Source organism: Papaver somniferum, chromosome 5 (genome assembly GCF_003573695.1).
Source record: "Papaver somniferum cultivar HN1 chromosome 5, ASM357369v1, whole genome shotgun sequence".
Taxonomy (NCBI): domain Eukaryota; kingdom Viridiplantae; phylum Streptophyta; class Magnoliopsida; order Ranunculales; family Papaveraceae; genus Papaver; species Papaver somniferum.
The window spans coordinates 6707606-6770837 of NC_039362.1; the positions used below are offsets into that span (position 1 = coordinate 6707606).

Below are 63232 nucleotides of genomic sequence, written 5' to 3' on the forward strand. Positions count from 1 at the left end.
ATCTGTCTCACACAGAAAATTCTATCAAAAGGATAAATCTGTCTCCCATAGATAAACCCTAGGTTTTGTTCCGTCTTTAGATATAAAATCAAGGTAATAAGAACCAATTGATAATCCGGTCTTATATATATTTCCGAAGAACGGCCTAGATTAATCAATCACCTATCAATAATCCTTCCTGACTACCCAAGCAGATTATAGAGGAATCACAAACAGTGAGACGAAGATGTTTGTGACTTCTTTATCTTGCCTATCGGAGAACTCTCACGATCTCAAGCCAATCAAAGATTATACTCGTACGATAGAAGATGCAAGATCATATCACACAACTACGATAAAAGTAGTATCGGTCTGGCTTCACAATCCCAATGAAGTCTTTAACTCGTTAACCCGATTATAGAGAAGAAAATCAAGGGTTAATGGAGATCGACTCTAGCGAGTGCACTAGTATCACACAAGACGTGTGGGGATTAATTTTTTGCTCAAGCTAGATGTCTCCTATATATAGCCTTCAAATCAGGGTTTTTCCTTAGTTACAAAGCAATCCATATTCACCGTTAGATGAAAACCTGATTTAGATTCAAGCCAATATCTCTCAACCGTTAGATCGAAAGACATAGCTTGTCACACACACTTGGGTACACGTTTACTGGGTTTGTTAAAACCATGCCCAAACGAGTACGTGTATGTTGGTTTAACATGATAACCCAAAAGGTCAACCATATGAGCACTTCATATCAATCATGTTCTTCTTCACCATAACTAGTTCAATTGACTCAAATGAACTAGTTAGAGAGTTGTGCAATTGCTATGAGATCTTATGTAACTACACAAGACACAGTTGAAACAAAGATGATTCGACTCGATTAGAATCGGCTCATGAACATTATAGCCACGGTTTACATAAAACATTCCTTAATAAATAGTTATTTTGCAATACCACCAATTAACCACTTAAGCTCACAAACAAGTTCGCAGACTTAAGTTCATGGGTTGAGTTTTCCAAACTCAGCAGAAATTCTCGGGGCTAGAACTTCCGCCAGTTTGCGAACTGGGTTCGCGAACTTAGCACACAAACGAGTTTTGGAAATCCCAGCAGAAATTATCGGTCGAGAACTTCCGACAGTTCGCGGACTTGGCAAGCCAATTCCACAATCCTCCAGATTACTCTTGATCAACAAAGTTCGAAAACTCCGGTTCAAGGAATACATGGTTATATAATCCAAACTCTCATTCCAACCATTGAGACATTCTCAGAGGATGCTATTTAGCCGTTATTCACAGACCGATTCACGTCAGAGAAATTCTCAAATAGTGATGGAAACTTTTCATGACTTTCTTCATTAGGTGAAGATAAACCTGATTAAAGCGAAACGCTTTACCAACACATGATTTCGAGTAAAAGATAAGCAATAAATACTCATCTCGAAATATCAAGTGTGCATGATCTAGTCTATATAGCATACGACTTTTGTCTCATAAGAAGTAGGAGATAGAATAGATAGACTTTTGAGTGATAGATAAGTTCAAGTCTTCACATACCTTTTTGTTGATGACTTGTGTAGATCTTCATCGTTGTCGTTGAATTGCCATGAAGTCCTTGAGATCAACTACAGTTTTCCTATCCTAGTCCGAGACTTAGCTAATAGGCTAGAAATCAAGACTTATAGTTTTGATCACTAACATTGACAAACATGCTTGATATAGCAACGCATGCGAGGTAGACCGATCTATGCTCTAACAATCTCCCCCTTTGTCAATTTTAGTGATAAAACTATTAATACATATGGAATACAAAAAAGATAAACTTTAGTGGCTCTTATTTCATAGTCTAATCTTCAACGTTCCTTGAAATATTCTTCCTTCCAAGTACTCCAATGATCCCAAAGGTTGTAAGTTTAGTATCACCGTTGTTGAAGATCCGTAGCAATAAATGAGAGAAATCGAGATTCTCGCTCATTATTATATAGTGTCATAGTACTTATGAACATCAAAGTCCAATTGCATCACGACTTTAACATCAATACTATGGTGATATGTATTACTCCCCCTTAGTCAATACTCCATCTCGATCATGGAAACCACTCCCCCTTACACAATGATCCGAAAACCATATGTATTTGTAGTGTGACCTACAATATTTCTCCCCTTTTTTGTCAATAAAATAGGCAAAGGTACAAGAATGGGTTCATAATGAAATTTCCACAAGAGACATTTCATAATGAAATTTCCACATGAGACATTTCATGACCAAAAGAAAGACAACACATCATCTTAATTTAGATGCAATCTTATAGCCGAAGCTAACAACATTCATCAAGGAGTTTTAAGATACAAAATAACCCCTTTAAAATTCCACAGCCTCACTCCCCGTAAGATATTACCATTAAGCACAAGTTCAAAAGAACTCTCCCCCATTTGATGTCATTCCCGAGAGAACAACATGAGCGACCTTAATTTCGAAAGAAAAGAAGGATTTTTATTGGACACCAAAAACCATGAGAATGATTTTCTATATCCAAAACACAACCAAAATACTCACAAGTAAACCCATGAATATTTTAATTGAAATATACAATCAAATCAAAACCACAAAAGTGATCAATTTAATTGATAGTGCTTAACATAAGTAAACTTACGAAGCTACGACTAAGTCAATCATACGGAGATGACTAACAAAATCGTTCAAGTACTCAACATAAGGAAAACCTTACGGAATACACGACTACATTAACCAATAGAACATGATAGTGTAGTCATTCATATACTCAACACAAGCGCTTGTGGAACATATGAAAACTCAACTAGATTAATTACAAGAGAACTTATAATTAACCCAATTGGATTTTAAAACCAAACCAATCACTGAAGTAATCAATCTGATTGTAAAAAGGTTTTGCTCGACAAAAGAATACTTTTGGAGCAAATAACTAAACAACCACACAAGATGATTAATTTAGTGTATAATGCTCGACATATAGCATCTCATGGAACAACCAACAAAGCCAAGGTTAATCGACTTAGTTGTACGGTGCTCAACATAAGACACACAATGGAGCCTTCACGGTAAAACATAAAAATGGATCAATGAAGATCAATGCCGTGGATAACATACAAGGATCTATTCTACCTTTGCATCATTATTTGCATAACAACATAATAGACTTTATCCTTATAACACAAAAGATTTTAACCTATTTTCCATCAATTTAATGATTACATAGGCTTAACTTTTGTAAATGTCAAAAGTCCATTCGTCCTTTCATCAATAAGAATACCGATTCATGAACGACTTTACTTTTGACAAAAATATGGGACCTTCAAGGTCACGGACGCAAACAATACATATCCCATAACAATATTGTAATATATCAAAATCAACCAATTGCAATAATAATCATCCTCCAAATATTTTTAGAATTTAAAACAATAAACCTAAAAAATAAACATAAGAAGATGAAACAAAAAAGCTATGTGTAATCAAAATCTTCGTTATTCAAAACACTAGTTATTCTTCCATCTAAGCCAAAAAGAAGACATACTAGGTATTGGTGTGAGAATGGGGAGCACACAAAACACTTGCAAGTATACAAGGCCAAGATTTATAATATAGGGATGAGTAGGGGTTTGTCCACAGGGAGTGGGAGCATACAAGAAGTCTTCCTAGCTAAAGTTTGCAGTGAGCTAAGGGCAGTGACTATGGTGACAGTGACAAGTTTCTAGAGTAGAAGTGAAACAAAGGCAGCAGCCTAAGGCAAGGGTATTGAGCAATAGTGACTGACAAAGAGAAAGATGCAGAATTGTGTGAAGTTACTAAGGCAATTGAATCCACCTTGTGCCCTAATCAAGCAATGCAATCTAGGTTTAGTTGGAGTTCCTATGCATACATCTAGAATGAGATGAAAATCAGCTTGCTCACTGATATGCCCCTAGCATTGATTGTCTTTTGACAGCACAATCAATCACAGGCATGCCAGAGCACTGAGTACTTCTCATTGCTCAAGCAAACAGGCATTAAGAAAACTACCCTAACCATGCATCATCTAACAGTGCACTAGGCTTCATCAGAGCCTTAGTTGCAGTGAATTAGCTCATGCTAGACATGAGTATAACAACAGCATTCATCCAACAAACTAAATTCAAATGCAACATACAAACAGGATACACACTATTAACTGTTGCTAAAACAGAAATTGGAAAAATGAGAATTGATTCAAAATATTGTTCACTGGCTAGCCCAGAGAGCTGTTCTACCACACCCATAACATCAATTTATAGTTTGTTACAACACCCTAAATTTCTACAAACCCTAAATTGAAAATTCCCAAATTTGAAAACCCTAATTTTTAAATTACAAATTAAACTTACTGATTTCTGAATTTGTCTCCCCTGTGCTCGACCCATGCTTTTTCTGACCTTCCTGCTCCTCTCTCATGCTTCAATTTCTGTTTCTAACCTCACCTATTCCATCAACTTCTAAACTAGGGTTGTCGGGTTGATAAGTTGATGTAATAGATGGATAGAGAAGAAGGGGACGTGATGGTGGTATCTGCTAGGGTCGGGGAAGAAGTGATGGTGGTGGAGAAGGCGAGGTGGCGACAGTGTGCAGAGACAGGGCATGGAGGTGGTGGTGGTTCTGCAACTGATTTTGGGAGAAGGGGAAGGAGCTCGACTGTTTTGGGAGAAAGGGAGTGTTTGTTTGGGTATAGGGTATCGGGTTCTACGGTGTGAAGCGGGGATAGCGCGGTTTGATGATCTGCGACAAGGAGCGATGGATGGGAAGATGGTAGGTGGATCCAACGGCGATACGGAGGTAAGCGTGGAGCGACCGTCGGATGAAGGGATGTAGCAAAACGGACGACCCAAGATGGAGATGGGCGTTGCGATGTAAAGCGGGGGCTTCGGAGTTTGATGTGCGATGATGGAGCGACCGTGTGATGCTGAGATGCTTCGATCTGACGGCTGAAATCCGAGACGGGCTTGGATAGTGGAAATGTGTTTGAGTAAGGGTTTTGGGCCTTGGGTATGCCAAGCCCATATCTTCTTTAAGGACAATTCTTCTTCTTCAAGCCCACTTCTAGCCTTTTGGTCTTGTGCACACCATTCTTCGCGGCTTCCTTGTGTAATTCCTCCCGGCTTTTCACTACTTTTCTGCTCTTTTCCGCTCTGCTATTCATCCAAACTTTATTTATTACCTAAAAATGAAAAATTAAGTAAGAAAAATATTTATTCTTGAAAACAATGAAAATACAGAATATGGGATAAAATGTAGAATTAATGCACAAAAGATGAGTTAAATGCCAACAAAAAGGGATAAATATATACAATATTTGGCACTCATCAGGTATCTAAACCTCTTGCAAATCATTTCACTTACCTTGAATATTCTTCTCGTATTCCCTATATTCTTTAAGCTCATGTTCGATTAGGTCAATCCTTGATTCAAGACTATCCATTTTCTCTTCAAGTCGTTTGGAAGAAACTTCAAGTTCATTTTTCAGAGCACGAACTTGTTCCAAGACGAGATTCATTGTTAAAGAGAGCTTATCAAACTGAGAGACATAAGGGTTCTCATCAGAAGAAGAGACATGTTTATCATAGAACGTCTCATTATCAGAAGAGTCGAAATGAATCTTCTTTGAAGGAAACATAACCGTTCATGCATCACTTTCCTTACTTGAAAGACTAGAGGAGGACATGGTAGAGAAGATGAAATGAGAATGCTGAAAGAGGAAGAGCTTTAAAATGGAATAACGGTGTAGAAATCCCAGAAACACCCTTTTTACCAAACCCTAACAGAAGTTAGTTATCAAAAAGCTGACTCCGTCCACGAACAAGACCTGGTAAAAGTACAAATTGAAAAAAAAAACAACAAAATCATATCACAGTCCTCTTGCATATCATGATTCTTGTACAAGAGGAAAATACAAGAACCATTTTATAACAAGATTACTGAGCACAAGGCCTCCAATCCAAGGTTGGACTGGGATAAAACCTGCAAAGAGAGAAATCACTCATCACTCATTGTAACAGGTTTCTGCTTATCCATTTGAGAAGGATAATTGCGAAGAACTTTCCTGTCTAATGTAATCACAGTTTTAAAAAATTTGATTGTTGATCTTTGCCAGTTCCGCACCGTTTTTGACAACGCCTTTTGATAAAGGGAAGACTTCCTTTCCTTTTTCGTCCTACCACGGTTAGCCAGTTAAGATGATCCTGAGATGAACTCATCTGAACAGTGTGATTTGGTTGAATCTTTTCCGAGAAACTCCTGGAATTCAATACACAAACAGGAGAGGTTTGCTGATCCATAGACGGACATGTCATGAAGGAATCATGAGAATGATTTTCAGCAAAGAGACAGGGAGAGCAATCATAGATTTCCTCGGGATAATAATCAAGAGTATTCATATATGCTTTAGTTAACTCTCTTACCTCAGTTTCAGGATTTTTTGAAGAGACTTTAACAAATATAAGACTAGTCGCATTAGTACGGCTCTTCTTGTTATTCTTATCCTTTATATTGACTAACGAAGTTTCCTTTTGAGACTTTCTTTTACTACGTCTGAGAATTTTCTTAAGTTTTTATATAAACAGAGACAACGTAGAAATAAAGCAATTCTCATTTTTCTCTTTCGTCAATTTCGGATGACAAGACTTACGATCAGGAGAGGTGACACGGTTGCCAATCGATTGATGATCGTCTCTTTCCATAGATTCGCGATCGAAAATTCTAATTTTTCCGACAAGTGTATTTCGCGAAAGAGTATTAAGGTTATTTCCTTCAACGATGGCATGTCTTTTAGATTCGTATCTAGATGGCAGCGATCGAAGGATTTTCATCACAATTTCCTTTTCAGGTATGGTCCTACCCAATGCACATGATGCATTAACAATTTCAGATAGTTTGTGATAAAAATCGTCGAACGAATCTTCTTCTGCCATATAAAGGTCTTCCCATTCGGAATTAAGGTTTGAAGCCTAGCTTCCTTTTCACTGGGGTTACCTTCGAATACGCTTTCTAAAGTATCCCAAGCTTCTTTAGACGTAGTGCATGATGCCACATAATGTCTAAGGTTTGGGGTGATAGCATGCAGAATGGCATTCAACCCGTCGGAGTTTTGCCTTGCAACAACTAACTCGGCAGTATTGTACATACATAAATTTTTTGGTACAACAACAACACTTTCCATAACAACGGGAGTCGCATAGCCATTCAAAACACATATCCATGATTGGAAGTAACGCGACTAAAGAAATGTGCGCATAACAACTTTCCACCATAGATAATTTGAGCCATCGAGGACTGGTGGTACGTTAACAGAGATAACACTTCTGTTCATAGAATCAGATCGCTACAAACACAGACTGATGGGGTCTTTAACGTGTTTGCCTGTTCTGATACCAATTGAAAAAGTGGGGGTCTAAAAACACCACCCAATATTTCGCTTAGCAATCTGTATGGACTAACTACGAAATACTTTGCTAGAGAATCAACCAGACAGTCAGACTCAATCTAGATAAAAAGTATCTCAAGGAATTATTATCTCAATCTCTCGATTTGATCTTTACTCAAGCAAATAGAAATCTGCGAGTCTTTATCAAATAGAGATAACTTGGACGGTACCAAAGACCAATGTCCAAGGATCAATCAACTACAATCAACAACCAAAGGTGGATTAGAGAAGTTGATGATCTTAACGCACAACCTGCATTATTTAAATTATATAAAATATAATGAGGAAAAGAAATAACACAGACACCAGATTTTTTGTTAACGAGGAAACCGCAAATGCAGAAAAACCTCGGGACCTAGTCCAGATTGAATACACATTGTATTAAGCCGCTACAGACACTAGCCTACTGCAAACTAACTTCGGACTGGACTATAGTTGAACCCCTATCAATCTCCCACTGATACAAGGTACAGTTGTACTCCTACGCCTCTGATCCCAGCAGGACACTGCGTACTTGATCCCATCAGGACACTGCGTACTTGATTCCCTTAGTTGATCTCACCCACAACTAAGAGTTGATGTAACCCAAAGTCACAAACTTGACAATAAACAAATCTGTCTCACACAGAAAAGTCTATCAAAACGATAAATCTGTCACCCACAGATAAACCCTAGGTTTTGTTCCGTCTTTAGATATAAAATCAAGGTAACAGGAACCAATTGATAATCCGGTCTTATATTCCCGAAGAACAGCCTAGATTAATCAATCACCTCTCAATAATCCTTCCTGACTACACAAGAGGATTATCGAGGAATCACAAATAGTGAGACGAAGATGTTTGTGACTTCTTTATCTTGCCTATCGGAGAACTCTCACGATCTCAATCCAATCAAAGATTGTACTCGTACGATAGAAGATGCAAGATCAGATCACACAACTACGATAAAAGTAGTATCGGTCTGGCTTCACAATCCCAATGAAGTCTTTAAGTCGTTAACCCGATTTTATAGAAGAAAATTAAGGGTTAATGGAGATCGACTCTAGAGAGCGCACTAGTATCACACAAGACATGTGGGGATAAAGTTTTTGCTCAAGCTAGATGTCTCCTATATATAGCCTTCAAATCAGGGTTTTGCCTTAGTTACAAAGCAATCCATATTCACCGTTAGATGAAAACCTGATTTAGATTCAAGCCAATATCTCTCAACCATTAGATCGAAAGACATAGCTTGTCACACACACTTGGGTACACGTTTACTGGGTTTGTTAAAACCATGCTCAAACGAGTACGTGTATGTTGGTTCAACATGATAACCCAAAAGGTCAACCATATGAGCACTTCATATCAATCATGTTATTCTTCACCATAACTAGTTAAATTGACTCAAATAAACTAGTTAGAGAGTTGTTCAATTGCTATGAGATCTTATGTAACTACACAAGACACAATTGAAACAAAGATGATTCGATTCGATTAGAATCGGCTCATGAACATTATAGCCACGTTTTGCATAAAGCATTCCTTAATAATTAGTGTTTCATGTTCAGAGCACATCTTTAGATCATAACCACTTAAGATAACAAACAAGTTCGCGGACTTAAGTTCATCGGTTGAGTTTTCCAAACTCAGCAGAAATTCTTGGGTCGAGAACTTCCGCCAGTTCGCGGACTGAGTTCGCATACTTAGCACACAAACGAGTTTTGGAAATCCCAGCAGAAATTCTCGGTCAAGAACTTCCGATAGTTCGCGAAAGGAGTCTGCGGACTGGGTTCGCGGAATTGGCAAGCCAATTCCACAGTCCTCCAGATTACTCTTCATCAACAAAGTTCGAAAACTTCGGTTCAAGGAATACATGGTTATATAATATAAACTCTCATTCCAACCATTGAGACATTCTCAGAGGATGCTATGTAGCCATTATTCACAGACTGATTCACGTCAGAGCAATTCTCAAATAGTGATTGAAACTTTTCATGACTTTCGTCACTAGGTGAAGATAAACCTGATCAAAGCGAAACGCTTCACCAACACATGATTTCGAGTAAAAGATAAGCAATGAATACTCATCTCGAAATATCAAGTGTGCATGATCTAGTCTATATAGCATACGACTTTTGTCTCATAATAAGTAGGAGATAGAATAGATAGACTTTTGAGTGATAGATAAGTTCAAGTCTTCACATACCATTGTGTTGATGAAGTTCCATGGTTCCTTGTGTATATCTTCATCGTTTTCGTTGAATCGCCATGAAGTCCTTGAGCTCAACTACACTTTTCCTATCATAGTCCGAGACTTAGCTAATAGGCTAGAAATCAAGACTTATAATTTTGATCACTAACATTGACAAACATGCTTGATATAGCAACGCATGCGAGGTTGACCGAGCTATGCTCTAACAATCCCTAAACTGTCTTGTGATCATGGAGACTGATTTTTCAAGATGTTCATCTGATGAATCAGTCTCAGGAAGATCATCCTCAGAGACATAAAAACTTTTACTTTTGTCAAGTAAATTAGTGTTCTTTTGTGCTTTGAAGGAAACATCCTTTCCGTTTTTGGATGTGTGCTCATGATCAAATATCTTTAGCTTCCAACCAACGCGTTTCTGGAAAGAGCATCAAGGTGATTTCCTTCAACGTGGCATGCTTCTTAGAGTCGTATCTAGATGGCAGTGATCTGAGAATTTTCATCACAATGTCCTTTTCAGGAAAAGTCTTACCCAATGCAAAAGATACATTCACAATTTTAGATACTTTGTGATTAAACTCATCAAATGAATCTTCACCTGCCAAACGAAGGTTTTCCTAATTGGAATTAAGGTTTTGAATCCTAGCTTCCTTTTCATTGGTATTACCTTCGAATATGGTTTTTTATGATATCCCAAGCATCTTTAGACCTAGTGCACGTAGTCACATGGTGCTGAAGATCTGGGGTAATGACATGTATGATGGCATTCAAAGCGTCGGAGTTTTTCTTTGCAACAAGTATCTCAATAACATTGTATTCACCAATGTTCTTTGGAACGTTCACATTCCCTACTGCCACAACGGGAGCATCATACCACTAACTACATAAACCCATGATTGAAAATCATGCGCTTGAAGAAAGGCACGCATAACAATTTTCCACCATAAGTAATTAGAGCCATCGAAGACCGGTGGTACGTTTACAGAGATAACACCTTTGTCCATATCAGATCGCTACAAACACATACTTATGAGGTCTTTAATGTGTTTGCCAGCTCTGATACCAATTGAAAATGCGGGGGTCTAACAACCACACCCAACAATTCGTTTGGCAATCTGAGAGGGCTTACTCCAATACACTAAAGAATCAACTAGACAGTCAGACTCAATCTAGATTAACGTATATCAAATAGTATTAATATCTCTAACTCTTAATTCAATCCGCAATCAGCAAATAGAAATCTGCGAACCTGATTGAATATAAGAGGAGTTACTTGAACTGTACCAAAGGCCGATGTTCAAGTGTCAATCAATGTAAATCAACAAGCAAAGGTTGGATATTATAATTGATTGATCTTAACGCACAACCTGTGATATTTCAATTATATAACAAAATATAATGCGGAAAAGAAATAACAAAGACACCCGAATTTTGTTAACGAGGAAACCGCAAATGCAGAAAAACCCCGGGACCTAGTCCAGATTGAACACCACACTGTATTAAACCGCTACAGACACTAGCCTACTAAAAATTAACTTCGGACTAGACTGTAGTTGAACCCTAATCAATCTCACACTGATTCAAGGTACAGTTGCGCTCCTTACGTGTCTGATCCCAGCAGGACATATACTGCGCATTTGATTCCCTTAGCTGATCTCACCCACAACTAAGAGTTGCTACGACTCAAAGTCGAAGAGTTAATAGACAATTATGTCTCACACACAAAAGTCTATAGGATTTAATAAATTTGTCTCCCATAGAAATACCCAAGAGTTTGTGTTCCGTCTTTTGATAAATCAAGGTGAACAAGAACCAAATGATAAACCGGAAATATATTTCCGAAGAACAGCCTAGTATTATCAATCACCTCACAATAAACTTAATCGAATAGCGAAACAAGTTATTGTGGAATCACACAAAATGAGACGAAGTTTGTTTGTGATTACTTTTCTATCTTTCCTATCGGATATATAAAATCTTGAGCCAATTATTTCAATTGCACTCAACACGATAGAAACAGCAAGATAAGATCACGCAACTACAAAGATAATAGTTGGGTCTAGCTTCACAATCCCAATGAAGTCTTCAAGTCGTTAACCTACAGGGTCTCGAGAAGAAACCTAAGCTTAAAGGACGATTGACTCTAGTTATGCAACTAGTAACACACAGGAGGTGTGGGGATTACCTTTCCCAGTTGCTAGATTTCTCCTTTATATAGTTTACAAATCAGGATTTGCAATCTAAGTTACCTTAGTAACAAAGCATTCAATAATGATCGTTAGATGAAAAACCTGATTCAACCAAGTTAATATCTTTCAACCGTTAGGTCTAACTTAGCTTGTTACACACAAATCAAATGTACCCTCATTTAGGTTTATGTAACCGTACCTAAATGTGTACATCATGTTAGTTCACAAATAGTTAACCGAGGTTATCCATATGATTACTCTCATATCAACCTTATTCATCTTAAGCATAACTAGTTCAAAGGACTCAAATGAAACTAATTAAGAGTTGTTCAATTTTTTAGAAAACACAATTGAAATCAAGTCGGTTTGATTCACTTGAATCAATTATGAAAATTATAGCCACTGTTTGCAAAGATTGCATTCCTTATGATTTAAATGTTTAAGTCCATGAACTGACCGACTTAAAAAAGTAACCAGCATAAGTATGCGTACGGGTATGCGTACTTAAGCAACCGGTTTTGAGTTTGTTAAGTTTCCAAACTCAGCAGAAATTTTCGGTTCAAAAACTTCCGCTAGTATGCGCACGGGTACGCATACTTAAGGTGACTAGTTAAGAGTTTTTCCAAAACCAAACTCATACACACATATGCATACTCTTGGCTCCCGGTTTATGGACTTATACACTAATGTGCGAACACATTATATATGCTTACATCCAAAGGTGGTTACATCATCGACTCTTTATTTCAATCATTGAAACATTATTCTATAATGACAATAACCGTTTTCACACACTATTAGCATCAAAGCAATTTTCAAGATATTGAAATAATCATTGTCGAAACATTTCAAGCCTACATCAAATGATTGTATCACACAAACCATGTAAGATGTTACTCGGAAATTTATCAGGATATAAGATGAACATGTTCGAAGCGAAGGCTTACCAGCACATATTTCGAGAAATATGTAAGCGAGATATACTCAGCTCGAAATCTCAAATGTGTATAGAGAAAACTATATCGTAACACGACTTATGTCTCGATATAGGAGATAGTAAAAATAAACATTCCAAGTGATATATAAGTTCAAGTTTCCACATACCTTTTGTCGAAGAAGTTCCACAAGATCCCCTTAGTAGTTCTTCATCTTCAAGACATGAACGTCGAGAGATTTAAGTTTAACTACACTATCTATGTCCTAGTCCAAGATATCTACAAATAGGCTAGAAATCAAGACTTATAGTTTTGATCACTAACATTGACAAACATGCTTGAGATAGCAACACATTAGAGTTTGACCGAGCAATACTCTAACAGAGCCTTTTAATATATACCTAATCATGTTTCTCAGAGGAAACCTAGGTCTATAAAGGACGACTGTATAATCAACTAAGACACGAAGTGTCAGAGATTGAATTTCCCAGTTGAATGAGAGTCTTTCAAGGACCAGGGGTTGCTTAAAATTCAAGCTAAGATAACTTGAGAATCAAGGAAACACTTTTAGGTCTTGAAAATACAATAGAAGGATATGCACTAGGAACCGGTATTGAAACCTTGTATAACGATTGTTCGGTTTGGCAAGTATGACTAAGAACTAAAGTAATTTGATGTTCATTTAAACACTTAAGAATTTAATCATGATGCACATACATAAGTGTTTGAGTGGTCAATAAATTCTTAGAAGTGTTTAAGAGAGTTCTAGTACTGCTGAACATATTTATTAAATAAGTCTTTGAGCATATACTGAAAAACTTAAACTGGGAAGGTTGGTACAAAGGTTTGTGAACCGTTAGGCTTGTTCATGAGTCAGGTTTCAACGGTTTGTACGTGGACCTGGTTCACCATCCCTACAATACTACTGAACTCAGTTGACCACGGTTCGTGAACAAGGTTCGTCAACTGCTAGCTTTTAGCACCAACTTTCAAAATTCAGATCACAATGCTTCGTGAACTGTACGTACCCATCTGAAATTGCATTCACAAACCCTCGTGTATTCTGAAACTTGGATCTATGGTTTGCAAATTGGCTCGCCAACCTACCCTGAGCAAAAATATCAGATAATTTAATATTTCCCTCTTATGATGTTAAAACATTCTCACATAATGCGGGGAAATTTTCAATTGATCCACAAATTAATTCTCATATTAAATTATTCAAAACTAATATTGTTAAATATCATTGAGCATCTCTTCTTATAATCATATTTCGAGATTTTTAACAAGACATGCTTGACTCGAAATTTCTTTTTTTCTAAATCTACTAGAAGTCATACCACATCGTCTCTAGAAAAGATAGAATGGTAAAGTAGTGAGTCTTCACATACATGATACAGAAGTTCTCCAAATGTTTTCGTCAATCTTCAGTCTGCAAGGGTGATGTTTGATACTCAACTACCAAATTCTAACCTAGTCCAAGACTTGACTTAGTAGACTAGAAATCAAGAAATAGTTTTGATCACTTAACATTGACAACAAGCTTGAGATAGCAAAACTTGTGGGTTCAACCGAGCAATGCTCTAACACGAAGGTATTTAACGCAAATGCGGTTAATGATTTTCTTAGTGGATGTCCACCTTAAGAGATGATTGAGATTCTTTGTGCTATACCATTTAACATTTTTTCTCTAATCTCTCTAAACCACTATACTGAGCTTCATTTCAAATTGGCGTGGATCTTGAAGTTGAAGCTTGAATACGAGTACCACTAGACTCGGTCTTAGTCACCACAGACTCCAAAACAAACAAACTTGTGACCAATATAAACTTCATTGTATTCCAAACAAGTAATTAATATTCTGGATGAGTGACGACTAGTTCGTTCTTTTTAAGACGTTTCTCGGCTCTAACTAAAATTTTTCAAGCAGTTCATCGATGCAGCCGTCCCTAGAAAAAAACCCGAGTATTACCTCTTTCAAATCACTCTTGTACTGTAAGGAAAGTGTTACACATTTATTCTTCCTCAGAATCATACTTGTAGAAAACAAGGTATGATCACGCACTTGTTTTCTTCTTCTTTTTATTTTAAAGTTGGTAGGCTCGGTTCACTTATATGTGTTGTCTTTATACGCGATTGCTCCAAAAGATCCCTTTGTAAGATCTGACATTTTTTACTAGTATAAGAGATGCTCTACAATTAAGAATCACTCAACTCTTTGATAGCAATATATTTATTGATATATTAAAATAGTTGCACATTCAAACAATCTAGTTATCAATCATAAACCTTAGATATGATGAAGACAAATGATAAGATAATTAAAAATTCAAATAAACTTTATAACCAAATAAGTTCCATATTTAGAATCTTGGATTCATCTTTTATCAACAAAATATTTGTTACCCATGATATAAAGAAAGAAGAAGAACAACAAATATCATGGTTTTTCCCTAAAGGGGTAAACCCTGGAATATTGGTGTGGAACCTCGCTTTTCCTCTATCTTTTGATGATAAAACCTAATATAAACATGTCTTAAGAAGTCTAAGAGGTCCCTTTAAATATCCCTCACAACCCTAGGGTTTGGGATTACATTAAAACCAAGTTTTCTCACTTTTTAATTTATTTTCGAAACTTCCTTTATCTTGGATTGGCCTCACATACCTATAAACTATTTGGTCATAACTGTTAGAATACGGGCATCCAACTCAAAACCAATTGGAAATGAGTGGAGAGACCCTAAGGATTATGGACCGAAGGATCTTAGATTTCCCAACCAATGTGGGACTAATAATAATCTCAACAGCCCCCCACCCCACCCCCCACGTGTAGCCTCGTTGGGTCTAAACGTGGACAATTAAATCGGGTGACGCGGAGTAAAGCCACGGTCTAATGACTCGTCACAAATAGCCTGCTCTGATACCATGTTAGAATACGAGCATTTAACTCAAAACCAATTGGCAATGAGTGGAGAGTCCCTAAGGATTATAGACCGCAGGATCTTTCCCAAACAATATGGACTAATAATAATCTCAACAATAACTTCTTTATGCAAACTCGGAATGACCTTATTCTTTTTTTTCCGTTGCCTTTGTATTTTCGTTCTCTATAACATAAAAGATACATACTTTTGAATTTGGTTGGATCTAACTTTTCTCTGGTCTATCTTCTCTTTTATGTCCATGTTGGCACTCTTTTCCTCATTTTGGATGATTCTACGTAGTTTAAGAAAATAAATAAAACAAGAGTAATACAGGGTAATATAAAAGAGGTATAAAAAATACTAGCATGAAATTGATAACCCAAATACAGTAAATCATACTCACCTAGCAAGATGTTTTAGTTATGTTACATTATTTTTCATTTAGTTATGCCTTCATGAAAAATGATATCTCTGTGTATAACAAATCCAAATTATCAAATGTTGTTTTTTTCTTTTATTTAATATATGAAGAGTAATGTAGTATTTTAATTAATTAAGATAAATTAAAAGCTATAATGTGAAAATCTTATAAGATAACCAAAACGAATAAACTTTCTTTAGATATGTGAAAAATGCCTATAATAATATTTTATCTTAGCACAAAAAAAAACCATATGTACCTACGTCTTAATAAGTTTTGTTTCTTTAACCAAAGAAAAAAATCATATCCGAGAGTAAAACTCAATCAAGGAAAGTGTCTAGAGTTATATCTCAACCTCTATTGTGATTAAAACGTTTACAGAATTGAATCCGTGAGCTTAATCTCAAAGAGAGTTCTTCGACGGTACCAAAGACCAATATCCAAGGATCAATCAAGTCTTATTCAACAAACAAGGTCGGACCTATCTAATGTGATTGACCAATGCGTAACCTTTGATATTTAAATGATAAAGATAAACAATATAATACGGGAAAAAAAATAACACAGACACCAGAAATTTTGTTAACGAGGAAACCACAAATGCAGAAAACCCCCGGGGCCTAGTCCAGATTGAACACAAAATTGTATTAAGACGCTTCAGACACTATCCTACTACCAATTAAATTCGGTATGGAATGTAGTTGAGCCTGATCTCAGTCTTCCACCGATTCAGGCACAGTCGCACTCCTTACGCCTCTTGAATCCCAGAAGGACTCTGCGCAATTGATTCCCTTAGATGACATCACACCAGCTAAGAGTTGCTTCAACTCAATTGAAGACTTCAAACCAAATCTGCCTCTCCCAGATTAAGCTTATATAATTTATTTCCTGATTTACGATATAAACGGATGATCAGATCAAACATAAGATCCAAGTGATGGAAATCGATAACAACTTGACCAAAGTCTAGATATCCTCAAAATCCGGACTTATGCAACCCGAAGTGTAGCCTAGATTATTATTCACCTCACGAGTATAAAACTTGTGGAATCACAAAGTTTGAGACAAAGAGAACTTTGTGATTTCTATCTATCTTGTTCAAGTGATAAATCAACAAAGGAACAAGATCAGGATACATAAGTTATCAAGATAAAAGATAATTGATCCTAACTTCACGAATCCCAATGAAGTCTTTGATAGTCGATAAACCCTAAAAGGGTTTACGGAGAGGACGACTCTAGATACAACTAGGGCACACCAAAAGTAGTGTCGAGATTCAAAAATCTATGTTGCCAAGATTTCCCCTTATATATATTTCAAAGCCTAGGTTGCTTTAGGTTTAAGCTAAGATAGCTTTTGAACCAAGCTGAAAATATTCATCGTTAGATGAAATCTTTGAGTCTTATTCACATAAACGAAGATATACACTCTGGTTAGGTAAAACGGAACCGAACCATGGATAAAGACTATGTCCAACATGGTCAACCGAAACTAGCCGGTTTGAACTTTAAAATCTTAACACTCATTTTCATGAACACAACGACATTGATCTTGAGTCGCAATTATGTGATCAAATGAGTCTAGTATTAACTAGAAAATTAATCAAATACAAATCATCTCAGAGAAATAATTTAATTTCAATTGAATCACAGTCGACGTAGTTGGTAAATGCACAAAGTACAAATACCTGAGTAGTTTGTGAATCAGCTTAGTCAAGGTACGCGGACCGGTTTGCAAACTTATAAGAAATAACCGAGTTCCGGAGTCTACAGAACTTTTTCAGTTCGCGTACAAGTTTGCAAAATTAGGTGCAACATTAAGTTCCGAAGTTGACAGAACTTTTTTAGTTCACGCACCGGTTTGCAAACTTAATACCTTTACCGGTTTGGGTACTAAACTGGGTATGGAATATATAACTATATTGGTTCGCGTACCGATTTGAATACTTTAACCCGGTTCCCTTACTACAGTTCCAAAATGGTTTGTATACGAATATACATACCTATATGGATCACGAAGAAAACATATTTTCCCATGATGTGCATACGATTATGCTTGTCACACAAATATGAAAGTCGATATATAGCTACTCCGCTACGTGTTCTGAAAGTCGATATCCTATGTAATACGACTTCATACATATAACTATTTTCCCAGTTTGTAAGACTGATAACACTGTCTTGTATTCCCAATATAATAGTTCTATATTTCTCTAAATCATTTCAAAACATTCCTGAATAACACCAATGACACATATCACTGTTCCATGTTATTTTCGAATGATAAACTTGAATCAAGAATTGGTTCCGAACAATAAATTGTTCTCCACAGAATTTGATCAAGTATGAACAAATGTTCATTAAGCGTAGTCATTATATTTCGAGAAATTTCGTCTAATTAGTTATGTGACAATCGTCTCAAGGATAGAAAGGTGAATATAACTTGAGAAATAGGTGGTTCAGTCTTCACTTACCTTTTGTTGATGAAGTTCTCCAAAAGCTTCGGTTGATCTTCGCCTTCAAACGGTAGAAAACAAATGATGACTGGTTCGTTTCTCAACTGCCTCTATCCTAGACCGAGACCTTAACTAATTGTAGACTAGAAATCAAGATATAGTTTTGACAACTAAATTTAACAACAAGCTTGATATAGAAACACTTGTGAGTTCGACCGGGCAATGCTCTAATAATCTCCCCTTTGTCAATTTTAGTGACAAAACTATTAATACGTATGGATAACAAAAATAAAGTTTTGTGAAAAAATTCCTCGATCCATCATGCCTTGATTTCCTTGGTTTCTTCAACTTTCCTTGAACTCTTCGTTATTTCAAGTCGCAATGATTGTGAATGTGTTCAACTCAGCATCGTTGTTGTTGAAGAACCGATTCCATAGCGATAACAACTTAAGAAAACAAATATTCTCAATAGTTGTTATACAAAGACATAGTATTATTATCTTCTCTCCAAAAATATGTTTCTCCCACTTAATCAATACTTACATCTTGTGTATAATAGGTAAAACATATAGCTTAATGATTCACTTCCCCCTTACATAATGATCCGCAAACCATATGTATGTAGTATGAAATTACTAAATACTTCTCCCCTTTTTGGTCAATAAAATTAACAAAGGTACGAAAATCGCGGGATCATTAGAAATAAAATCAAAAGATATCTTCAAGTTTTGAGGAAGATGGAGATACTACATAATAACATAGTTAAAATGTACCTCCTCATATCAACTTATTTAGATGATTTCACATAGTAATAAATACGTAGAGCTCATCCTAGGAGATTAAAAAGATACAAGCATCCCCTTTATAATTCCACGACAACCCTCCCCAAAAAGATATAACAATAAAGCACAAGTTCATATAAGAACTCATCCCCGTTAAATGTCATTCCCAAGAGAACAACACGAGTGACCTTGTTTTCATGAAAAAGAAGGATTTTGGCGGACACTAATAAATCACAAGGATTTGTATCCATAGTATTGACATAAATTGATCTCAAGACTAGTTACGAACAAAGAGACAATTTTACTCGATTTTACTCAACATAAGAGAATTCATGGCTAGTTCTTGTATTTTCATTTATGTGTTTAACTGGTCATGCGCTTCACAGGGTTGAGATTGGTTTTATAGATGCTCTGGCTAATGAATTCAGAAGAGTTCATCTCGGTTTATATTTCGTGACTGTCGTGGTTTTAATTAACAGTGAGAACTCTAACCCTCCCTAGAATATTGTTTACATTTGGAGACATATCATCACTGGATTGAAAAACCAGTTTGCTTGGTTTAAAGTTGAGCATATTTATCATGAAACCAATGGAATGGTTTATTGGTTGGCTACAATTTATCCTTCTTAACATGAAATTTTTAACTGGGATCAACTTTAAAAGGAGTTTGTTGGCATTATTGAAGATGATACGGACCAGTGGGTATATCATCGTTTTCAAAGTCGTTCTTAAAATTTCTGACTGGGAGTCTTCTTACCTTTTGTGGCTAATAGCCCTTTAATCACTGCTGAAATGTGTCACGGTTTAGGGGAAAAACTCAATTTTGATAGTACACACACTTGTTATATATGGGAGATGAAGAAGGGGCAGTGTCTAGTGAATAATATAATATCATTCCAATAACACAAACAATGTAGCGGTTGTCAACCACAGCAATAAGACCGTAGGATCATTAGTTCGGAGAGAGAAAGTCAATCGTCTCCATCCATTGTGTAAACTCGGACCCATAAAATCCTTTTCATTTTTTCTCTCTTATAAAAAGCGTCCGAGTACAGTGGAAACAAAATCTAGTCTTGTCTCTATTCTCTCTCGTAAAAGTTGTAAAACAATTCAAGAAGTTCAAAGTTAAATGGCAACTCAGAGTGGTGATATCTCTACCATCACAAAGAAGAAGAAGAAGAAGAAGAAGAAGAAGAAGAAGAAGAAGAAGAAGAAGAAGAAGAAGAAGAAGAAGAAGAAGAAGAAGAAGAAGAAGAAGAAGAAGAAGAAGAAGAAGAAGAAGAAGAAGATGATGATGATGATGATGAAGACGAAGGAAACTGTTGGTAGTTTTTCTTTTGGAAGTATGTATGTATAACATTTAGAACATCATCCATCACTAAATTTAATTTACCAGTTATAGGAACATATATAGAAACCTTAGGAATGGCGTCTCATTTACATTAGGCTCTGTGCACTGAAATTTACAGTTTTTCGGATACAAGTTATTCTTGAACCTCTAATGGACAAAACTAGAGACGTAATACTTCATCCATAGAAATTTACCTTGCTGTTATAAGGAATTATGAAAAGTATTTTTATGATATTAGAATAGGTGTTCATGTGTGGAATTGCTTGAAAAGTATTTATATTTCTCCAGTCGTCGTCACTCGCAATCTCGCTTACGGCTCCAGTTTTAGGGTCATGGCAGCACAAAACAGTTCTGTCACACCAAAATAGAACTTGATTGCTCTTCGTCAAGGAAATTATCTGATAAAAATTCTCTTTACCGGGGCCTTCGCATGGCGGAATACTAAGACCACAAATCTACAGACTTGCCACGCTCGCGATGAACTACGTAAAAACATCCTCCGAGAACCTTGGCATGAAAGACGCTATTATGATCGCCAAAACGGAAACAAGGTGGTTGTTGTGGTAGGACTTGGAACTCTTCACTTTCTAAATCAAAAGTCACAAGTTTCCAGTTGTCGTCGTCAATAAAATAAATTACTCCATTTCCGCAGACTCCAGGCAAGTACAGTTTGTCGGTGATGGCTGCAAGATTTCTCCACCCGACACCACTCCCAAGTGTATAAACCTGGACACTTCTGTGGGAGATGCCGCTGAACGTAGTAGGATCAGCAGCACTGTCTTTCGGAGACAATGCTGGAAGATTAACGTATTCTCCGGTTGTAGGATTGCATACGTAAACAGGATCGTTACGGAAACGGCTATAAGGTTCTGGTATAGAAATACAAACCAAACCGTTGCATGAACCGACTATGATAGCTTGGTCTTTTACCATCTTAATGGGAGGATGATCAGTCTTGGAAAGTGTTTTGTGAGAAAATCGACCATGATCGTTATTTATGACATTGCTATGGATAATGCGCTTCACCTCATCAGGACAATCAATTTTTACAGCTTTAGCTTCTTTAGGAATGAAGATTTCCAGAGAAATGATGTTCTCCACTTGAGCGTGCAGCTGATAATCCATGGACGGGCAATAAATATTATCATCATCACCAATAAGACGCTCTAGGTCTTCGTTCATCTTAGTTTGAAAAACACTAGGATAGGAGCGAAAGCACTCCACCAACTTGAGATGCTTCTCTTGCAAATCGTACAGTACAAGACGTTCCCCGTCAAACCAATACAATAACACCTGATCGCAGAAATTCATTATACTGTAGGAGGCATAGCCGCAGAAGTGTCAAAGTAGCAACAGAGGGGAGTTACAATCTGAACATCGAAAGTTTCCTCCCTGGTCCATACTTGATTGTCCTTGTCCTTCAGTATATACATATGAATCTTGCAACAACAACAACAAACAGCGGTCCGATACCTGCAACGATGTCCCCAATGATTGACGTATGTTGGTGTGATTCTCTCCGAACGTGCAATACAAGGGTATCCTTTAAACTCCAAAAGATGATCAACTACTACATACCGACGCTCATTTGTCGTTGTTGTCAGAGTACATTCATCCGGGAGTCGGATGAATTGAATCTTCTCGTTATGGAGGTCGAACGAGAGAAACATTTCAATTACGTCATCATTATTACCAACTTGATTTTGCGTCCTCCATTAAAGATCACCCCCGCAAAACGTTGCCATAACATTCTGGGAACTCTAGTGAGCATCGGACTGCTCGGCAGTGGTGAGATATCAGAAGTACTAGTAATTATCGTTCGCCACGACATAGTTCCCAGTGTAATGACCAAGTAAAGTAGCTCTGGGTTGTCTTCTGAGCAAAAACAACAACAACCTTGTACACTTGTGATAATGAGCTAGGACAAGATGTTTTGGTGAAATGTTCCACACTTGATATTGTGGATTCTCATTCAAAATAAAGATCTGTATACATCTATTATTACAGAAGATATTGCAAGATTGTATACCAAAAATACAAGATTGACAGACATTAGAATGTCGACATAATATGACAGCTATAGCTTAGAAGGATACAACTGTAGTTACTGCTTTGAATGAGTGAGGATAGTTGTATCCTTAACATCCTCCCTCAAGTTGAGCATGAGTTGTTGAATGTTCAACTTGTTCCTGAGATAAAGAAACCCTTGTACTGACAAACCCTTAGTGAAGATGTCAGCAACTTGGTCTTTAGTCGAGATGAACCGTACCAGAAGCTGCTTGTTTGCTACTCTTTCACGCACGAAGTGATAATCAATTTCTATGTGCTTCATACGAGAATGAAAAACTTGATTGGCAGTGAGATATGTAGCCCCTAAATTGTCACACTAGATTGACGGAGCTCTTACTTCAACACCAAGTTCTTTTAGCAAAGATTGAAGCCAGATTAGTTCAGAAGTTGCTATGGCTATGCCTCTATATTCTGCTTCAGTTCTCGACTTGGAAACAATTTTATGTTTTCTTGCGCTCCAAATACAATATTGTTGCCAAAATAGATGCAGTATCCACTAGTGGATCGTCGATCATCGAGACTTCCAGCCCAATCAGAGTCAGAGTAGGCATGAAGACTGATATATGAAGATTTGCGCAAAACCAAACCATGTTGAACTGTGTGTTTGAGATACCTGAGTATGCGTTTGATTAGCTCCCAATGCTCGATGTAAGGGTCTTGCATGAACTGGCACACTTTGTTTACTGCGACAGCAACATCAGGCCGAGTGAGATGTAGATATTGCAATGCTCCACAGACACTTCTATAAAGCGTTGGATCCTCAAATCTTTGTGTACCCAATCTTCTGATTTTAGTGTTCACAGCCAAGGGAGTAGCAACTGGTTTTGCAGCATCCATCTTGGTCCGTTTAAGCAGATCAGTGATGTATTTTTGTTGACTCAACAAAACTGAATCTTTTTTCTTAATAACTTCTATCCCCAAGAAGTAGCTGAGGTCACCTAAATCTTTGATTGCAAAAACAGAATTCAGAGAAGATATTAGGTTTGTAATAAGAGAAGAATTGGAACCTGTGATGATAATGTCATCAACATATATTAAGACATAAATTACTCCATCTGAATTCTTCTTGATAAATAGTGAATTGTCTGCAATAGATCCTTTGAAACCCAGCTCAACTAGGTACGTGCTAAGCCTTGAAAACCAAGTGCATGGAGATTTCTTGAGGCCGTAGATTGACTTTTTCAACTTGCAAACGTGAGTTGGAAAGTCAGGATGAATATAACCAACTGGCTGCTTCATATAAACATCTTCTGTCAGAACACCATGCAGGAAAGCATTCTAAACATCTAATTGTTGCAAGGACCAACCATTTGCCACAGCAATGGACAAGACAAGTCTAATAGTGCTTGGTTTAATCACAGGACTGAAGGTTTCATCATAATCAAAACCTTCTCTTTGATTGAAGCCTTTAGCTACTAGTCGAGATTTTGGTCTGTCAATTGTACCATCTGCTTTCTGTTTAACCTTAAAAACCCATTTCGAGCGAATCAAATTCATCCATGGTTCATGTAGTACGTAGCTCCACGTACCATTACGAATATGATCATTAATCTCATCATCCATGGGAGGTATCCATTTTGGATTTTTCGATGCTTCTGTATAAGATGATGGGGTGGTGAGTGATGTCTCTGCAAGTGGATACTTTGTTGCTGTAAGACAAAGCTTGTTGACTGGTTTTTTGATACCATGTCTAGCTCTAGTGATCATATGATGCTGTGTAAGTGGTGCAGGTGGAGCTGGTGGAGCTAATGGAGCCGACTGCAATATAGATGGTTGTGGTGCTGCTGAAGTGGTTGTCTCTACAGAAGGGATTGTTGTAGTAGATTCTGGTGCTGCTGTGTTTAAAGTTGGCTGCACATTATCCATATTTGGTGATAGAGGTGGTGACTGCAAAATATCCATACCAGGCGACATTGGTGGAATATGTGGCAGAGGAGAGGATAGTTGAGAAACAATATTCTCATGAGATGAATTAGAAAAAGTGGGCGATGCAAATATTTTTGTGGATGGCCTGGAAATGGGTTTAGTGATACATACCTGTTGCTTGGCAGCAAATGGGAAGCTTGTTTCTACGAACTTGACGTGTCGAGAGATATACAACCTTCCTGTAGGTACATATAAACATAGATATCCTTTGTGCGCGCCACTGTAACCAATGAATACACACGGTAATGATCTTGGTTCAATCTTATTAGAGACATATGGGCGAAGGCATGGGTAACATAGAAAACCAAAAACCTTTAGAAAGGAGCAGTCAGGTTTTTTGTTGTATAGGAGTTGGAGTGGAGATTTAGCTTCATGTTGGGATGCAGGTAGTCTGTTAATAAGATAACATGCAGTTGAGAAAGCTTCTAACCAGTATGATTTTGGCATGGAGGCATGAAACAAGAGAGCTAATCCGGACTCAGTGATATGTCTAATGCGTCTTTCAGCAATGCCATTTTGAGCAGATGTGTGAGGACACGAAAATCTATGTATAACACCAAAATTATTAAGGAAAGAAGTAAACTTCCTAAACTCTCCACCATTGTCAGATTGAAAAACCTTGAGTTTATGATCTGTTTGATTTTCTATCAGCTTTTTGAATTGAATAAAGATGGGAAAGGCATCTGATTTTCTAACTAGTGGATAAATCCAAGTATAGTGTGAGTAAACATCTAGAATAAGAAGATAATATCTAAAACCATCTTTTGAAACATGTGGTGAAACCCATAAATCAGCAACAATTAAACTCAACGGTTCATCAATAATTGTACTACTAGTAGGAAATGGAAGTTTATGACTCTTGCTCATATGACAAGAGTGACAATAATCAAACTTCTTATTTGAAACAGTAAGGGAAAGATTTTTTCTCATCCTAAAAACAGTGCGAAGCATTGGGTGACCCAATCTTTGATGCCATAGAGGGACTGTATTGGATAGTAGAGCAGCTGGTGTTGTATGTTGAATCTATCGAATAACATCAAAGACATAGAGCCCATTCTTAAATCTGCCTTGCAACAGGGTTGTCCCCGACTGGATTTCCTTCACAATAAAAGAACTTGCATAGAATTCAAAGAAAATGTTATTATCTTTGCAGAATTTAGAGACCGAAAGTAAGTTGGTCTTTATTTGAGGGACATGGAGAATATTGTTTAACTGAAAGGAAGCATTACCAATATTTTCGATATGGAGAGCCTCACTATTTCCTATGCGCACTTTTTCAGTGCCATCGTACTCATGCAGAATGTTGAGATTTGCAGTCAGGTGATGAGTTGCACCTGTATCAGTCACCCAGTTGTTATCAGCAGGACCACCAGGGAGAGCCAAGTATGCAGCTGACTGTTTGTTGTTGTTGTCCATTTTGTTACGAAACCAACAGAATTGAGCATCATGATTCTTGCGTTTGCAGATCTCACAAGGACCTTAACCTTGATACATGTTTCTAGGCTGACAGTTGGATTGATTTTGTGGACGATTGTTTGGATATCTCCTTTGATCTTGCTTCTGAAATGATATGGAGTTTGATGAGGCAGCAACATTGGCTAGCGGTTGTTGCAATACGGCTAACTGTTGTTCAAGACAGAGATCAAATGAAAGCAGATGAGCTTGAAAAGTATCCATGTCGATCTTGTCGACAGTGCTTAAGGTTGTGACAATGGAGTCATAAGCCTGATCTAGTCCAGCTAGAATTGATTCTCGCGTATCTTCTTCAGAGAGAGGTTTTCCAGATGTTGCAAGTGCATCAAAAAATTGCTTAGTTTTCGAGAAATAATCTTGCATTGAGTTGTTACCTTTGCGAAGACTGTGTAGTTGTCTTTTCAGGTTCATTTGATGAGCTTTGGTTTTTGGTGCATATCTCCTTTGAAGGGCTTCCCATACAGCTTGTGATGTTGAGAGACCTGCAACTCGACCTAATACACCTTCAGATAAAGAGGAAAGAATCCACCCTAAGAGTATTTGGTTTTGTTCCTCATATTTTGCATAAGCAGGATTAGGAGTTGGCTGTGCACCTTCTTCAGTAGCAGGTATGGTTTTTGCTGGTTTTTCCATTGTACCATCAACAAAACCTTGTAATTTGTAACCTTTGAGAAGAGGTTTGAATTGTGTCACCCATAGGAGATAGTTGTTGTCATTGAGTTTGACACTGATCAGATGGTTGATGTGTATTTGATGAAGTGTTGAAGTTTCAGCCATGGTGAAAGAAAAGAAGCGTGAGTTTTGGATCTTTAGACTCGATACCAAGCTAGGAAAAGATGTTTTGGTGAAATGTTCCACACTTGATATTGTGGATACTCATTCAATATAAAGAGCCGTATACGGATATTATTACAGAAGATATTGCAAGATTGTATACCAATAATACAAGATTGACAGACATTAGAATGTCGACATAATATGATAGCTATAGCTTAGAAGGATACAACTGTAGTTACTTCTTTGAATGAGTGAGGATGGTTGTATCCTTAACATAATGTATCGAAACCAAAACCATGGCACAAGTAGATGTATCCCTGAGTAGGTGGAAAATATGAGAGGACAAGTGTTTCATCCCGGATAGGGTTCACAACAGTTACTGAACCATGAGCATCATTGTTTTCAACAACTAGTTTGGTACATGCTAAACCATTGCAGAAACCTACCATTTCATGGGTGTTCTTGGTCATAATACCAGTCAGATATTTAACTCTCATATGAGACTGCTTTTTTGCTCTTATAAAACTGAAAAAATAAATCATTTTACCAGAGCCGTCTCTCAATTCATTATTATTAAGTAGATTAAAGATTATAAATACTTTATCTTTGTTTTGAGTATAGTGAATTGCAAAAAATCTAGAATCATTACGGATTGAATTGTGTCATAACTTACAGACTGTCCTGAATTTCGCAAGACTCCGCGCTGGTAATCTCGTAAGAATACTTTCAATCACCAATTCTTCGGGAAGATATTCGTCTTGTCCTCCATCGATTTCAGTTTCATTTCTATTTTGCACAATAATAGCTTCGGAACTTCTTTCAATCTCGTTCTGCTGCTGCTGCTGCTCCTCTCCTTTTCTTTTTTCTCCGGTGAAGCATCCAACCAAGAAATTCAAGGAGCGGTGAGGCATGTTGTTGCTTCAATCCTTCAACAACAAAATAATTTTCCTCTCTCGTCAAAGGACACGTCAGTCAAAGTATGCTGACTCGGGTCATCAGTTTTAGTAATAATCTCGTTGTAAAAGACTTGTTTTAGACTCTGGTAGGGGTGATAATACTAGAAAGGATCAGGAATTGATCGGAGATCAGCCACCTAAATTCTTTGATTGGATATGAAGCAACTTAAAATAATTATTGAAAACCTTAGTTCAAGGTCAGAAGCTTATATATATAGCTTTATTTAAGGGTTCTAATTAAGGTAAGGACACACCCCTAGTAAGGAAACACGACTTACTTGATAAAGAAACATCTACAGAAATAGTATTGTTTATGATGCAGTAGTATTGGTATCTCAACTGTTAGTATTTGGTCATTGAACTGACCCATGACTAAGTCCATATATATGCCCGCATATGTACTGGGGGAATTGTGGAACCAGTCGTGAAAAGAAGTGAGAACCCTACGGGTGAGTACTTCCTATCTCCTATCCTATATATAAGAGTATTTGTTATTCTTATTGACTAATGAAACTACTGCCGCAAAGCTTAGGGTTTATAGAAAATATCTCTTCCATTACTTCTCTAGGAGACTAGGGTGTGAACTAGCAGTATATTCTCTAGTAGAGTATATTCAAGACCTCACTGTTACAAAAACATGAATCAAAGAAGAAGGATTCTCAGAGAAAAGGCTTGTAACAGCAATCAATCGATCCTGGGGATTTCGGATCTTCCGCAGGTAAGTTCCTATCCGAATCCATTTACTTTGATTCATGTTTTTGTAACAGTGGCATCATGAGCTTTTTAGTATTGCTTGATTCGCCTATTTGAGTCTTCTTTGATGTGTTATGTGATTGATATTTTTTTTATTTTTCATATGTTGATTGATATGAATCTGTTGATTATCATGATTGTAATGGTGGTAATAATCTGTTTTATACCTACATGAGATTTTGTTGTGGAAGTGTGATCAATGAATCGATTTTTTGTTATGGTTGAGAACATGCTTATAAGTTCAATCCATGTTGGTTTGTTGTTTTGATTCCTTGATCATATGCAGTTTATAACATGGTTTCATGGTGTTTGTTTGATGCATCCGTGGTGTTTGCTTTTTGTTTCGTATGAAGACATGGGATTGCTCTGTAATTTTTCTATGATGTGTGGTTGGGTTATAAACCCATGTGAGCTTCTATACCCGAGCAAGGAATGCAGTCAGTAATGGACTTGGTGTCCAGTACTTGGAAAGTATATGAAGGAGGGTTTATTATATTTGTTGTAATGAACCTATAGCTCCGTATATATATCTGCTCGGTAAAATGTTCAGAAACAAGAGAAACGGTTGTGTACTGTGTTCTCGACTGTTTTGATGCTCGCGTCATTTTGATTAGTTGAAAATGCTCGGTACTACAGATCAATAACACCATAATTTCGTATCCTTTTATATTTTTTTTTGTGTAAATACCATGATCTTTTTTCCTTATTTAAAAATCATGTCGTGTATATACTATATAGTTACAGTTATGTACGTAGGGATGTAATATGCTAAGTACATATTATTTTCAATTCCATGATGATCTGTTTTGTTTTTAAATGGTTTGTTCCATACGTACAGTCATCATATGTTGTTTGTGGAAAGTCACCATGTTTTGCTTGCTGTGTGAATCATTTTTTTTCTAAGTTTTCTAAAAATGTTGTTAGTATTCATCCCGAGCATGAAAATGAGTTTTAAGTGGGCTTAGTAACCAAATGGACTTAGTGTCCAGCACCTTAAGCGTAACTTTTTGGTGGACTATATATATTTGTTATGTAAAGTCCAAAGTTGTTTTTTTTGGTGTATACAGTGTGTTTCCGGCAACAGTATACTACGTGTATACAATGCTTCTGGATACTGTGGAGATGCTCGTGTCATTTTCATTAGTTGAAAATGTTTTCGTGAGATGTATACGTTAGGAAGCAGTAACATGCTAGTTGGTGTAGTGTCTTTTTCTCATAACTTGTTTGCTAAATGAAAATGCTTGACATGAATGATATGATCACATGTTGTTTTGTGTGTGTTTTGACATGCTAGTGAAATGACAATTAGTGGTGCAGTTGGTTTAAGCTATGTGTTTTACCAATAATTACTTGTCCGAATTAATTAATAAATTTCGTGTTGAAGTACACATTTGGGTGATGATTATGAGCCTAGAGAAATTTTCGATCCTAAATTTGTGTGTAAATGTTATTTTTATTAATTAGATTTTGAGACAGTATTTCGAATGTACACATAATAATAATGTCAATCTTTGTGCATAATACGTGTAGAAATGAATACCGAGAATTTGATTGATGATCTCACCAAGGGATACGAACTAGATGGGAAGAACTATGACACGTGGAATAGGAAAATTCAGTACCTGTTCGACTCCAAAGATCAAACGGAACTGTTAACAAATGAGATGGTCCGACCTCAAGAAGGTAATTCTGTACAAGCCCGTCGTGACCTTGAAGCCTATGAAGCTTGGGTTAAGAAAGATCGTCATGCACGCTATGCTATGTTGAGTAGCATGAATGATGATCTAATTGGAGAATATGAGAATTATCCAACATCCAAGCAAATTTGGGATCATCTAAAATTTGATTTTGGTGGTACGTCCACTACTAGACTTCGCAGCTTAGTGCTGAAATTCGAGGTTTATAGAAAAGATCCCAACCATTCAATGACTGAACATATTAGGATGATGTCGTCAATGATACGTGATCTAAAATCTGTTGGGAATGTTCTTACTGATGAACAACAAGTTTTAGCTGTGATAAGGTCATTGCCTGATTCTTGGGTGCATATGAAGAAAATTTTGACTCATAATGAAGGCATCAAGAATTTTTCTGATATCTCTCGACACGTTGAGCTTGAGGTTGAGCGCCAAGAGGTGACACGTGTGGTTTCCTTGTATGCTCAAGGTGAGCGCAAACCTCAGGGTAAGCGCAAGAACGATAGCCGAAAAGATGTCAGTAAGGCAGAAAAGACAGCTAAGCGCCGTCGTGGCAAGCGAGCTGGTAAAAAGGATAAGTCCAAGATGAAATGTTACAACTGTAGCAAAAAGGGACATTTTTGCCGTGAGTGCACTGAGCCGAAAAAGGTACCTTTTTCACCTAACTCCGTAAACATTTGTGTTTGTACACATGTATTGGTTGCTCACTCTCTCCCTGAATGGATTGTAGATACGGGAGCAACAAGACATGTAGCTCGAGATCGAGCAGGGTTCGTAAATTATCGACGTCTTTCACGTGGTACACAAAGAGTCTACATGGGCAATGGCTCAAGTGAGTAAGCTGTGGGAGTTGGTACTTATCAACTTCATATGCGCTCTGGACGCATTTTAACACTTCATGATGTGCTCTATGTACCTGGAATTCATCATAATTTACTTTCAGTTATTGGACTTCTTAGTTTTGGATATTCTTTTAAAATCGAAGACGGTAGGTTGGACATCATTTATGATGGTATTTTTTTTGGACAAGGTTATTTAAGTAATAACTTCTTTAAATTAGATTTGTTTAATTCTTTCTCTTCTGATGTTTTAGTAACTAATGCTAGTAGTAGTGTTGTTGATGATTGTATGACTTGGCATGCTAGACTAGGCCACATTGGGCAAGATAGGATGACAAGGTTAGCTCGAGAAGGCCATCTTGGCTCACTCGCTAAAGTTTTCTTACCCGTTTGTGAACCCTGTCTAGAAGGCAAAGCTTGTCGAAACCTTTTGGTAAGGCTAAACGTGTTATTCAACCTCTTGAGTTGGTACATTCTGACATCTGTAGACCTATGAATGTTAAATCTAGGCATGGTTATTCCTATTTTCTTACATTTGTTGATGATTATACGCGATTTGGTTATGTATATTTGATCGATCACCGCTACGAAGCCTTGGATTGTTTCAAGAGCTTTGTAGCAGAGGTTGAGAATCAAACTGGGAAGAGTTTGAAGACTCTCCGTACTGACCGTGGACGCGAATACTTATATGATATGTTCAAAGAATTTTGTGAGACAAAGGGTATAACTAGGAAGCTTACTATTCCCTATACTATGCAAAAAAATGGTGTTGCAGAGAGAAGGAATAAAACATTATTGGATATGGTTAGATCAATGATGGCGCAAGCCAACCTCCCAATATCTTTCTGGGGGGATGCTATTATGACTGCAGCCTACATTTTGAACCGTTTCCCGTCACAATCAGTTCCTACCACACCATATGAACTCTGGAAAGGCGAAAAACCCAATTTAGGGAATTTGCGCCCATGGAGTTCAGCTGGTTTTGTTCACAACACTTCTCACACGTATGGGAAACTAGGACCTAGAGCAAGAAAGCTTATCTTTATAAGGTATTATGATTGCTCAAAAGGTTATGTTATGTATGGTGAACATCCAAGTGGAGGAATGACTGAAGTAGAGTCCAGAGATATTGTTTTCATTGAAGATGATTTTCATCGCATCAGTGACATTAACAAGGACTTGGAACTCTTTGAAATAAAAGAGAATGTTGACATCTTTCCATCTTCTAGCGAATGTAGGGAATTAGTTTCTCAACCTATACCCGCTGAAGATAGTGGGAGTGATCTTCATCCTAGTGGGAGTATCACACTAGAGCCCCAAGACCTTGAGACACACAAAAGTAAGCGTCAAAAAGTACCCCGTCGTCGTTTTGAGATTGAAGGGGGGATATTAATGTGTGCTGAGAGTGTTGAGGATGAACCTACTTCTTATGAAGAAGCGGTTTCATCACCTGCTAGCGGTAAATGGATTGTTGGCATGCAGAATGAAATAAAATCAATGAAAGACAATGATGTTTGGGATTATGTTGACCTTCCGCCTGGGCGAAAGACTATTGGAAACAAATGTGTCTTTAAAATTAAACGCAAGGAAGATGGTTCAATTGACAATCACAAGGATCGCCTAGTAGCGAAGGGATATACCCAACAGGAGGGTATTGACTATGAGGAAACTTTTTCCCCTGTGGTGAGGTTTGCCTCAATTCGTCTCATGCTTGCTATAGTCGCACATTTGGATTTAGAATTTTGCCAAATGGATGTTAAAACTGCATTTCTCAATGGAGAACTGGACGAAGAGATTTACATGTCTCAACCCAAGGGTTTTGAGGTCAAGGGACAAGAGCGCAAAGTTTATCGTCTCAAACGTTCTATTTATGGCCTTAAGCAATCGTCTAGACAATGGTATATGTGTTTCCATCAGTCTATCATCTCTGCTGGTTATGAGATGATTGAGGAAGACCATTGTGTGTATATTAAACGATCCAAGGAAAGTATTATTATCCTGGCATTGTACGTCGATGATATACTATTAGCTGGTAACGATCTTGAAGGTATTGTCGCTACTAAGAAGTGGCTGTCCTCTAATTTTGAAATGACGGACATGGGTGAAGCTAATTATGTATTAGATGTTAAGATCACACGAGATCTCTCAAGAAAGATTCTTAGTTTGTCCCAAGAGACTTACATAAAGAAGATTCTTGAATGTTTTCGAATGCATGATTGCAAACCCGTTGATATTCCTATGGATAAAACTTTGGTCCTAAGTAAAGATCAATGCCCCAAAGAATTAAGAAGAAAAGAATTATATGTCCAAAGTACCTTATGCATCTGCAGTTGGGAGTCTAATGTATGCTATGTTGTGTACTAGACCTGACATAAGTTTGGCAGTGGGTATGGTAAGCCGTTACCAAAGTAACCTTGGACCGGATCACTGGAAAGCGGTCAAAAGGATAGTCCGTTATCTTAAAGGGACTGCTGATATTCCCCTTTGTTACCATGGGATGATATTAGACTTAAGGGATTTAGCGACGCCGATTGGGGCAACGATAAAGATGAGTACAAGTCTACTTCTGGTTATGTGTTTAAACTAGGAGGTGGTGCAATCACTTGGTGTAGTAATAAACAGAAGTGTGTTGCGTTTTCCACAATGGAAGCGGAGTATGTTGCACTTTCAGCAGCTGTCCAAGAAGCTGTATGGTTAAGGAGATTTCTTAAGAGTCTTGGTGTCTTTGAAAATGCAAAGGATGCGGTGGTGCTTCATAGTGATAGCACATCATCTCTTGCATATGTGAAGGATCCCAAATACCATGGAAAAACCAAGCATATTGGTAGGCGATTCCATTTCATACGTAATATAGTTGCACAAAGAAAGGTTGTTCTTAGACATATCTCCACGAACAAGATGTTGGCTGACCCTTTGACCAAGCCAATGCCGAGAGTTGTTTTCCAATCTCATGTAGAGAACATGGGATTGACTAGGATTTAATATGTAGAACATTTGATTATTGTTTGATGACATTATTATTATTTTTGAGTGAATGAATGAGTATTGATTGTTTTCTTAATAAAATATGTTATATAGAATTCATATATACTATTCATGTGTACATGTATTTGAAGTTGTCTACAGGCAAGAATCAGCCTACTCATACAGATGATTCGCCTTGGCGCTTTGTATAGCGAGCAAGATGAGACAAGAGAAAATAAGTTTTTGGGAATTTGTATTTTGAAAAACTACCTGTTTTTGTAACAGTCTTTTGATTCTTTTCTAAACTGTATAAGTCGCCTTAGTATGTCTAAGATGAGATCTCAAAGAGATCATTCATTAAGTTTGACCACCACTTAATGAAGCCTGTTATAAAGCCAGATGTGATTTTCTAAATAGTCTTTATGTGTATGACTGGGTTTAGAAATTCAGGTTAGGCGCTTTTTAGCGACTAGACTAAGATCTGTATGGTGTATATTTTTAACGCAAGACATGCCCACTTAAGTGGGAGAACACCATAGCATACTCATACTGTATGTGCTAAGTCGACCAAATGTGGGAGCAATGATTGATTCTCTGCTTCGTTGCTGTGTAAGCCACTGGATTATTATCCAATTTTTTTACCCTTTTGACTTGGGTTTATGTCATGAATAGGATACTTAATGATGCTACTTTAGCATGTTTTCTAATACGATGCATATTACCGTAATATGATTTATGTCTAGGAAAGCTATTAAGTTGAATTGGATTGATATGGATTTCTTAGAAGAAAATTTGATGATACACCATGAGTTGTGATTCATTGCTGGCCAACGTTTTTCGTCTGTCGAAAATCATGAATACAATTTATATGTGTGGGTACAATACTGCTTCTTCGAGGGATTAAGAGTATTGCATCGGGTGTAGTCAAATTATCTGAGGTAAAAACGAGAAGTTAGTAAGTGATGTACTTTGGTTAGTTTAGTGAAAACTTTATCACCGTACTCCTTTCATTTGTGTAATTCTCGTGAGGTCGCACACCCTATATCCAGTATGAAGAGTTTGGTAATGTGTAAATGAGAGTATTATATTATATGCGTGCAAGTGGGAGATGTTAGTATTTGGTCATTGAACTGAAAATGACTAAGTCCATATATATGCCCGCATATGTAGTGGGGGAATTGTGGAATCATTCGTGCAAAGAAGTGAGAACCCTACGGGTGACTACTTCCTATCTCCTATCCTATATATAAGAATATTTGTTATTCTTATTGACTAATGAAACTACTGCCGCAAAGCTTAGGGTTTATAGAAACTATCTCTTCCATTACTTCTCTAGGAGACAAGGATGTGAACTAGCAGTATATTCTCTAGTAGAGTATATTCAAGACCTCACTGCAACTGGAAGAAAGAAGAAGGATTCTCAGAGAAAAGGCTTGTAACAGCAATCAATCGATTCTGGGGATTTCGGATCTTCCGCAGGTAAGTTCCTATCCGAATCCATTTACTTTGATTCATGTTTTTGTAACAGCCAACTCACCGAGGAATTAACCCCTGGCCGTGGAAAGATCAAAACTGCATATGCATGCAAACTTTCCTTGAAGGAATTCAACAAGAACAAACCCTCATTGATAATCGCCTCGATATTAAAACACTTTCAAACAAGTAGTCGTGCAAAAACTACCAAAATAGTATTGCTTCAATAAACAGTAGTTACAACAATCCAGTATTGTAGGTTCATCGACAACATTAGAGGATTCGAGAGAATGATACAACAGAAGCATCTGATACAACCCAGCAGCTCCAGGATGGAGATAGACCAACAAGTCCCACACATATTTCCCATGAAGATTCTGAACTGTAGGGGCGCTGGTAAGCCTTGTTTTACCAGGGTGGCTAAGAGCAACCATAGTGGGCGAGTAAAACTATAAATATGGTCCACAAAGCAGACACAGCGGGACGGACTAAAGAGCAAAACCCGGACTAAAACCAAATCTCGGAGTATATTTGGTTTGGGACCAAAACCAAATATAGTCGAGCGGACATTATAAGTGCGCCTGATACCGAGCGAAGGTATAATGTGAGCCTGATCCATATGATGGTGGGGCGAAGGTATAATGTGAGCCGGATGAGTGGGGCGAAGGTATAATGTGAGTCTGATGATGGGGCGAAGGTATAATGTGATCCTCAGTGAGGCGAAGGTATAATGTGATCCTGATGGATGGTGGGGCGAAGGTATAAAATGATCCCGTGATGGGACGGACATATAAAGTGATCCTGACCAAATTTACTCTTCCACCCAAGTGTAACACCACAGACTAAACTTAAATTTGGTCGTTTTTTTTGGTATTTGGTCTATGATTTTGATTGCACCATTGCAGTTGCTCTAAGGACTTAATACCTACTCATAAGCCAGATATAACAAACTAAAAGTTTGGAAGTCTTCCAATCATCTTAATAGTATATTAGTATGTCTCCTAGTAGTGATTTGTGTGAAAAATTTTGTGATCTGTCTTATCAAGCCAAGCTCTGGAATAGACGAGATTTTGGTGTATTACATCAAAATGTGAGTAAAGCTAGAGAAGCTTTGATCACGGCTCAAAACTTATTTAACCCGGACCCCTCATTGCCGAACAAAACACATGAAGCTCAAAACAATACAGTAAAACCTCTATAAAAGAATATTCTATAACGAAATAAACTCCATAAATGAATAAAAAAATTTGGCTCCAATTAGACTTAATCTTTGTAATATTTACCTCTATATAAGAATAAACTCCATATAAGAATAATTTTATATGGTCCCAATAATATTCTGAAACAGAGATTTTACTGTACGTATTTACATCACCTCAAGTTGGAGGAGATTTTCTGGGCCCAAAAATCTAGAGTTCAATGGCTCAAATATGGTAATTTGAACACCAGATTTTTCCACTTATCTACTATTATTAGGAGACACAGAAACAAGATAAGATTTTTGCTCTCAAGTCTAGTAATGGTGAATTGGTGTTTACCGAGGATGAGCTTGAATCCATGATCACTGCTCATTTTAAGCAGTTATTTATGTATCCTTCCCCTTCCATAGCTTTTGATTTGGGGAAATTCATTTCCCCAATTATTACCCATAGCTTCTATGCAGATGACAGTGTTGTGTTTCTGGAGGCCACTCTTAAAAACATTCGAGAGAGACATTTTGGACTGTTATTGTCTATGGTCGGATCAACATATTAATTATCAAAAGTCCAGTGTTTTTTTTCCTGAAAAGGCTCCCAATCCAAGAGGCTGGCTCATAATATGGCTAGAGGTCTCAGTATGAAGATTATTACTCGCCCTGGAAAATATTTAGGGTGTAATCTCTTAACTTTGGATTACCTAGTCAAAGTGACTCACAAATTACAAGGTTGGAAGTTAGCTTCTCTTAACTTTGCAGGGAGAGATGTTCTCATCAAATCTGTGTTAGATCCTTCTTTGAACCATCTCATGTCAACACTGTCCGTTCCCAAAAGGCGTGTTAACAAAATCGTTCTTCTTCATTGCTGTAATTACACCTTTGTTGTCATTGTAAAACTTTACTGGCTGTTGTCCAAACTGTCTGGACGAATCTGCTGCTGCCTTACATGCTCTCTTTACTGGCTGTTGTCCAAACTGTCTGGACGAATCTGCTGCTGCCTTACATGCTCTCTGGACTCTGCCTCATCTGAACTTGAGCACCAGCCACTTTTCTCCTGCAAATTCACACAAACAACCAAACTGATTTAAGTTGAACAACTCCACAAGCAAATTTTTTAGATTTGGAATCAAAAGCAGCATCAAAGAAAATGTCACAGTATGTTCAGCCGAAACAGGAAGCATAAGTGGCGACATAACAAGCACCCGGACGCCAACATTCACATTTAGCTGTAGCTGAAGTGGAAATAGATAATGTAGTAGGTTTATATTGTAACTGTTGAAAATCTCTAGGTATAGAGTAAATAAGAGGAAGAGGATTACGCTTCACATTTTGGAAAACAACTTGACATCTATATTTCCAAATAAACCATAAAATATAAGCAATCATGTCTCTGTTATCTTTATCACACAACCACCATTCAACAGAAGAGATATTATGTGCTTGATAGAAAAACAGAGATAGAGAAATACTTCTCCATACTGCTTCAACAAAGACACCTTCAGTAAATAAATGATCTACAGTTTCCCTTACTAATGAATAACATAAAGAACAAGTTTTATTCATATGGTTAAATCGTCCTACAATTGTCTTAAAACAACCAACTAATGATTTCCGTATGAAAAACCTGACTCTAGGCATAACACTTAGATTCCAAAATCCATACCAAGGAACTTTAGAAGTAGTAGCAGATCTATGAGCAAGATAATTGTAAGCTGTTTTAACAGACACCATACCATTTTTCTGTACCTAGCCATTTAATAGAGTCTGATCTAGATGAATCAGGTTCGAGAACCTTAATAGAGTTAATAGAACTATCATCAAACAAGGTATATATCAAAGGGAAATTCCATCGACCTTCCTGAGTAATAATGTCAGAAACTTTTTGGCTAGTATCAACTGACACATCGGACTTAGAAACAGGACAAGTTCCATTGGGTAACCAAGAGTCAGTCCAAAGATGAATAGAAGTACCATCTCCTATTGCCCAACAATGATTTAACTTAATCACGTCAATGCCTCTACAGATACTAGTCCAGATCCAAGACTTAACTGTTTTTTTCTTATAATGCGTTGGATCATTTTTTGGAAAATATTTGCATTTCAAGATTTTACACCATAATTGATCAGGATTAGTAATAAGCCTCCAGGCTAGACGAGTGAGTAATGCAAGATTAAATTTACGAGGATTACGAAAACCTAAACCTCCACTGGCTTTACACTTACACATAAAACTCCAAGCTTTAATGTAATTTCCTTAAGATCCTTCTCTACGTTTCCACCAAAAAACCCTTTGCAAAGCATTTAACCTAAGCACATCATCTGATACATCGGCATTACGCTACTGACAGAAGTAATTAAACCGGCTCTACCAGCCTGAGAGAGCAACTGAGCTTTCCAATTCTTGATTCTTTGATAAACTTTATCTAACATATGTTGATGATTAAAGCTCTTTGCTCTATGAAAAAATAGAGGAATACCCAGATATTTATCAATTTTTTTGATCCTACCGATCTTAAGTATTCTAGCTAAAATTTTACAATGTATATTATGAACACCTTTACTAAAGTAAGTACCTGATTTTTGATAGTTAATTGTCTGACCAGATGAATTACAAAAGATGTTAAGAAGATCTAATAAATTCCTAGCTTGAGAAATAATAGCAGTTGTGAATAGGAAATTGGCTTATCACATAAGGAAATCACAATTTAAAAAAAAAAAAAAAAAACACTCAAGAAGGTATGCAAAGCTTTATGGTGACTAGATTCTATCCCTACTTTACTTCATATATTATTTGTATACTCTTCCCACCAACCTAATTAATAATCTCCATATTTATTCACATATTCCGACATTTCACTTAAATGAGCCTCACTCTTTATATCTTCTGATGTTCAAGAATTTGATGTAGAGGAAAAAAGCCGATAAGTTTATGGATCTGTTTCACAAGGCCAAGCCTGTGTCCAGCACGAGGAAAGCCTCGCTAAGTGATGTTTGAAGTTTTACATATTCCATTAGTACTCCAGAAGTTTCTTTGTAATTCGTTAAATAAATTATGTTTTTTGGTGAATGTAACAACCTACAGGAAAACACAACTTTCTCAATTTTAGAGAGCAAATCATTTTGTCACTAAGTAAGTTTAAAAGTTGTTCTAGACCAGTTTAACATTCCTCTGTACTGATAGGGTAACAACACAATCGAAGTTCTAATAATATATATGAGACAAAAGAGAAACATTTATATTTAGTTTTTGATCACCAAGGGAGAGAGATACATTGTTATGGATTAGACGAAGATGACTTAGCCGAGATACTACAACTGCTATCCTCCTTGAAATCATAAAAACTTGAAGTGGAATGTTTGTTCTTGAAACAACACCACTCGGTTTTCAACGCAGGCATACCAACCCGAACTATATGAAGACCCATTAGAACGAAACTCGTCGACAAACACTAAACAAAACCTAAACTAAAACTCAGCCATAAACTAGAAATGCCCTGCATTTTTTAATAAAGAAATTCAACCATTGTAAATGGAAACACAAAAGAAAGAAGTAAGAAAATTCAGTACCTGGATACTTGATGGCAGAAATCGAAGAGGAAAGATGAGTGATTCAGAAAAAGATATGACGAGTTAATTAAAACTATCGCCCGCCAAAAATAGAGAGCCTAATTAAGAAACAGATTTGACAGTTAGTAACATTCCACAATCGATTGAGTTCGGATGAAACACTGATATAGATAATAAAACAGATGATACAACTTTCATACAGAAAACATGTTGGTAAAGTAAACATCCGTAAGAATAGTACCAAAAGATTTCAGTAACATTTTTCTAATCATCAACAAGGAAACTTCTACCTATATACATCAAAAAAGCTCAAAAACAGGTTGGGTTACATTGATATGCACAATACAGCGCCGCTATAATACATACACATTGCACCCAATTCCTTACTAATAAATCTGACCATGAAATCGTGAGGTCAAAGTTTAATTAAGGTCCGATCAACACAAGGACATTATATGAAACGGAAAACAGTTAGAATGTGTCAGAAGGCGCACCAATGATCAATTCATATGCAGTTATTGTTTTCGGTCGCTGCAGGTTACTGTTCCAAATTACTGTATCGAGGTTTCAGTTTTTATACTGAGATATCTTCACCCTCCATATTTGTGACTGACTTCAAATGGCTACATTCAGAAGAAAGGAGGAGAAGAAAACGATTAAAATAAGATGAAAAAAATTACACAAATAGTGCTGAAGGAAAGACTTCTTCAGTCCCGTTTCTCAATCACTAAAGCCATGTTTAAAACCAGAAACTACTTATAGTTTTTCACCAGAAACTACTTACAGTTTTTCAACTAGGTCAAGCACATCATCATTGTTCGTGAAAAACTCTCGTTAAGATAAGGCTGAATTCGATGATTTGGATTGGCCATCATTAATGAAAATGCCATTAAATGTGAACTCCAGATGTTTTTGCCTTAATCTGTCTGGACGAGCCTTTCTAGTATAAAACAGCCTTACAGTGCTATTACTACGATGAGCAGAATTGTCAGTCGCTGATCCAGGCTTTTCCTCGCTATAATCTAGTTGCTTCTTTACAGACACAGAAATGTTAAACATGTTTTGCTTAAACCATGTGTACGAGCCTTCACATTATAAAACATCTCGGACTGTTCTTGCCTGAATCTATCTATTATCATGACAAACAGAATTTTCACTCTTCAGACTCACATCAACTGATCCAGAATTTTCCTCCGTAATATCTATTTTCTTTATTTCGAGAGAATGCAGTCCTTCATCCATCACTTCATCCATATCCATTTGCTTCTCCAAAAACTTAAAAACTCTGATTAGTTTTGCCTTAAACCATAAGCCTTCCTAGTATAAAACAGCCTAATAGTGCTATTTTCATGACAAGAAGTATTTTCATTCTCCAAATTCACAACCATTGATGCAGGCTTTTCCTTGCTATTATCAGCTTTTTCCAATTCGAGTGAAAGCGAACTTTCTTCATCTTGTACCTGCTTTATATGTTCATTTTTATTCGGAGTTCCAGTAGCTTGTCTCTTTCTTTTACTTAATATGGATGGAAGGTTTGAGAAGTTCTGAGCAGCATCCTTCAATACAGATTTTACCCTCTGACTAACCAAACTGTTAATACATGCTGGAGGCACGCAAATGGTAGGTGACGAATCTGAGGTTAAATCCGACGTTTCTTGATTAAAAGAACCAGTGACTGGAACAGAAATTGGCGACGGTGTTCCAGCAATGCTTCTCTCGATATCAGCAATGCTTCTATACTTGACCAAGTTTGATTTTGAATTCAATCTGCCAAATCCATGTTCTGATGCCAGTTGCCTGCATCCTCGGCCGAGTGAGTTACTTGAGTCAGTTGCTAGTACACCTGTTGGATCCTCCGTATCTAAGAATTCTGGGGTCGAGGGCTCTACCAGATCCATGTGATTCTCATCAACATTATAGAAGTCTTCATCTCCCAAGGAACACTGGGTACCGGCATAAAATCCTTCATTATTACGTCCATTCATCTTCCCTGCAACTGGGGATATTGATATCTGCAGGGCGTAATCCTCAGTTTTCAGAATTGTATCAGCTGGTAGTAATTGTCCAGTAGATAGATGGAAACCAAAGTTCTCCATTAAAGAGTTATTCCAGGGATTCTTTACTGTGTCTCCATTTCCTAAGCAACTTCGAGAAGCGGCGCTAAACCCTTTATCATTACATACTGCAGAGTTTCCAACAACTGATGATTTGGTTTTTTTGGCATAATCTCCCCTCATATTCAGAACTGAACCAACTGATGGCGATTGTTCAGTAGATAGGTCGGAATCCAGTATGGCATTATCTTCCCCCGTTGTCAGAACTGAACCAAATGATGGCAATCTCTCAGTAGATAGATGGATATCTAGGTTTTTCTGCAAAGGGGCATTGCAGAGATTTCTTATGGAGTTCTCATTTCCCAAGCAACTTTCGGCACTGGCATTTAACCCTTTATCTTCCCCCGTCTTCAGATCTGGTGGTAACTGTTCGGCAGATAGGTAGAAATCTAACTTATTCTTCAGAGAGCACTTCCACAGACTCTTTATTGCGTTTTCAGTCCTGGATACACATAGCACACATGCTTAAAAGAATATAAATGTACCAAAAGAACAACTTATCTTATAATATTAAATGGCTCAATTAAAAGCAACTTGTTGGATAACCATCAATTTGCAAAGGAGTAATTCTCCTTGAGAGTTGAATTGTTGTCTTATAGACAATTCTTTACAATTCCACATTCCCCAAAAATTCAAAAGCAAGGACCAGTACCTGCCGGGTAAAAGCTTTGCTATTTCTACCCATTGATTCCCATAAATCTGTTGGGCCTTCACAATTGCAAGTTTTTCATATTCAGTCCAAGCATCCTTTTTAATCGTTGGGTCTAAATAGTTGAACCATCTGGAAAAGGGCAAATATTAGTTTCCATGGGCCATGGAAAAACACACAGGCAGACATTATCTGAAAGTGGGCAATAAACAATCACTTACTTACAAACACAACCTAGTGGAAATTTTATTAGTACTCGTTAAGGTTACCTTTCTCGGCATTGCTTTCCCATGCGACCTGGCATGGATTTTTCTACGACAGACCATTTTATAGGTCCATACACGGATACCAGCTCAATGAGTTTCCTATCTTCCTAGGAGAAATAAGAGAAAGCAAGAATTATGTTAGTTTAAGGAAATAAAGTAACTGATAGAAATAAAATTGGACTTGGAAACCACACCTCCGGGGTCCATGTTCCCTTATTTACGTTGGGGTTGAGAACCTTTTTCCATCGATTCAGACATTGCACAGCCGTTTTATCAGGTAAACCTGAAGCTGCATACATAGATTAACATAAGATACTGCTCCCATGTGTTAGCTAGTCAGCATCTGAACCAGCCTAGTGTGAACATACCAACTTCAACAAATTAATCAGCTCTTTCTTTAAATTGGAAAAATAAATAAAAATCCATAAACACCACCATTAGCCATTCCACTCAAACAAAAGCTTCTAGTGATTATAACTGAAAATCAGGATTAAGTGACATTCGCATTAAACTAAATTCAGAGCATGTATCTGTACTTGTGTATATACAACTCTCACCCAAAAACCTGTAGTAGTCATATTTTCCGAGTCTTTGGCAACTAACATAGCTGCATGAATACTAGAGTAAAATAGAGAAGAAAAACAAAAATGGAAAAGACAAACCAACCAACCTATTATCTTCCAATTTTGTCCCTTGTAAGCTTCGACACTTTTTCTCAAATAGTCATCCTGTAATAACAAGCTCAAATTTAGCTCCAAAAATCATATAATTAAGAATCCCCAAACCTCAATGTAACTACGAAGGCAGATGTACCAAACAAATGACTCAATTGTGCACAACTACAACGACAAGTTTCAAGCACATCCACTATACCATAATGCATGTAAGTATATAACTCAAGTTTAGCTCCAACGATTATATATTTAAGAATCCCAAACCTCAATACATCTACAAAGGCAAATATACCAAACAAATGACTCAACTGCACACAAATAGAATGACTAGCTCAACCACCCCAATAGACCATGATGCATATAACTCAATTTACACAGTCACCAAAGAGCCCATACACACTACAAATGACTCATTTATGCATAAATATCAGAAATTCAAAAAGAAAAGAAAAGGGCTCCTCACCTCTTCAGCAGTCCAACCACCCTTTCGACATCTTACCGGACCAATCCTCCTACATACTCAACAACACAACACAACAATCAAATCCACCATACAATCAAACATCTCTAATTAACAAAAAAACGAAAAGAAAATGAGGAAATAGCATTAACTATTACCGTTTAGCCTCTTCCTCCTCGGACATATTTGATTCTTTATTCTCAGAACAATACGGTGTCTCAATTTCAGCTTCGGCCATAAATAATAATAACCCTTATTCTAAATGAAAACCCCTCGTCAAAACCCTAAATCAAATGAAAACCCCGCTCAAACTATTTTTTTTCAAAAGTGGGACGGCGAGAATGAAACTTGAAGAGAGCAGAGAAGAGTAAAAACGATCGGCGGGAATTGAATTTGGGGAGAGAGATCTGATGGAGAGGTTATGTGGAAGAAGAGAGAGTGAAATTTGATAATTCCGCCCGTTCGTAAAACCTAAAAATGGCTGTGAGGGTAAATAAAAGAAACACGAGATCGAAGCCCTCATCTTAGCTACCCGTTGAGGCTGACAAGCTAGCCAAATGGAGCCGTGTTTTGTGGTTAGGCCAAGTATTATGGTTGGACGGTTCGCTTGGCTATAGCTTAACCATACCCAAACAAAATAGTAGAAATTGACGTTTAATCCCAAAATTGTTGAGTTTTGGACACTCTGGTCCTCTCCTCTCAAGCCTAGTACTAGGAGGTCCAAATTTACATAATTCAGAACGAGTTGGTCCTTTGGTGAACGATTTAATCCAAAATAAACTTTATTTGTTACAAAAGTACCCAGCAACATTTCTTCTTCATCGTCGGTTTTGATTGGCTTTATTTGTCGAAACTCGACAGAGCTCTCCATCTACTCCGGTTAAAGATGGCATCATAAGATTTTGACAAAATTTCAGCAAGGATTCGATTCATGGTTTACATCATTTTAGGCGTCTCTTTTCACATTTCCCTCAACACCGAACAATCTATGGAAGAAGATCTCGAATTAAAAAAACAGATTTGGTAAATTTAATCTAATAAATCTTAAAAAAAATCATTAAATTTTACACCAACAATTTGTTTTTAATATTTCTCGCAATCTTATTACAATTCTTTTACGATGCTTTAGGTATTCATTTTATTTTTATTAGTTATCAGATGCTATTCTTTTCTTATATCTAAGGTTCTTTTTAACTAAACAGAGTTTTGGCCGAGGAGAAAACGAGAAGGAACTATAAATTTTGGTTTCATACCGATTCTTTTGAGCAGTCTTCTGGTATCTGCAATCCCTGGTAATTGCATCCATCTGATTCCTTTAATTTCTGTAAATTTTGATCTCATTTGTGATTTTAGTTTTGGGAGGGATTTAGGTTTTTGCTGTTTTTTTGTTGATTAGGTATACATTCATATTAAATGATGGGTTCTGGTGAAAATATATGAGCTTCTGTCAGTATTGTTGAATGTATATCTCATTTTAAAGATAATGAAGGAATATGATTGTAGGGATTTGGAGAAATTTCGGAAATCGTTGTGATATTTCGTTTGTGTTTGCTTGGTTTGATTAATTGTAGCTGAATATTGTACACTTGTTTTGTTTATGTTATGTATTTTGTTGGTATGGGCGGAATGTTACTAGAATTTGTTGTAATTTAAACCTTCTTGAAAGCACCTCTGCGTACGAATAAAAACCAAGCATCTCCTGGCATCAAAAGAAGGCGAACTTAATTAATTGCTGACTACTAAAGTTAGTTGTTTGTTAGTTGTCAGCACCACCATTTCCACGTCTTTGTATGGGAAGCAAAGAAATGCTTTTGCTTATTTCAGCATGTGAACTCCATTAGGAGTTAGGTGGATGACGTGGTCATTTTACAACCACATTTCCTTTATGAGTTGTGTTAAATATCAGGCAGGGGTCATTTGTTCTTATCGATCGAAAAGGGGTTTTGAGCATAACTTCGATTTCCTCCAAGCAGCTGCTGGCATCATTTATTTAGAAATGATTGCAATGGTAGTTGTCTTAGTTATCTACAATGGTGATTGGCAGAAATGATCTTGATTATGTGTTTTTAGAGGTAAAAAAATTTCTCATCTTCTATTTTCAGTAGAAATAATAATTATAGCTCATATTTGAAAGAAGGTGTTGAAAGGGAGCGGTACCATAGAGCTAATCATGACTCATGTGTACTCAACGGTTCTAAATGGCATTTCTGAATACATAAGGATAATATGTGTTTCTCGATTCTTAGCACCTTGAATGTATGGAATGCTGTAAACTCTGAATTTTGACTTTAGGGTCCAAATCATATTGATGTAACATCTTGTGCTATTGTGCACATGCATTCAATTGGTGATGCTGCGAGGATGATTCAGTTTGGAGTTTCAGTTGGAATGGTAGCTGGAGGAACAGAATCCAACATCCATACTTTATCAATGGCAGGATTTTGTAGGTAATGATCATCCATTTAAAGACTCTGCCGAGTAAGTCGGTCTTTTCTTTTCTAAATGGTATGAACATGTTTTTGGGTCAGTCTATGAGGGAAATGGTAGTAACCTGGAGCGTCTAAGACAGGTGAATGTTTCATGTATATACTCGATTATTATATTATATTTTCGTGTTTTCTTGGTTAACCTAGGCCATTAGGTTATTTAGTCTTGTAGAGTTGTACTATGTAATATTCTTAATATTTTGAAGCCACTTGGTTATACTTTCTCCGGGTTTGATACACCTTCCTAAAGCTAATTGGTATTGCCAGCGAAAAAAATCAAATTTTAGCCCCAAAATAATTTGCTTTTTACTGCACTTTTATATGGCACTCATGTTTACATTCAGTGTATCATCTTTGAATCATATTCCAGGTGTTCAAATTAAGGTGTATGTCTTGATGCTGCTGGCAAGATTACCATTTTGTAGAAGCTCAATCTTGGAGAGATTGTAACCCCAATTACTACCTCTGCTAAGTCTTATTTTTCAATAGGGTTTAAGTTTAAGTTTTTGTGAACTTGCTTCTGTACTTCATATTTGAAGTCTTATGTCATACAATCTTTAGGAAGTTGGGTAAACTTTTTGGAGGAATGTGTTTTGTTGAGTGCTACTTATATCCTCCCGATGAGTGTCAGTGTGTGAGTTTTGAAACACATCATAGTGGATCATTATGTGTCATTATAGGGGACAACATAATATCAGCTTCTTGATTTCATAATTATCTTTTTAATTTTTTCGTCTTCTTACCTATACCTAATAACAATTCTCCTTATTTATTTAGTTTTCCACTTGTTAATGTGTCACTTAGTTGTATACATGTTGGTTTTTGATGTGTACATAGTTGTACACGTTTATTCTTAATATGTACATAATTGTACACTTGTTGATTTTCATGATTATTGTTCCTTTCTCCTTGTTAGTTTCAATGGTTACTCACATTTTAACCCATCTATCTTCTTTTACCTTCTTATGGATCCAAATTTAAATACCTTGTTGAGTTTCTATAAAAGTGAGTGCTCTAAATTTTCAGTATTAACTTAATAGTAAACTTGATACTAGCAAAAGTTTAATGTTTTTGAATTTTTTTGGTATTTTTGTTTTAATGGTGTAAACAGGGTGCTTGTGAGTCACCAACTAAATCTTGTAGCTATTGTGGAAGCATCATGGAGGATGAGCTATAGCGTGAACATTGTGAGTTAACTACAGTAGGGAGTCTTGAAGTGTACATAATTATACACCTATTGATTCTTGACGTGTACATAATTGTACACCTTCGTCAAATACAATGTTGTTGTGTTCATTTACAGTCAAATGTCTAGAGTGTTTTCTAGAGTCGAATTTTCTCTGAAGCCAATCTGAGATTTGACACTCTAACTTCCCGTTCTTGTCTCCTCATGTGTTTAATGAGTGATATGCATTCAGTTTATCTTACATACCACTAACACAATTTAGTTACTTACCAACCTCTGTGAATGTAACTTACAAATCGATGATTTGTACAAGAATAACTCGCTTGTTTGAAAGATTTATTTTAAGATAAAAGGAACAAGTCATGGAAAATCTATGTATATTTTTAGGTGATACATTCATAACTACATATTTTCCATTTTGACTAGTTGGGTAAATACTTTTTTCATTAGAAGCATGGCTAATGTATGTTTTTTTGGATGGTCTTCGTCATGTATAATGGTTCAGCTTGAAACAAAAGGTGTCGTTACTGGTTGGAAGCCTTGGATTAGAGGTGCATTTTTTGGAGGAAAAAAAGAAGACCAAGATAGGATTAATCGATTCAATCAGCAAATTCATTTTTTTCTAAGCACAGCTTCGATATGGATAGGTTTGTTTACTTCTATTGCTTGTTTTTCATTTTTTTGGTTGCATTTATGCCTGAAGAAGTTGTCTGGTGTTGAGATACTTGTAAGAGTCACATTGTATGCATGCTCTTATAGGATACTGTTATATATGCAATTATAGAATACAAGTTTGATGTATCCAAATATGTGAGTTAAGTGAAGGTCTCACGTAAAATATAAATTTCAACTTATTTTAACGTGTACATAGTTGTACAAATGTTGATTCTTAATGTGTACATAATTATACACCTATTGATTTTTAATGTGCACATAGTTGTACACCTGTATTGAGCTATAATATGTATCAATTTGGTTTGCAGCATGTGACTGATTTACTGGGAAGGGAAACTATGATTCTTATTTCTGGTATGAATTTGATTTAGCTAATTATTTCACAATGTTGCTTGATTTATCTAGTAGTATTGAGTGATATGCATGTAGTTATGTTTATGTTGTTATTATGAGATATGTGTTCACCCAGGAATGTTAGAGCCTTGTTTCTATGCTTGTCTTTTACTTATCTAGTAGTGTTAAGACTTTTTGATGTGGATGGGGATCAAATGATTGTGTAGGCATTAGATCATTAGTAAAATATATGTGTCTCAAATTCTCAAACTTTTTCTTTCTCTCAATTGCAGGGGGGATGAAGATCAAAGATGATAAAGATGGGTCCTCGCCTCATGCTTTTATGCTTGTAACCCAAGATGTTGCAACATGATGATAGGTATTTGGTCTAATTATATACTTGGTTCCTTTTTTTGATTCTCACCTTAATGTTGGTCTCGGCTGATAATAGGATTTTGTGCATTAGGATATCTTAGCTGAAAAATTAGGCTCTATACATGTTTTGGGGGGGTGTACATATTGGTGCACTAGTGGAATTCCCAAGAAAAAGTAGGTTTATGTGTAGTTATGAATGATCGTCTTTATGCATGTATATATTGGTGCACCTGTGTATTTTTCATGAAAAAGTAGGTTTGTGTGTGGTTATGAGTGATCAATTTTGTGCATGTTTGGCAGAGGTGTACGTATTGGTGCACCTGTGTATGTTCCATGAAAAAGTAGGTTTCTCTTGATTTATAGCGATTGTGAATGATCAGCTTTATGCATGTTTTGAAAGTTATGGTTTTTCTGTGGAAGTTGTATTGAACTCTAGTATGTTTGAATTTGGTTTGCAACATGTGACTGATTTGTCAGGAAGGGAAACTTAGGTTCGTATTTGCTGATATTAAGTTTGTGCAGTTAGGCCCAAATGGATTATGTCTCTTTAATTTAATAACTGCCTACCTTTTTATTTTCATCTTTTCCTTTGTTTTATTTCTTATGTGGTTGTTGGTGAAAGGTTATTACTTTTATATCAAGCTGTGGTTTCTTATGTTTATTGTTTTTTCCTAGATGCAGGTTAACTGCTAAACCATCCTATCCAAATCCTTCCATTATTCAGCGAGAGCTTGGCGTGGTTGATATTTTTGTTAGTCTGTGCAGATTGGAGTGGCAGTCTGGCTATTATGAATGTTGGATTTTCTGCATTTTTGCCAACGTGTATGTAGTTCTACACTAGTGTGAATTAAAAAAATTTAAAAAGTGAAAATTATATAGTCATATGGGTACTCTTTTTATATATCTCGAAAAGAGCTTTTCGAATATACTAAGTTTGTGAATTTTGGACGAGCGGTTCGAAAGATAAGTTGTTTTTTAATTACTTATATATTATTTAAAATTGCTGACATCATCATGAGTCATTTTGGACTAAAATGCAAATATTTGGACTAGGATTATTAGTGTACTTTTCATATATTTGGACTAATGTGTACCTAGTTGACTCAAGCTGGACTAAACCATATTTTTGGACTGACTTTTGGACTAAACTGTATTTTTCCCAACAAAATAACAGTGAAGGTGTACAAAAAAATCGAGAAAAAGTGCATGTCAACCATTTATGTTAATTGATTCAGCTGTTAAAAGAATTAGCATTGAGTTCCCTGTGTGTAGATACAGGAATCCAGGCGAGGGCTGAACGAAATGAACCTATTTCTACATACCTCACTATGGGGGAGGGGCATTGCTTAGTTAACATACACGGAAACTCAGCTCGTGTAAACGGAAATTTAGTTTCCTTTTTTTTTCCGAATTTTATTTTAATGGATTTAGATAAACATTATTTATGGATAAAAAGAAGAAAAAAATTTGGGAATATAATTGGAAAAATGAATTTTAATAAAATAAAAGAGTTAAAAGTGAAAATTTAAGAATAAAAATATGTTAATACTCAAAATTTGAATGTGAAAACTCAATATACGTTCAGAAAGTCATGGAAACTGAGTTATCTTTTAGACCTAAAAAAAGTTTCGGTAAAGTAATTTTTAGCTACAAAGTGAATCAGATTTGGCCTATTTTTTTTAGCGAAGCGAAATGGCCACATTAATGTCAAGCGAAAGACCATAGTAGTTGGATTTCGCTATACTTAAGCTACGGCCAAGCGCAAACACCAACCATATTGTTTGGCCTTAATGATCAAAATCTTGTTTTGAAATGTGAAGCCGTAGAAAGAATGGTAAAGAGTCAAGAGTCTTGAAGGCACTAATAATGTTGGTATTATCCTTTATGTAAAATGTAAAGTCGTAGAAAGAATGGTAAATGGTCGAGAGTCTTGAAGGCACTAATTATATTGGTATTGGCCTTTATGTGACTGATTATACGGGAAATTATCAAAGCTACATAACAGTCACATGACTAGCAAGGACTGCTAAAAAGGATGAAATCTTAGCCATCTTTAAAGAGGCTAACTGGGCAATCGGCAAAGACATAGTTGATGTATTGAAGTTTGCATCTGCACTGGTGCAATGGTCTATGTTTTCCTATTTAAAGAATAAATCTAACCAGATTAGATAGTTAAGTAGTTCTATTTTAGATGATTGTCATCATTTATCAAACAATTTTAATCTTTTTTAAAGTCCAACATGTTATGAGGATATTTTTATGTTTATTAGTGGCTGATAAAACAACCGAATTCCGCAAAGGATTAACTCTTGTAGGGAATGGATGTCCATTTTACCCACTTTCCTCCACAAAATGTAACTTTGAAGTATTCTTTATGAAATCTTTTTTTAAATAAAAATAAAAATATATTTATATGTATAATCCTTAATTTTAATGGATTATCCTTTCAATTAAAGACAAAAAAAATATCTACTACTAGATAGGCATTGTCGTTATAGTAAGGAAACCTAGTACGAGATGAGATCATGTATCTAAAATTGTTCCTAGCACCATTACTACGAAGCCTACCCATAAAAAAGGGGTAGAAATCTTGAAACCAATACACTACGAAGATGCATGGAACTAAGTGGAGCATATTTTCTAGCCCATAAAAAGAAATCATAAGAGTGTCTCTGGACGTATACACTTCAAAGAGATGTATGTAACATAGCGGTGCAAGAAATGCAAAAGATTTGCTAAGAGGATTAAACACCGGCAACAAATCTTAATTCCTTCCTCATCCCATGGCTATTTGTTAGATAAATGCTCGATTGAACCCACTAGCATTGGTATGTCAAGTTAGTTTTAAAATATAGATGAAAAAATACATTCTTGATTTAGTTTACTAAAGTTAGTTTCGGACTAGATTATGTTTAAGAATTAAAATATTGAATCAAAGCTATCCTTGAAGAATAAAGATTGAAGAATACATGAATACATATCGGAGAACTCATTAAAGTTTAGTAACAAAATCTTGATTCTCTTGTTTATTCTATCTCTCTGTCTATCGAAACAAGTGCTCGCTATGTGGAATAATTCCTACGACGGTAAATATATTTTATATATACACTCAAGGATATTTGAGCCCATGATTTTGGTGAGATTGACCTTTATCACTAGAAAGGTCCTCACGTTGTAGTGAATCAGAATACGAATGCAACGAGCCAAAAATCACTCAATTCTGAATTATAACGAAGAAGTTATGAGTGATTTATTAAAGCAACACTTATAAGTGTGTCTAAGGTTGATTTCGTGAATAGGAAATTGTACACGAACTTATGAAACCATCGTCATTCAACTTTCTCTTGAATATCCATTTACATCCAATTGGCTTTGCACTAGGAGGTAAATCGCAATATATCCAAGTACTTTTAGATAAAAGATAATTTTTTTCATCATTGATAGACTCTTTCCAAAAACTAGCATTTGTGGAGCTCATAGCCTCGGCATAAGTTTTAGGATCATAATTAACATACATAACATATTTAGTAACACTAAGAGTTTCGTTCTTACTACCTTCTACAAGATATGTTATAAACTCTGGACCATAGTTTTTCTCCATTCTTCCTCTCGTACTCCTGCTAGATTCAATATGTTCAATAGGTATCGAATTATCTTCTATGTCCTGAGTAGGAGCAGAATGTTCATCACTATCATTAGTCTCCATAGATTCAGGACTAGGTAACAATAGGTTTTCTGTGGGTTACATTTGGAAACTATTCCTATTCAAGTTCTCAAAAAATTCTACATCTGTAAATTCTATAATCTCAAAGATCTCAAGGATTAAAAATCTATAAGTAATATTGTTAAGTGAGTAACCTACAAAAGCACATTTATAAGCCATTTCCTAACTTAGGTCTTTTAGGATCAGACTCCCTAACATGTATGCTAAACAACCCCAGATTTTAAGTCTTTTCAAGTTTGGTTTTCTATTAAACCACAATTCATAAGAACATATATTTTTATTTTTTCAAAGGAACTTTATTCAAAATATAGCGTGCAACATAACTTTACCCCACAAATAATTAGGAAGACTGGAACTAATAAGCATAGCATTAACCATCTCAACTAAAGTTCTATTTTTCCTTTCAGCAATACCATTTTGTTGAGGTGTATAAGTGTAGATGGGGAAAAACGAATTGCTGGTTTTTTAGGATAGTGAAGAGACGACCGTGCGGACGAGACTCCTCAACCGAGCAAACTTCCTAACCTCAAAAAGATGCACTGCACGAGAGTGCTTTGAGTTCGAGAGATCAATCTGTAGGACTCCGGCCTAAACCAAGTCAATGGTCGTTCCAGAGTCAATTCGGTCACAAAGAGGGAGATGGGTTGATTTGTAGGAGGGAAGCTGAGAATTGTGGGATCAATGATGATGAAGAATTGTGGATGTGTTGAAGGTTTCTGCAAGTATATGAGTAAATAAGTTTCGATCGAGATAATTGTTGTTCAGTCATCGATTTTGGACTTATTTATATTGTTAGAATAGTAAACACATTGATCCCAGTAAGTGTGACGGTTTCTTGAGTGAAAGAGTGGGAAAGTGGAAGATCGTGATAAAATCAGTTCCATGTCGTGTGGAGACTTGGTTGATCGTCCACCCACTACTTTGCGAACTCCCTAAATCGCCTGCACGACTTACTCACATTTCTCATCGTGGATGAACACACGTGTTGTAGGCCGCCATACCAAAATCCTAATTGATATCCCCCATGTGACGTGATTGATGTCTCACGAACATGGAATCTGCAAAGCAAACGTGTATTTGATTAGTCAGTCGTTGACTTGATTAGACAGTGAGTCTAAGTTTTTTGAATTGAGCATGATTGACGAATGCTCAGTGATTCATGGATTGAACATGTTTGTTGAGACGTATAGTCCTTGAATCAACATGATGATAGTTTGAACAAATATTGCTCGTCTGAGCAAATATTGCTCGTATGATAAATCATTGAATATTGATAGTTGAATCAATATTACCACTATGAGCAACGTTGCTCGCGTCTGAGTAAAGTAAAATTACTGAATATTGATGGTTAAATCAATATTACTCGTTTGAGCAAATATTGTTCGTCTGAGAAAATATTGCTCGTTTGATGAATTATTGGTAGCATGACCAAATAAAATATTAATTAAAATATTGGTAACTGGATCGAATATTATATAATTAATTAAGATGTGGATTGTTGGATCAACGTAAAATTATTAGTGTTTAAACTTTCTCAAAATGATGATTTGCATAGTTCAAAACCCTATTTTTGATCGATTGATGATCAGTTGGTGATTTATTCAAAATCAATCACTGAGTGAAGTAGGAACCAACTACATGGGATGATGGACGACCATGCAGTGCCCAGGTGCTCGTGCGAGCATGCACCAAAAGTCCTTTGTTGACTGATTCGTGAAAGGATGATTAAATGCTGGTTTAATCACTTATTAAAATAGTGGTCGTCTGAGCATTAGGTGATAAAACCTAATTATGGAGAAGTGAGGGACAATCCAAGGGGTCATGGGACCGACCCTGGTGGTCGTGGGACCAGCTGATGGTCGTTTGAGCAAATTCCAAGTTGGTTGGAAAGAGTTTGGACCCAATATGAGCAATTGAGCAAATTGGGTCAAAATTATAAAGATGTGTGGGACCGCCTCCTTGCAAGCCTTAGGGAAGGCCTTGGTAGGTCAAGGAAGCATGCCCGTGTCACCATAATGTTCGTGTCTCAGTCCTTAGAGTTTCAGTATTTTCTGGTGTGTGTTTGAGCAATATTTTGGGTTTTTAGAAGAGTTTGATCTTTGACTGAAATTCTTGATTTTGCTCGAATGAGCAAGTAGAACTTTGCTCATTTGATAAATATTTTGAGAATATTAAAATAATTTTTTTTAATATTTTTTCATGAGTAGCATAGTCGGTCATGTGACCATTTGACTTTTTGGCTTTTTCATGGTTTGAGCAATATTTGAGCAAGTATTTGAAAACTAGGGTTTTTGCTCTGGTGACCAACGGAGGCGTTACACTTTGAGGAGTTTCCGGGATTTGCGGCTGCTCTGGCTCTGGTGATGGGAGGTGTTACACTTACTGGAACATTTCCTGCTCTGCTGGTGCTGGTAGTAGAGGAAGCAATTCCCCGAGATACATTGATGGTATTGACTGGCTGCACGGTGACACCTGAGATATCAACACCGAGAGTGTTGTCAACGCTAGTCCCGTCAGTATTGGTCGCTGATCCAGACCTAAGATTCAATATTTTCGAAATCAGTAAAATTAAATTGGTATTGAAGAAACTGACTTCACAACCGAGAGATTAATCTCCCACTGTGGTCGCCAATTGTTTATAGATGAAAACTATTCCTGCCGAATTTGGTAATTTGGGGTGTGTGGATGAGGAATGAATCTAAACCCTAAACAAATGCACTGCACGGGAGTGGTTTGTGATTCGAGAAATCAATTTGTACAATTCTGTCCTAAACCAAGAAATGGTCGTTCCAGACTTGCTTCGGTCACAAAGTGAAGGAGATGGGGTTGATCTTAGGGAGGGAAGCGAAGAAGGTGTTGAGATTGTGAAGGTGTTGGCTATGTATGACTTGTATCAGAAAGCTGAACTGGCTTGTAGAATGTAAGCTATCAGTTCTGGTGTTTGAATACGGTTGTATCAACACTTGCTTTTGTTGTCTTGTCATATCTTATTTGAAAATAGGGAGGAGAACCTATTTATACAAGTCATTGAGCCTTACTCACGTATCTCGTGGGAAGTGGAGAAAGTGGAGTGATGGAGTAGTGGAGTTGCGGGTGTTAGTGTTACACGATCAGTCTTGCCCACTTCTCCCATCATCACTAACCGTCCATGACTTCCTGACACGTTCTTGTGATGGCGCGTTGTGCGCTGCACGCTGTAAACCGCCAGACCAATACCCTAGTATGTATCCCCCAGTTTGTGACATGATTGATGTCTCGAGTGTGTGGATTGTGGGACCCACAGAAGGTAGCATGTAATGCTAGGTTAAATAACTAAGTTATTTGGAATTTGATACTTGTAAAATATCACGTGAATTCTATGCATGTAATGCATCAAATATATTCAGCATGTATGAAGCATCGCTGTTTTAAGGCTTAATAAAGTAAGTCACGATTAAGCGTCTTAAAATAGATGCGTGTCTAGCCATCTTCAAGTGATCATTTGGGGCTGTACAGGTAAGTCCTGACTTGACCGATCACTTGGTGTGGTAGAGTGGCGGATGGTAATCACCACAACACCTCATTGACCAGTTAACTCCTGACCAGGGTTGTATAACCAAGCAGGTGAATTTGAACGGACTAAATGATCTTTGAGACACTCATCTGCGACCGTTAGTGGAATTAGGGTTTATGAAGAGGTGCGCAAGCATCACTCTTCAGCTTGGTCGAAACCAAGCTTGGGATGCAACTTTGGCTGGGCCGATCGTGCATGCGTGTAGATGGCATGCCGGTGTAGGCGCTCATACCTCATTGTCTCGTGAAAGTGTGATCTAAGCCACTCAATTTGTCCGACGAAGTTGAGTGGTTGAGATCAATTTGCGACAGAAATCCGGTGCGGCAAAAGCCGCGCGTCATGCCAACTTCGAGCACGCGTTTCGAGACGACCAAGCTTGGTCGGTCTTGGCCGATTAGTCTGGTATACAGACGGCGGGCTGATGTACACGTCCATACCTTAATACCCCACAGAAACGTGATCTGAGCCACTCAATTTGTCCGGCAAAGTTGAGTGGTCGAGATTAGTTTGCAATTGGGAGGTGTGACCACGCCTAGTTTGGGCGTGCGAATCGAGACGACCAGGCATGATATGCCTTGGCCGATCGGGTGTGGAGATATGTGGACTCACAGTGATCGTGTCGATACTCACTGGACCTGCTTAATCGACTCCTATACCCTTCGTTCGTCAGGTGAAAATGGACGCTCGTGATCGAAAACCCTAATTAGGGTTTTGCCAGCCGTGCGTCATGCCTTGTTTGGGCGCACAAATTGGGACGACCATCCATGTTTGGTCCTGACCGATCGGTCATGTATGTAGGCGGGCCCACGGTGTTTGTGTTGACATGCTCTGGGCCCTTTGAATCTACATCTACAGCCTCTATATATGCCTGCGAAGATGGATGGTTGAGACTGATTTGCGACACATGTAATGTGCTGCAAACCCTAATTTAGGGTTTCTCGTCCACGCTGCTTTGGCTGGACGAATTGGCAAGCCATGCTACCCTTTTGGGGAGGCCGACCATGCATGGTCCGCATTGGTCCGGTGTTGAACATTCTAATACCTGCTTGAGCAGTGCAGGATTCGATCTGAGCCATCCAATCATGCTGGTGAAGTTGGATGGTCGTGATCGTTTCTGAGACTGATATGGACAGTCCAGATGCTCAATCGGGCTAGTATAACACTCCGAGAGTTATAGCCTGTACGGGTATTTCGTACATGCTTCATTATTAATGCTTGGAGATTCGTGTTGCTCTGCTGAGAGCAACACTCAGTCGTCATGCCGCACCAATGATAAGAGCGGGGCAGTACAGGAAATACAAGGCTGGTCATACATTAATAATGTTATAAATTCACAAGGTATATGGGATTGTTGCTACATGCTCCATTTTAGGTGAATTAGTAAAGTGGAGAAGTATTCATCACTTATCAGTGGCTTTATCCTTTGCAGGATGTCAGCTCATAAATTTGGTTTTACAATTTTAGCCCCGAACTAAAATCCACCGTCAACAACAAGTTAACGAGACCCTTTCAATATCAACTTTTTCTCTTCGGCACAAATTTTACTTTCACAAAATTGGTTAAAAAGACCAAAAACAATTCCTGGGTGAAATGGACAGTTAGATTTTGATACTGTTTAAATGGACAAAAATGTAAAAATAGGCAGGATGTAATCAGTTTCATCGTGCTCATTTTCAAATATTTTTTCTTATTTTTAATTACAGGATGTATCCAGTTTCATCCTTGCTATTTTTTAAATTTAAGCTAGGATGAAACCGGTTTCACCCTTACTATTTTTTTTGGCCATTTCACCCAAACTAATTTTTACTCGTCCATTTGAAGCGTGATTTAAAAATATTTGGACAAATGGCTCATTTTCGGTTTTACTTTTTAACAAGTGGCATTCAACAAAGGGAAGAAAGGCGTGGAATTTAACAAGTGAGCACTGAGCACCCGACAGGAAGGTCACGAGAGGACGTGCAAAAGAGGGGACATGGGCGGCGCCATTTAACAGTAGAACACCATCTACGAGGTGAAAATATTGTGTGGAAAATCAGGTATCAAATCTAGTCGTCTATCTAGAGATCCATAGTGATTAATATGCATGCATGTGGTAGCATCAGTCCCTTACGTTGTGCGCGCAAATTCTAACATGCATGGATTTGGACATGCGATATATATATTTTATTGACAGAACTCAATTTAAACAAATCGAGATCCAGATTCATTCATTTTTTCTGTTCATTAAGTGATGCAGCGTATGGATCATGTTGGCCGACCATGTAGGAATTATCCGTGGGTCACGTCGAAGACATCGAGAACAACAAACAAGAGAGAAAAGATAATTGCCGGAATAATACAAGATAACTGCCTTCACAATATTCAAGATATAGGAATTACCTATAGGTACTATTATGGTGTTCTTACTTAGTGGTAGGTCCACCCACTAAAGTCCAGTAAGTGGAGGTACATAATAAAAAGAAAACAATAAAATTGGACCCAAATTTTTAGTCTCTGGTCCATACACGTGCAGGACCTTTTCTGTGAATTTTTAAAATCACCGAAATACCCCTTCTCTATGAGGTTTATAATCAGTTTCATATTTCTACTCGAGCTCATTTTTTCAGATCCATTTTTCTCTCTCTTTCCTCTCGATGCAACTTCGAAATCTCGACATGGTTTTTGAAGATTGTTTGTTCCAGGTATGTTTTATAATCATCTTATTTGATTCTTTGTTAGTTTTTTTTTTTGATTTGTTTTTTCGACCGAATCATGAGGATCAAATCGATTTTCATGATGTTTTATTTTTTTTTTCCCTTTTTGGTAATCGTTATAGATGTATTCCCAACTGATTTTGATGATTGACAGTTTTTTTATTAATTTATTAGTGTTTTAGATCGTCTTTGGTTTTGTTTTACTCATGGATTCATCACTGAATTCGTATGATTCAACAGTACATATATGTCGTACTGAAAACTGCTGAATCAATTTTGTTATTAGTTATATTTTCATCACTTTTTGGTAATCATTATAGATGTATTCCCAACTGATTTTGATGATTTACAGTTTTTTATTAATTTATTAGGTTTTAGATCGGCTTTGATTTTGTTTTACCCATGGATTCATCACTTAATTTGTATGATTCAGCAGTACATGTATGTCGTACTGAAAACTGCTGAATCAATTTTGTTATTATTTATATTTTCATCACTTTTTTTTGTTTGATCCAGAAGTATATATATGGGATACTAAAATAAAAGTGTTTTGATTATATTTTTTTCGTTGATTCATTAAATTATACTGAAATATGTGTTTTGATTCGGTTATATCCAGAGTTTTTCCACTGGTTTTGGGTTCGATCCATTAATACGTATATGTAATACCGAAATATGTGCTTTGATTATGTTATATTCATCGATTCATCAATTTTTCTTTACATGCAGTTGATTTTTAGTTCATGAATACGCAGTAAGTATATGACGTACTGATAGAACTTCTTCTGATTCTGTTTTATTCAGAGTTTTGACACTTTTTTTGTTTGATCCATGAGTACGTATGCGAAATACTGAAATATGTGCTAGTTTTTATAGCTTTTTACTTTGTTTATCACCAGTACATATATGGAGTACTGAAACAACTGCTTTGATTTTGTTGTATTCACTTAAAGTTATCATCTAGCAGTACATACATCGAATACTGACTTATGAATTCATTGAATTGTTGCAGGTGTTGATATCAGTATGAACGCCCATTTGAATGCAGTGAAACTGATATTAAAAATTAAAATCCAGTGACATTGGATCGCCTGAGTGTGAGGTTAAACTGATATGTACTCAAATTCTGTAAGCAATATAACATATATGTACTCAGTTTATGTAAGCAGTGCAGCAGACATGTACTCGAATTTATAAGCAATGTAGCAGATATGTACTCGATATAATAAGGTTGTAAGTAGTGCATCAAATATTTACTCGAATTTATAAGCAACAGATATATTGTCGAATTTGTAAGCAGTGCAGCAGATATGTACTCGAATTTATAAACAGTGTAGTATAGAAGATACATATTCAAATTTGTAAGCAGTGCAGAAGATATGTACTCGAATTTATAAGTATATAAGATATGTATTCAAATTTGTAAGCAGTGCAGCAGATATGTACTCAATATAATAAGGGTGTAGACACACACACGTTTGGTAGTAGAGGATATTATGGTCATTTCAATGTTTTCAATTAATTTTGGACCTCCAGAGAAAAGAAAATTCCGGTTGGACCATACTATAAATAACTATATGGGCCCAGGACCAACCAAAAAATTTTCCATTCAAGATATCTGTCACACAGTTGCGATGATGATGCGTGCAAAGTGAGAAAGACATGCACGAGCCAGTTCAAAGTAATCGACAAACCATTAAATGAAATACGCAATGAGGCTAATTAACCCCACCATGGGAGGTGGATAAGCGGGCCGTGGATATTAATTGAGGACTGGTAATTCCATTCTCAGCCATTAAAGGTGGATAAGGGGTGTCTATACACATAAGAAAAAACTAGATTACCCTCAGATTATGAGACGTGTCATCCTAGTTTATTTATTTATTTATTATTTTATTTTGTTATCTTTTCAACTTTATTCATAAATTTTTTCTCCATATGCGATACATCACGACCATGAACATGCACTTAAATTTTAGGAAAAAAGAAGTAGAGTCATCATGGTCCAAAATTTTGAACAGACGACTCTTGTCAATTCTGAAACAAAAATGGGCTTGTATAATATCCATTAACGTCGTCATTGTTTTAAATTTTAACCATGACAACTCTTTCAAATTGCAAAACTGAAATTGAACATGAAAAGTCGTTACAGTTCAAATTTATAGACGATATCGACTCCTTTAAATCGTCATAGTATAAATTTATTGGCCATGACGATCCTACTTGAAAATTTAGAAGGCTAATTTCAACCATGACAATTCTCCCCAATTTTATTTATTTATTATGTTATTTGTTATTTTTCAAAAATTATTCCTGGAGTTATCATGGTCGATACATCATGACCATGAAGATCTACTTAAATTTTAGAAAAAATGAAGTAGACTCATCATGGTCTAAATTCTGAATAGACGATTCCTGTCAATGTTAAAACAGAAATGAACTTGAATATATATATCGACTGCGACGACTCTACTTGAAAATTTGGGAGGCTAATTTCAAAAATGAAGATTCTTCCCAATTTTTCAATCAAAAATGAACTTGTACAGTTTCCATTACAGTTGTCAACGTTTTAAATTTTAACCATGAAAACTGTTTTAAGTTTTAAACTAGAAATTGACCATGAAAAATCATCCTGATTCTAATTTACAGGTCATGACGACTCTTTTAAATCGTTATGGCACAAATTTATAACCTATTATGATGACTTTTTAAGTAAAAGTTTATTTATTAAAAAAATTATGTAAGATTCGCCATGATTTAAAAGATTCACCATGTTTTATAAATTAGACTCATGATGACTTTCCATAAAATCTGGGTAAATTTGTTTTTTTTTTTCTAAATTACTAAAACAATTTTCTAAAAAAATGTTTAAAAACAATAATAAAAAAACTTTCTATAAAATCTTGGTTTCGGTGTTCTTGCTTTCAGTGCTCGGGGGAGAACTTGGTGGAGATATTATAAATTTTCTAAAAAGATTGTGGAATTATATTGCTAGTCATGATGCGAACGACGGTGTTGGAGATTTTCTTTTCCATAAATTAGGGATTGTTATTTAAAAAGGGATTGGAGCACAACTTGCTCGGCTCCTTTCCAATTTCCTGCAAATTTCTCATATTTTTTTGTAATTTTTATTATATTAATAATCATATTTCTTATACTAAATATTAAAATTAAAAATTAAAAATTAAAATTAATAAATGATTATCTCCTCATTAAATAAGATTAACCATTATTAAGCAAAATTAGTCTTAATTAAGAACTCACATTCAGGAGATACCTTCACAAATTGGACGATACAACAAGAAAAAGAAAAAAAAAACATTAGGAAGTAATATATAGAACCCCTTATTCATATAATCTCGGTAGTGGCTAAACTACCTTGATTATTTAGTTGATGATTATTTGTTTTTATGGAAGAGGTATCACCTCACAATTTCATTAATACGAAATTTTGCTTACATTGATCAATTACATCTGAAAACGGAGAAAAACAATCCATACAAAAATTACATATTTCATAAACGAAAATAGAAAATTGTACAAAAACTTACAACCCATTGGAGAAATTGACATCCTGCTAATGGTTTCAAACTATTTTGTTTGTTGATCTTTTGTTTCTAGACCATCATCAGACTGATAGCATAAAACTA

General features: G+C 36.6%; 1 protein-coding gene across 3 annotated transcripts; it reads right to left on the minus strand.

The window, feature by feature from the left end:
* Positions 1-37413: 37413 nt before the first annotated feature.
* Positions 37414-45006, minus strand: LOC113280944 (transcription factor MYB64-like). Of its 3 annotated transcripts, none has more exons than XM_026529555.1 (10): positions 44716-45006; positions 44561-44609; positions 44094-44151; positions 43618-43706; positions 43427-43530; positions 43161-43289; positions 41179-42950; positions 40889-41017; positions 40395-40492; positions 37414-37881 (listed from the first exon to the last, which is right to left on the minus strand). In XM_026529555.1, exons 1-7 carry the CDS (start codon positions 44793-44795, stop codon positions 41684-41686), a joined length of 1776 nt encoding a protein of 591 aa, XP_026385340.1. In that variant the 5' UTR covers positions 44796-45006; the 3' UTR covers positions 37414-37881; positions 40395-40492; positions 40889-41017; positions 41179-41683. The 3 variants fall into 3 exon arrangements, with proteins under 3 accessions (XP_026385340.1, XP_026385339.1, XP_026385341.1); XM_026529554.1 differs by having other exon boundaries at positions 43618-43712; XM_026529556.1 differs by lacking the exons at positions 44561-44609; positions 44716-45006 and having other exon boundaries at positions 43427-43526; positions 43618-43712.
* Positions 45007-63232: the final 18226 nt, after the last annotated feature.

Coding starts and splice junctions, on each gene's coding strand:
- LOC113280944 (XM_026529554.1), bottom strand. CDS start 44,795: ATGGCCGAAGCTGAAATTGAGACACCGTATTGTTCTGAGAATAAAGAA. Junction 43,290..43,426: donor GGAAAGCAATGCCGAGAAAG/GTAACCTTAACG, acceptor GCCCTTTTCCAG/ATGGTTCAACTATTTAGACC. Junction 42,951..43,160: donor GCAAAGCTTTTACCCGGCAG/GTACTGGTCCTT, acceptor ATGTGTATCCAG/GACTGAAAACGCAATAAAGA.